The sequence below is a fragment of the Uloborus diversus genome, chromosome 1 (assembly GCF_026930045.1).
Source record: "Uloborus diversus isolate 005 chromosome 1, Udiv.v.3.1, whole genome shotgun sequence".
Classification (NCBI taxonomy): domain Eukaryota; kingdom Metazoa; phylum Arthropoda; class Arachnida; order Araneae; family Uloboridae; genus Uloborus; species Uloborus diversus.
This window is the reverse complement of record NC_072731.1, coordinates 176,153,629-176,225,717: the sequence shown is the minus strand read 5'-3', so window position 1 is coordinate 176,225,717 and position 72,089 is coordinate 176,153,629. Positions and strand designations below refer to the sequence as shown.

General features: G+C 31.7%; 1 protein-coding gene across 1 annotated transcript; it reads left to right on the top strand.

Moving 5' to 3' along the window:
- Positions 1–14,315: 14,315 nt before the first annotated feature.
- LOC129223236 (putative RNA-binding protein EEED8.10) lies at positions 14,316–64,638 on the top strand. The gene is made up of 21 exons (XM_054857804.1): positions 14,316–14,753; positions 15,250–15,344; positions 21,582–21,665; positions 25,197–25,275; positions 25,379–25,535; positions 27,177–27,269; positions 27,847–27,960; positions 29,522–29,619; positions 29,701–29,741; positions 33,770–33,845; positions 33,927–33,983; positions 36,049–36,159; positions 43,033–43,081; positions 43,768–43,811; positions 46,272–46,351; positions 46,444–46,546; positions 47,123–47,210; positions 49,828–49,974; positions 51,483–51,590; positions 56,731–56,778; positions 63,261–64,638. Exons 1-21 carry the CDS (start codon positions 14,316–14,318, stop codon positions 63,365–63,367), a joined length of 2,217 nt encoding a protein of 738 aa, XP_054713779.1. The 3' UTR covers positions 63,368–64,638.
- Positions 64,639–72,089: the final 7,451 nt, after the last annotated feature.

Here is a 72,089-nt window from a genome sequence, read left to right as displayed (position 1 = left end):
GGAGGGGGGAGCTCTAACAAATACCATTTGAACTGAAATGTTGTTGAATTGTTGACCCGCCTTGCCTTCTCTGATTTTAAAACGTGGACCTTGAGTAAGCAAGTTTTGGGTACCCCTGAATTTTGCAACACCTTTTTTTTTTTTTCAAACGTATGAATAATTACAGAGACAACTTTCTGGCTTGGGATGGAGTCATTACTAGATGTATACAACATGAACCGAGAAACGGAAATTTATTGTCAATTAGATAGAGGGTCCGGGGAGTTTCTCCCCCGGAAAACTTTCGAAATTGTAATTTTAAAACCAAAGTTTTACACCATCTCTGGTGATGTTAGGAGAATAAAAGGTTTGGTGGCCCCTTCCCGGTAATTTTTCAATATCGAGACTTCAAAAGTGCAATTGTAAATAGTTACCGTTGTGTTTAGGAGGGTTTCCTTTGTTTTCAAAATTGTAGTTCTAAAAACGCAGTTTTAGACTATCTGTGGTAATGTTAAGGAAAGAAGAGACCCTATAGGGCTCGCCCCTGGAAAATTTTCAAAATTAAAGTCTTAAAAACGCTATCTATGGTTAGAGGACAAGCAGTTTTCTGAAATTGAAGTTCTAAAATCGCAATTGTAGCCGACCTTTGTGATGTTAAGAAAAAGAGTTTTCGGAAGCTCTCCCGGAATGTTCTCGATATTGAAGCCCTAAAAACTAAATGTAAGACGACTTTTTAATAATGTTGACGAGAGTGGGGAAGAGGGAGAGGGGTGCTTCACTTAAATTTTCGAACTTGTAGCTTTAGAAACTCAGTTTTGATATACTATCTTAATAATGTTAGTGGAAAGTGAATTTCGGTGCCATTCCCTCGCCAATGTTCTGAAATCGATACTCCAAAAACACAATTCTCGGCTTGTCTTTGATCATGTAAAGGAAAGAGGGGGCAATCAGGGGCTCTTTCCTATAAATTTTTCAATTTTGCATTACTAGAAACGCAGTTTTAAATGACTCTTGATGATAAAGAGGGTGACATTCTGGCGTTTTACAGTGGGGGCGTTCTCCTGGAAGTTTTCCAAAATTGAAGTCGCATAGCCAAAAAAAAGATGGATCACACACATCATGACAGATATTTTTCGGAAATCCTCAAAAATGGATTCAGCTATTCTGCACACATCGAAAATCAGAACTCGAGAATTTTAACGAATCAAATAGTACCTTTCTATACATACTCGTATCAGATATGGAAGATAGTAAACATGATTTCCGAACACCTTAAGAACAGACTGTAATGAAGAAAATATATTAATTGTCGATTGGAAGGACTTCAAAACCAGTTCTTAACGATTGTCAAGGTGCAAATGAATCAATGAAATACTAGAGCATACTGGTCAGAATTATTACAAACAATAAAACATTTTTGACCTCCCTCCCTTTCATCACTGTCCCACATATTCATCATGCAAAATTGTGCTACTTCCAGAAAATTTATAAAAAATTGAAAAGAAATCAAATCGTCTGATCTAGTTTTGAAACGGACACCAACTCCATACCGTCTGTGATGTTCTCTTCATTGAAAAAGAGACACGGTCATTAAATTTTGGAAAGAGTACCAGGGCCGTCACTATTTCAAAAAACGGGGGTGGGGGGGGGTACGCTTTTGGCGGCCCCTTAATTCTTTCAAACTCATGTTCGAATGTGCAGAGAGAGAGAGAGAGAGAGAAAATTTGGCTTCTGATTTAGCAGGGATAGTCATATTACTAGACCTTAGTCCTAGCAATATAAATAATCGTAAGGATAATATTAAATCAGAATTAGGGGGTATCGGAGGCCCATTTTCTTGCATTATTTCGCAATTTGAAGACATAAAAACGCAGTTTTAAACTATATTTTTAAGTTTGGGAGGAAGGGGGGTCATTCCATGCGAAATGAGCAAAATTCGCAAAAAAGTGGTGGCCGCATGGTAACAGATTTTTATGAAATTTGGTATACAGGTTCCTTTTATGCCTATATAAAAATATCTAAAATATTTTTGCTTAAAATTTTTTATTTAAATAGTTACATGCGATTGAAAATTTGTCAAATTGAACAGCCTTCTCATCAATGCTAAATGTTGCACTTTTGAAGGCTTGTATCTTGTTAACTATTTAATGAAAAAATAAAAGTTATATGTTTTTGCAATCTATGGAGTAGGGTAATCAATCTGATATCAGTAAAATTTTCAAAGTTATTATAATTAACTTTTAACCGAGTCTCAAAAACTGAAAATATTTAAATTTTCTCATAATTAAGCATTTTATTTTTTAATCTCAATCTTTAAGGAATGCATTAGCTTTGATGAAATTAATACCCAATAATGTGCTAAGCATCATAAAAGAAATACCTTACTTTTGAAGTTGTATTTTAACTCATTTGTCTTCAAAATCAGTTTTAAACTTAGTGACATTTTTGTAAAATGATGATTTTCCCCTTCACGTACACACAAAAATTCAAATGAGGGAAAATTCAGACAACTTTAAAATTTTTCAAGAATATAGAGCTGTGTTTCTACTATTTGCTTGAAGAAACTCGAAATTGGTTTTTGATTTCCAAACGTAAAATAAAATTCAGAAAAATAGCATTTTCTTTCTGTTTTATGGGTCAATCCATACAGGTTCGACGGATGGTTGCGCTCGACCTATTTTAATTTTTTTGAAATTCATATCCCTAAAAGCTGCATATGAAAGATGTTTAAAACCTCTTTTATTTTTTATCTCAACTTTGATTTTTTGGAGGTCATCAAAAGTGATTTTCGTATTCAAAAATGGGACTTTTAGACCTTTGCATTTTTGGCCAAAATCTATTTGAATTACATTTATGACAGTTAATTTAACGCTTTGATGTTAAAGTGCATAAGTTGATAGTCTTACATGCTGAGTTACGTAGCTGTACGTTAATAATTAAAATAATAGCAACAGGATAGTTCAAGACCAAATGTAAAAATTTTACTCATTTCAAAGGGGGATAACTCGCGTAGGGGACGGAAACACAAAATGAAATACGGCAAAAATTAATCACTGGAACCATGCTAAAAAGAATATGTAACTGTTGCTGTGTGTTTGTGCGCCCTTTATAGATTACAGCCCCTCAAAAATCGGAAAAATGACAAAAATGACATTTTTAGACCCCTGTAAACCAAAAGGAGATGGAATTAAAAATAAAATTTCTTGGCCAATTGAATATTCCATTCGAGTACTATACATGTTATACATATTGTTTTTTGCATTTGGTTTGTAAAAAAAGATACAGGTCTTTGAAATTGAGCAATTTTGAATATTCCATTCAAGTACTATACATGTTATATATATTGTTTTTTGTATTTGATTTGTAAAAAAGATACAGGTCTTTGAAATAGAGCAATTTTGCTAGTCAATTCACACACTAAAACAGAAATTAAAAATGTGAAAACTTCATTGCACCTTCTTAAATTACATATATTGTGCCCTACATACTACATTATACTGAAAAAACATATTGTAATTTTCAAAATAATTATTTTAATTTTATAACTTAGAAATATTTGAACATGAATGAGTAGTTTACACTGTATATGAAACCTGTATGGATTGACTTTTATGTGAAATTACGAGAATTCAAAACACTAGATAAAAGACTCAATGATGCAAAAGCAAGTATATCTAACATTTATTTCGATTTTTGAAAAATGTACATTTTAGCAAATACTTCATAAACATGCTTTTGAGAAAATGAAACACGAAAGAAATGGTTAGTTTTGCTAAACTTACAATAAAAAGAACTAACTAATGAAATTTTGCCTAAGTTCAAGTTACTCTAGTAACAAAAATACGCTGATACCAATGATTAAAATTTAATAGCATCTAAAAGACACTTCAATATATTACATAAAAAAACTTGAGTGAATTTAGAGATTTCCCTCATCTTCAAAAAAACATCTGAAATAAAGGAAAAACTGAAATTTTCGATTTTTTAAAGTACGATTTCGTCATCAAGAAATTCATAAACAATAACTAAATTAGAGCAGATAGTTAGTTACAGATAGTTTTTCAATCTGAATCATTTTTACTCTTATATTTTCATTAAAAGAGCTAGAAGAGTGATTTGAAATCTGAAGTAAATTGGCAAAATTTCAATATTTGTTAATATCTCAGATTCAAAAAGGAACCGAATAAATTTTACTTTGCTTTTTCCCAATAGAGTGTTGTTTATAGAATGCGGAAATATTTATTTTTTAAGTGTACGTTTATAACGTATGGAGTTATTGAGTCACAAACTGGCAGCAATGAACTCTGAAAATTTAGGCTTAGCATAAGCATCAACTTCTAATGTCAATAACAAAGCAGCAAACAGTTTTTAAACTTCCATACTTTGCATTCCCTCATAGATATGCATGGTTTACCTAAATAAAAATTTTCATTGAAATCTGTGACATGTCAGCCACAGCTGATTTGCTCATTTCGCATGGAATGACCCAGCAGAGGAGAAAAGTTCCAGGATAGCCTCTCCCGATAATTTTTCCAAATTTAAGTTCCGAACACAATCGTACGTTCAGAAGACGGGGTCCAGGGGCTCTCCCTCGGAAATTTTCAAGACTGTTGTTTGAAAAACACAGTTTTAGACGATCTGTGGTGATGTTAACGGAGGAAGAGACTCGAGATCATCGTTCTATAATTTTTCAAAATGCAAACTTCAAGCACGCAACCCCAATTGTGAATTATTTCCGATTGTGACACGTAAAGGGGGGTCCGGGGGTTCTCTCCCGGGAAAAATTTGAAAATTGTAGATCGAAAAATACTGTTTCAGACGATCTATGATGATATTAAGGGAATGAGAGATGCGAACCCTCCCATCGACATTTTTTGAAATTTTGAAGTCTTAAAAACGCGATTGTAGATTTTTTTTGTTAAATTTAGTGAATCGCTAGTTTCTTGAAATCAAAGCTCCGAAAATGTAATTTAAGCCAACCTTTGATGAAAGGGGGGGGGGGTTGAAGGGGCTCGCGACTAGAAATGTTTCGTAATTGAAGCACTAAAAGCGAGATTTAAGACATTTTTCGATGATGTTGGAGAGAGAGAGGCATTCTCTCGAAAAAAATTCCGTAGAAACCGCAGTTTTAGAAGATTTTTGTTAATTTTAATGGGTGGAGAGATTCGGAGTCCTCCCCTGGCAAACTTTCAAAATTGAAATTCAATTAAAGTAATCGTAGACGATTTATTAATACTGTTAGAGGGGTAGAAGGTTTTGGAGATCTCTTCCCTGAAAAATTTTCTAAATTGAAGCCTTAACAATGAAATTTTTGAGGATCTTCGGTAATATTTGGAGGACGACAGTTTCGGGACAACTCAGGGAGTTTTTTTTTTTAAATTAAAGTCCAAAAGACGAAATTTATTCGACCTTGAATGAGGATGAATGATTAATTGAGAGCACGTTTCTCGGAGGTTACGTTGGGAGCATTCTTACGGTTTTTCGAAATTGTAGTCCTTCCTAAATACTCAGGTGTAGGCCATCTTTAATGATGTTAGGCTAAAAGATGTGGTTTGAGAATATTTTTCCGGGATTTTTTCAAAACCTAAAATTTAAAAACCATGCTAGCTTTGGGGACGTAAAAAGAAGGGTTTGGAGTTCCCCACTCTTCCTTTCAGTTTGGCTACGTTCCTCCTATCTTCATTGTCAATTTTAATTACAGATAAACATAGTGTAGTAATATTTTCTTCCAAGTTTCCTTGCAAAACACGATTATTTGCTTGGATTTTCCATAATAAAACTCACCCTAGTATTTTTGCTTTCTTTCAATACAAGCGTTTGCGGTATTGGAAAAAGGACTTAAAACATTTTGAAAAGATGTAATTTTCTGTGATACCTTAGGTCTCTGTTCCATTTCATTTTATTTTAAATATGCCACCTGCATCTCTTGATTAAGCTGTGATTTACTAACGATTTTTACGTTCAAAAATTTAGAACTTTTGGTGTAAGTATTCAATTACAATACATTGAATCTCTCTTTGCATTTAACTGTTTTTTTGTTTTTTTTCTATTTCAAATTTCTTTCGGCGACCCATACATTTTTCTCCACTTAGCAATGATTTTCAGGACAATATTTTTCATCAAAAAAAAAAATAAATAAATAAATAAATAAATAAAAATACATATGGGAATGCTTCGGCGAACCCTATCCTATAGGCTGTTCTAATGAAGCTGTCCTATTCATTTTTTTTTCTTTTTAACTGAAGAACCATGAAGCATAGTTTTGTATAACCAGGGCCACCGAGAGACAAGGTGTGCACCATGTTAGTTTTGTCGCCTTTCCTCCCTCCCATTATGCTAATACTTTAATTTGAGCCAAGCCCATAGCTTCCGACTAGGCAGACATACCCATTCTGTGGCCTAGGGGAGAGTGTACTGTACTGAATATTTTTTTTTTGGTCAATAAAAATGTTTGAAGCGTACATTTCCACGACTCTTAATAAAAGAGAATCATGGATGTTCCCAAATTGTATTTTAAAATTACATTTTCTATTCAAATTTTACAGAAAAAATACTTTTTGACACTATTATTTCAATTGTTAATTTATAATTACTATTTAATTTTTTTTTAAGCAACGAAGAGTTTCCCTTTCTCTTCGTTCGTTTTCATCGCTAAAATAAAATTGGCGGCCCAACTTCAGAAAAACTGGAGGGGGTTGGGTAGCACCCCCCCCCCTCTTGGCGATGGCCCTGAAGAGTAAGTGAAAAAAGTATTATTAATGCCTCTATTTCTTGTTGAATAAGTTCAAATATTTTTTCTTTCCAAAATTCAAAAATTTCATGTTCTATAGAAAAAAAAAAGTTCTGGGGAAAAAAAATCCCCCCCAAAAATTTTGATGGCGCAACTTGCGCCATAATCCCCCCCTGTGGGCACCCCTGATCAACTCCGACTTCGGCTCCTGTATTAATCCCGAAAATTAGTCGGACTCCGACTCTGACTTCGTAGCTTAGGCATAAACTTAGACAAGGAGAAAAAAAATGTCTAACTCTGACTCTTGAAATTTTAAAGTCTTCGACTCCGACTCCTTTATCTCAAAATAAGTCCTACTTCGACTCTTAAAAATCGGCAGAGCTGCTGACTTTGAGGGAAAATGACCGATTCCGTTTCCGAGACTTTGAATTAAAAATCTTCGACCCCCAACTCTGACTCTTTTACCTCAAAATGAGATTGATTCCAACTCCGGCTCCGTGGCAATGCTTTTTACTGTGAAATAGCTATTGTTATTTTATTTTATTTGTTTATTTTTTTTTTAAGTTTTAAAGAATGAATTTAGTGTTAGACAGAGAAATTCGGAGTCCTTTATGTTTCTACTAGCAGGACCCGCACGGCGATGTCCATGCTAATAATTTTAAGGAAATCCGTTGAATAATAAAAAAAAAAAACCCTCCCCGAGCTCTCCTTCTTTCTCATGTGAAATGATCATTTTTCTTAAACTAAAATTTGCTCACACCTTTTCAAAAAACCTATTTAAGTCTTTATAATTCAAAACTATTCGCCAAAACACATAAAAAGATTAATAGTAGCTTTAAAACTCAAACTAATCCTTCAACTGTATAGTTCATCGCATAGCGCGCCCAGCAACCACGCTACCGTAACCCGCCCTTTAGCGAGTGAAGCGGATTTTTTTTCCTGCAATTTAAAATGTTTCGCCAAATAAACAATACTATGAGAAAAACGTTATAAAGAACAACCACAATTGAATACCACGAAAAATCAAACTATTTACTTAGATAAGTAACTATCTTCAACTATTGGAACAAAACAAACGTTAAAGAAATAAGGAAAACAAAATCCAATAGAAAAACCCTACAAAATCAAATTATGTAACTGAATATATAGAAAAAAAACCGCATTCAGAAATCTACGCCGACCACAACAGTCTCACAATAGCGTAGCTTCTGAGCCGCGCGGCATGGTTCCTCTCAGCCGTTAACGCTGTCGACCAGCATCCTCTCGATGAGCCCCGCCATCTGTTAGGAATTCAAAGAACTAAACTTACCGCGCCATTTATTAGGAGTTCATAGAACTAAAAAAATGAATTAAACATTTAATTTGAAATTCCAAATATTTCGGTCAATCTGATTTTTTTTTTTTTAAATAGCCTATAGCCTTTCTCAAAAAATGGACTTTTCAGCACAACGAGAATTTTTCAATTCGAACCAGTAGTTCCTGGGATTAACGCGTTCAAGCAAACAAACTCTTCAGCTTTATACTATCGGTATAAATATGAAAAAAAAAGAAGCGCAGACTTTTTTTTTGATGATGGAAATTCTTTTTGTAAGTTGTATTTTATTGTTTTTTATTTGTTTTTTTGAAAGTACATTTATTTTTTAGACTTTTTTTGGCAACAGCGGAAAATCAATTTTTTTTTAATATTAATTAATTTATTTTAATAAGCTTTTTATTTTTCATTCTTTTTTTTTCCTCTCTTTCAAAGCGATTTAAAAAAAAAAAAAAGTTTTATGAGAAAAAAAATTAGCTGCTTTGTTTAAAAGGTGCTACTACTTTATTTGTATTTGTTCGTTTATTTATTTTTTAAGCATTTATTTCTTTAGATGAGCGAAGCATATTTCACTTCCAAAAATCAAATGAAAATGTTTAAAAGTTATGCTTGAAATAATTTGCGGTTTTAGCTAATTTTGAGAATATACTAGAGAGATACTAGAAAGTCAATATATTGGCATACGGGAAAGTAGGTTCTTTTAGTCTCTTTTAGACGGAACTTCTTCTTTTAACGACAAGTGTCTTTAATGAGAAATGAAAACATTAGTGAATGTACAAAAAGATTTAAAGATTTGAAGCCATAATTCAAAAAAAAAAAAAAAAAAAAAAAATTACTACAAACAAAAATCTTTTATGACTGGATTGTACCTATTATTAGAAAAAACTATAATAAATTCATAAATTGGTTTAAATTTTATCCTGATAAATTTTACCTTTTCCCCTTTTTTAAAAATTATTTTTTTTTAATGCTGAAAAGTTTCTGGCTCTAAATATATAAGCCGTCCATAATTAATTTTAAAATTAATTTAAAAAAAAGATAACATGTTGTAAATTCATATTAATATTCTGGTAAGTGTAAAATTCATCATGTATATTAAATGCTTCTTAATCAACACGACGAATATTTGCAAGCCCTGAATAACTAAAAATGAGGTCTTTGGCCCACAATAATTTGGAGGCCTTCTGAAGACTCTGTAGTGGAATGCAGTGGTTGATTTACATGTTTGGCGCCCGCCGGAATGCATTTTTGGGGCCGCTTTCTCTATTACAGAACTATATAAACCATTTATCATGTGCGTACATTTATGAATCGCCTTCGGGAGCACTCATAATTGTGACATGGTAAGTTTGCTGCTGCAGAATGAATAAAGATTTTTTTTTTTTTTTTCCGAATTAACAAGTCGTTATTTTTTGTATTATTGTTTTTAAAATAAATTTATATTTCGTATAATTGCCATGCTATGCATATTTCTTTTCGTAATTTGGGACCCCTTGGGAAGAAAGGGGTCCCAGTCTTAGACCAGGTTTGTGCGGTAATCAAACCCTGGATGTTTGGTACTCGACCAAAGTGCTACTCTGTAGGACACTTCTTTGAACTTTATTTAATTTTCTTAACTGCACGGCCAAGTAGATAGTAAAAATGCAGCCGAATGCCCGAGATAGGTCAAGTAGACTCAGTATTTACCAAATGCTTAGTATTGCACTACTTTTGTCGCTTAAATACAATAATATGAATTTTATGCTAGTCAAATTTATTTGATATGATTAAAATAAAAGTGCATTATGTTTTTAGTAATTTTGAAAATTATATTTCCCCACTAGTTGGGTCTTTTTACAGGAAAAATTTTATTTTATCATAAATATGATCTTGCAGATTGCTATAGAATAACAACAAATGTAAAAACAAAACATAGTTAAGTGAAACAAGTGGCCGTTGACTGCAAGTGCATCAGGTGGAGTGAAGAAATATAGTGAATTAAGTGTTCATTTTATTATGTAGATGACTCCTAAATTTTTATTAAAGTAGGAAGAAATCCGTGTTCATTGGTAAGTGCCTGTTCCATGTATCTTCTATAATTTCTATATACATATTCAATGAATTTCGAAAATAGTAGTTTGTTGGGCATTTTCTGTTCCTTCTTTCTTTTTGACTGATTACATTTTTATAAAATAGGGTAAATGTATGTTTTTCAAACTTGAATGATGTATGGAGGTCTCAAAATTTTGGATGACGGCATATATCGGTTATGTCATCGGCGAGATGACATGAAGCGACATAGGGCCGCAATTTCGCACAAAAATGTAGAGAGATATCGGAATTGTCGGCAAAACAATGACGACACGAAATCGTTTACGACATAAGTCACAATGTCGTTTACGATCGTTAGACATCCTTATTTATCTTCACTCAATGACGTAGGTAACGATAGAGTTATTGGTAATTTTAATGATATCGTCGTATGCCATGTGCTGTGTGCTATGTTTGATGAAATGAAGATTTTTTTTTTTGGTTCTTAATGTAAAAGGAAGAGCATTTTGCATGACTTTTATTCTTTAATTTTATTTTCTTAAAATATATGGCACCCAGGTGAGACGTCAATGAGTACCATTACACTTTTTTGTTTAATTAGCAACAAAAATTTGATGTCGTGGACACTTTGCGGCACCCCTCGCCTTTCCTTCACAGCGAAAACTTAATTTGTAGGAAACAAATTCAATGCTTGCGTTTTTTTAAAATTTATATCATTTGAATATTTGTCTGTTTACTTTTCTCATTTTTAAATTCAAGCGAATTCAATGCAATGGAAAGTTTTGAAACTGGGGTCTCATAAATTTAAATATGCTCTGCTAAAGATTAATAAGAACAACAGTACACTTTCAACAAAAGAAAGATAACATAAAACCATCATTATTGTCTTTTCAACTGAATTTTCGATTTTAATCGCATCTTATTTACGTAATTTCATATAAGCTTTCAATGTCTTATCCATTTTTTTAAATTTTACATTTTCTACTAATTAAATGCAGCCGGAACAGAAAAAAAATAGCACTTTGTAATAAATTTCAGTTGTGGGAACCGAAATGAAATAAATTCGCAACTTCAACGAGCTATAGGGGACACTGCAGCCACTGTCTAATGGCGGACGAAAAAGGTAGAACAAACGCACGCCGTAGCGTAGAAAATTCTCATAAGCCTAGTAAATTTTGTTCGTATGCACGATTTTTTCGTTTTATTCTTTTTAAATTAATTTTCAAAGTCTTGTGGATATTCTGGTCCACGTAAAAAGAAATGAGAATTCAAGAAGCATTACTAATTGTCAAAAATTAATGCAAATTACGTAGTTCGTAGTTCTAAGAAGCCATTTCCACGATGTTGAATTCGATATTTATCAAATGTTGATAGAACCAAATAATAATTGTGGCCTGACAAGAATAACAATTAATGCTAGATAATTTGATTATATGACATTACGGATTATTATCAAAAGAAGATGATACTTCTTTGCCTTGCTTGGCTAGCGCTAATTGTTTTGCATTTGTAGCTGAGTTATTTTTCTCAAATTCCGGAATCAGTCAATTGAAAACTTCTCTGTTTCGAATGTTTCTAATTTCTGAGTTATGATTTAATTATATCATGCTATGCAAATCATCAACAAAATTCTCACGGATATATGGTGGTAGTTTTCCTTTCAATTGATCTACCATTATTTCTTTAAACTTATCAGATTCTGTAATCTTTCTACAATTTTATTCCACTCATGATTTAAAAAAAAAAAAAAAAAAAGGTTCAACTAGCATGCGGAATCCCGCCAAGGATACTTAGCTCGCACAATACTAAAACTATAACCCTAAACAAATTTGACGAAACCTTTCAACTGAGAATAAAAGCAATAAAATAAATTCTTTCTCGGTTAAACATTTTTCATTTCGTTCTACAATAATATATTAAAGGAAATATTTTGTATACTGTCCATTCCAACTAAATGCTGCAGTAAAATATGGTTAGTTAAATTAATTTAAGATTTTGAGAAAAAAAAACCCCATATTCTTACAAATTCACACAAAACAATAAAAATTTTTTTACCGGGTATAACGTTATCCAATTTTGTTAATCCAGAGTTTTTCTGGTGTTTACGCTTTCACCATTTAACAATCAACTCGCTTTTTAGAAGGAAATAATGAAAACTAACATTATTTTTAGAAGCTCGAGAATACTATAAAGGGACGAAACAATTTCTGTAACTGAAAGCAATCTAAGACACATCGATTGAGTTAATAAATACTCAGAACAAACTGTCTGTGCTTACGTCAACAGACACACGTGGAACGCAATGTGGCAATGTTTTAGTTTTTTCGGCAGTTCTGCAAGGTAGCGTATTCGAGCGCTGGAGTTGCGAATTGCTCCTTAATGCTAAAAAAAAAAGTGTATGTACAAAATGAATAACTGCGAAAATATGAAATGAAAACTTACACGCGAAGAATATTCATCAGTAATTTCTTTCATTAAATTTAGATGATTTTAGCACCAAGGATTTTTAAATGAATGACTTCTGTTTTCGTCATTAAGGCGTGATTATCAGGAACCAATGATGTTGCTTTACAAGTCATACGTCATCATCATCCATTCGATCTATGTGGGAAAGCCTTGAGTTGAAATATAATTTGTTATCAGTTATAAAACAGCTCAACACTACGACCTACCAATATTGAATAAATTTTGCAGTTTTCCTTCCGAATTTTTGTGTTTATGTGTCCATAAATTTAAAATATGAGGTTATATAGTTTCAGGCATTATGTACGATAAAATATGTACACAAACAAAGGAAATTATTTAAACTGTTTGTTACTCTGAAAAAAAAAGGGATCGAAGATGAATAAATATAAGTTGACTTGCCAAGAATTAAATCGCTCTGTTTTTCTTGATAACTATACGAGTGTATGCTATTTCAAAGGCTGATATATGACATTTTTATGATTTATAAAGCATGATTTTTATGCGCAGTTTTGATACCTAATTTTAAATTTTTTGAAAATTTTAAGGGAAATTTGAAATTACACTCGACTTTTCACAGTTTCTCTTGTTTCATTTTACTCTGAAGTTTTTTCTGTACTTTTTTGAGTATTTTTTCCAAATTAACCTCTGGGACGCATACTTATCGACTCAAGAGCGTAAAAGGTATTGGATTAATAGTTAATTTTTCATAATATATTTGCGATAATATATTTTTTCACAATATATTAGCCAGTACATTCTCATTATATGTATGTTGACTTATTCGTCACAAATTTTTATGTTTGTAATACTTAATGCATTCTAGTGTAAACACCCATCGATAATAATGGAATTTATTAATTGATATCCAATAATATTTAGTTGGTTTCTTAAGAAACCTTTGAAGAAGCATTGAATTCTGAAATAGTGGATTTTTTCAGGTGAACCCATCCAAAATCTGCTCAGGTATTTTCGGGCTGGGCCCGCATTGGCGAACCTAGAGTTAAGGTAACAGATACACTAAAAATAATTCATCAAAACTGCTTCAGCTTTTTCAACCATGAGCTAAACACTGAAAATTCAAAAATTTTACTACCAGATACTTTTTTTGAAGCCCTTTACCTTTTTTTTTTTTTTTTACAATTTTCAAAATACCCTTCTTGCTCCTTTGAGGTTTGTTAACACATGATTGCAAAGGCAGACCTTTCTTGAAGGGTAAAAATGTAGTTCACATGATTAAAAGAAGAAACTATATCCACATAGAAGGAAGGAATCAAATGCTCCTTCTCTTCCACATTCAGATGTGAATCTACTCAGCCTCCAAGATTTTTTTTACTTGAAATTTACCTCCTTCAATTAAAAATTATTAAGAAAAAAAAAATCATTGGCTGGAATATTCTTGATCTTTGGTAAATTTCCAAAGTTCTTTTTTCAAAAATTGGCATCTTTGGAATGCTGTGATTATTTGTACAGAAGTTGTCACAAAAGAAGTTAAATTATTCATATACATCAATTTTGTTAAGTTGAATAAATACCTTTGTGCGTTAGTGCTTTGTCAGATGTCTTTTCATCCATAAGCTCATTTCTTTTGCATTGAAAAAAGCGTTCTGTGTTACGCCAAAACACGTATCTGCAGTAATCTGCAATTTGTGCTACTTGACGTTGTTATTTCTTATTTTAATCGGTTTTGTTTTTGATAATGTTGCAAATGTGTGATGTATGAATATGCTATACAATATATACTACAACCTTGATTTTTTCAGGTTGATTATCATGAATAAGATACTGTAAGACATCATAATGTTGGGGTTTCGCTTCAGCTACCTCTACAAGCTGCATACCGAATCCTTTATGGGATTCAATGCAGTATGCCTCCCTGGAAATCCACCTGGAGCATTTTATCGATCCAGTCTACCGGCCACGCCGGTATCTACGCCTATTCGAGAGAATGGAAGGTTTTCAGAGCAAGCCCTGCGTGAGAGATTGTGTCGCACTCCGTCACCAAGGAAGTGCAGACTGTTCGAGTCCAGGGTTTCTGAACCTGACATTGGGTTCAATGTGTTGAATTCTGGGCTTCAGCTGTCCTCCCCTGATGATGAAATAGATGAAGAAGCCCCTTTAGCTTTTTCACCTGCCAGACCCAGCCTCCAAAGTCGTTTGGAGAGGCTGGAACAGGAGAGAGATACACCTGCCAATAATCTGAAAAAAAGAATCTTTGTGGGAAATATTCCTGAAAGAGTAGGTATTTTTTTCATTTCAGAAGTCATCATATCAGGGAAAATTTTTGGAAAAATGATGATAATTATTGAGGCATTTTATTTATTTTGGTTTGAAGTTAACTGATAATGATGTTTCAGCATTTTATAGAAATGAGCTAATAGAAAAGGCTGTGATGAAATATATTTTTTTCAAAACATTTTAAACATAAACTTGCATTTTTTTCAAGCAATGTCTTTTAAAAGTGGAAAAGTAAGTTTTATATCGATGTGAAAATGAATGAAAAAATATTTTTAATTAGTTTTTGTTGAAAATTTGCATATTAAGCAGATAAAAGTTGTTTTTTTTTTGGTTTTTCTTTCAATTTTCTTTGTATTTTTGAAAATGTTTCATTTCTAAATTTAAAAATTGTTAAAAATTTTTCCAAACATGTACAATGTAGGTATTAATAATTTCTTTGAATGGCAAATTCGTTGCATTTCACTCAGTTATGCCTACTGTAAATGTATCATTTCAGGTTTCCAAAAAAGAACTTAAGGACTTTTTCTCCAAATTTGGTAAAGTTTCAGATTGCTTGATTGTGCAAGATCACATTAAAAGGAAATCAAGAGGGTAATTAATTTTTCCTTATTAGTGTATTCAATTTTAATAAATAATGTGCTTTCTTACTCTCACTTTTTGTGTACCTGTAAACTATCATAATTACAAGTATTTTCACTTGACGCTAGTTTTTAAAGACTCATATTTGGAGACTTTGCTGGCGGTGTAGAATTTTTTGTTTTAACGTCTTATGATTTTTTTTATTTTGAGTGATTTAATATTTTTTTCCTGCAGTAGATGATCGATAAAGGCCCTATTTCATTTTGAATTCCTGGTCAAGTTCACCATATTCTAATTGAGGTTTCCATCGAATATTAACTTCTTTCATGGGAATTTTTAGGCATAGTTTTCTTGCATAGTTGTCATCTGCGGAAAACAAACCTTATTAAGCAGAACTATCTTTTGCATTTAAGTACTCCTACGCATACTATAGGATAGTTGGCAATATTGCAATCATCTTTTGTATGTTAATTTGGAATGATGGCCAAAGCTGTTGAATTTAAGCAATGGGGTCGTTTTCAAAATTTTAAAAGTATTTTTTTCTGAAAGAGCATGCTTAAAAACATAGGATCTGACCATTTTTTAAATAATTTGTTTAAATTTAATAATTCAAAAAAATACTTAAATCGGTGCGCTTTAATTGTTTACCGTTCTTGACGATGACATCACAAATGATGAAATGCCATTCTGTGTTGCCATTCAAAATATTTAATTTGCATCTTTACTCACGTGTATTGGCAGCGATTGGTTGATAGCAAGTGCAGAGCGCAATTTTTATTCGCTTCTTGATTATCATAACGTGGAAACGTGGTACAAAGATGCGCCAAAGAGCATCATTTGTGACGTCATCGAGACCACGCCTTGTTTGGAAAATCAAACATTTAAAAACATTTATTAAAAAATAACTGTTGGGAAAACAAAAGAATTTTCTGGGTCCATGTTATTTTTTTTTTGCATATGGGTTATTCTCACAAAAAGGTGACTTTTACAGTCCCTTAGTAATAAATAATAAAAACTTCAGTATATTCCTTAATATTTTTTTCATGTGTTTTAGTTAAGTTTTGAACTAATTAATTTTATGCATGACAATTAAATAAATTTAATATTTCAGTTTTATTTTTTAATAAACGTTGCTTTTAAATCCACTCCGTGGACGTCCCTAAGTCTGTGCGACAAAGCAATTTGTAATTGGTATCAAACTGTTTAAATTGGTTTTAAATATCTTTGATTGTATTAACTAGCTAAGAGTTCTAAGATGTTTTTAAAATAAAGTTAAAAAAAAAAACTATTTATAAAGAAAATGACTCATAAACTTTGTCCCTAAGATTGAAGTCTCCCTCCGTGGACACTTAAAATAACTTAATAAATACATAATAGAGGGCAGTAAAAGTCAAGTCCATATAAGGTAAATGGTAGGATACTTAGCCATTTTGTTTTCTAGTGATCAACTTTAGTTCTCTTGTACACGTGTTGGATTGTTATGTCTATATCTGGTTTGGCAAAGTTCTTAGTGTATTCTCCGTGGTCATCATACAAAAGGTAAAATAAAACTGTTTGGTATTTGAAACATCATTTTTTGATAGCAAAAGTAGTATATTTGATAAAAAGAAGCATTCCATTTTTTTAACTTTAAAATCAAAACTCTGAAAAATTCTAAAGCTTACTTTTGTCTCCTCCGTGGACTTCTCCTCCGTGGACGTGGCATGTCCACGGAGGAGATGAGGTGGTCCACAGAAGAGACGAAGCCTTAGAAAAAATCATAATAAATTTCAGTTTGCTAAACAAAATATAAGGCAATTTTGTTTTGTATTTTTATAGAAAAGAAATTAAATTCAACTCTTAAAGAAGTTCATTTTGTCAGTTTTTCTGTTAAATGATTTCAGTAAAGTTTTCTATATATATATATATATATATATATATATATATATATATATATATATATATATATATATATATATATATATATATATATATATATATATATATATATATATATATATATATATATTCTTTTAATAGTAGAAAAAAATGGCAAAACCAAAAAGTAAAAAGAAGTCAGACGTTCAAATCCAAAAGAGGAGGGAACAAAAGAAACACTTAGCATGAGACGTGCTAGACAGGAATTAAAAAAAAAAACTCTTATGTTTGAAGAAAGTAAGAAAAAAGAGAGAGAACGTTACTACCAAAGAAAGGCTAGTGGAAAAATTAAATGTGTTCAAGAAATGAATGAACGTGAAAAAAGAAAAATAAGAAAACTTTTGAAAGAAAAAGCAAGGAAATATCGTAAACAAAGAAAGTTGGAAGGAACTGAAGAATTAATTATAGATACCCGTCCAAGCATCTATTCTCAATTGGATAATAGTAACAGTGCCAAGGAAAACAAGAATGCTGGACTTTTCATATAAAAAAAAACAATTAGAAAAAATTGTTATAAACTAAAGAAGAAGATAGAGGAATTAGAAGAGAAAAACAAAAAATTAAATACTAGACTTGAAAAATATAAAAAAAGATTCAGCAGATCTCAGAAAAGTGAAGAAAAGAAAAATGAACCACTACGTGAAAAAGTTCGAAGAGAATTGAATAGTAAAGATAGAAAAAGCAAATCCAATGTGTTTAGAAAATTATTGTTTGCTGAAGCTATTGGCAGACAAATACAAACTAACTTTAAAAGCCAAAAATCTCACAAAGTGAAAAAGACAATGCTACAAGTTTTGTCTGGTAAAATTATGCAAAAGTATCAACTACTCAATAAGGTAAAAAAAAATAACCTCAATCAAAATGCTTAGCAATTATGGTAATAAAACTTACAAAACTGTGTCAAAAAGAGATTTCACAGAAGAATCACAGCTAAATGTTCAGAAATTTCTAGAATCTGACAAAGCAAGTCGCTTGTGCCCAGGGAAAAAAGAAAGAATTACAAGAAGAAAAGAAAAAAAAAAAGCGTTATTTAAATGATACTATGTATAATTTGCACAAAAATGTTTATAAAAGAGTGCCCACAACATCAAACTCTTAGTTATCAAACTTTTTGTCGTCTCAGACCTTTTTGGATATCATTTCCGAAAGTTTCCGATCGGGAGACATGTTTATGCAAAATTTACGAAAACATAAAGCTTTTAATAGTAAAACTACATAGTCTTGTTATTATAAATGAAAAAAATATATTTCAAGTTCTTAAAGCAACATGTTGTGATCCTCAGAGAGAACTTTGCCTAAATCGTAAATGTGATGCCTGCAAATTAAAAGAAATTAAAATAAGACTTTCAAGATGAACCTGTGCTACTTCCAAAGTGGGTTAGCAAAAAAGTTACTATGAAGATTAAAGGTGAAGCAAAAATTTGCCATAGAACCATTAAAGTGGATATTGAGAGTACAAAAAAAAAAAAAAAAAAAAAAAAAAAAAAAAATTAGTGAAATTATTTTTTTCTGATATCATCAAATTTTTTAATCATACATCTAACATTGTACACCAATGTCAAATGATTTCAGATATAAAAACAAATTTGAAAAGGAATGAAATCCTAATGCATATTGATTTTTCCGAAAATTACATATGTAAGTTTCACAAAGAAATTCAATCAGCCCACTTTGGTGGTTCAAAGCCACAGGTAACTATACATACTTGTGTTGTATATTGTCATAAAGATATTAAAGAAAGTCCTATTTCATATGGAACAATCAGTGCATGTAATAGCATGCATCAGCTGTCACTGCTCGTTTGCTTTCACTCAAAGATAATTTAAAGTCTCATACCTGATTTAAAAAAAATTCATTTTCTCAGTGATGCCCCCAGTGCTCAGTACAAAAACAAAATAATGTTTCAGTTAATAGGTGGATATTTATCCTCTCAGTTTATTGTGGAGGAAATTCACTGGCACTATAGTGAAAGCTCTCACGGAAAAGGTGCTCCAGATGGAGTTGGAGCAGCAATAAAAAGAACAGCTGATAATTTAGTTGCCCAGAAAACAGATATCCCAGACTGCAAAACTTGAGTTTCGCAGGGTTCGTACAGGTCATGGAAATCCTGGAAAGTCATGGGAAAAAAAATAAGCACATTTCAGACCTGGAAAAGTCATGGAAAATTGAAATTTTCAGTCTAAGTCATGGAAATTTATTTTCAGTCATGGAAAAATGTTCTGGGAAAAAGTAACAGTAGCTAAAAAGAGCATTAGAAATCTTGAGTGATTTAGTATTGCATCATGAAAGCTATTTAAACTGAAAAATTGAACGATCTCAAAAAACATTGCATCCAAGTTCGTTTCTATCACTCCTAAATCTTTATTTTAAAATTTATCAGAATTAATCTCCATTTGTTGAAGGTTTTGAGCAATCTTTAGTCATCATGCGATAGAATACAGAAATAGGGAATTCTAATTCTCAAAAACAGTAGTGCCCAATATACGGCCCGCAAAACTAATCCATGCGACTCACTGGTACGTTCAGTGTCATTGTTCAAACATGTTCTGAAATTTCTGAACCTATTAATTTATATGCTTTTGAAAATGTACAGATAAGTAAACAAGTACACTTAAATCAAAATATTTATTTATTATGAAATGTTTTTATTTTTTAAAATAAATATCTGGTTTAGAAACATGATTTTACTAAAGAATGCATGACTTTATTTTAAAGAACCAAAAAATCGTCAAGTTGACATTAAAAGGCAACTTTTGAAGCAAATTTATTGAAACTTAGTAATGATTCATTCAACATTTTCCCCAATCATTATCATTCTACCTGTTTATAAAAAAAATAGTCGACATTTAAGCATCATTCACTGTAGTTTTACTTAACTTAAACTTATATGATGAAAATAGGTAAAAATTATTCAGTTTTTTAGGTGTACACTGATATTTTTTCAATCAGGTAGTGGCATTCACATGGAAGTTTTGGTAATGCTCATTTCCAAAAAAAAAAAAGCAAGTTTGATATTAAATAGTACTATTCTCTTCATTTAACAAGGTCATGAAAATATTCATGAAGCCATGAAAAAATCCTGGAAAAGTCATGGAATTTTTTTTATCCAAATAGAGTATGAACCCTGGTTTCGGTACTTCAAAAAAAAAAAAAAAAAAAACTGTTAGAATGTAATAATAAAAAATGTTAAAGAAAGTTTTATAAGTGATGTAGATAAACAAATTCCAAAGCATATTTCACCGTTTCCAGGAACAATGAAAATTCATGAACTTGTATTTAAAAAAGACCAAATAAATATGGAAACAAGATACCTCACCTGTCTCAGTTGTGGTGATCAATGTAAACATTACCATTTGGGATTAATTCATCGAGAAAGGATAAGAAGCAAACCAAAAATCAATGATTATGTTGTTGTACAGCAGGGATACACAACCTATAACCTACGGGCCAGAAGCGACCCACAAAGCTTGTTAAACCGGCCTTTGGCAAGTTCTTCAAAAAAAAAGAAAATAAAATTTTTTTTTTGGAATTAAGGTTTTTTTTTTTTTACTCATCAATGAAACTAAGAACATACTTTCGATATTTTCTTTTCCAACTAAATTAGGTTGCATTTTATTGATTTTGTTACAAATGCTAGAATGTTGATTTTTTTTCAGTAAAATAGGATATTCATAAAGAGCGAGGTCCTGAGTCTTTATTTCAAAAGCCTCCACATTTTAATTTGTTAATGTTAAGTAAGAGTCACATAATAGTTCATATAGCTTTAAAACGCATGTTTACTTTCATAACAACCTTTATTGACACTTTCTTACATGAAAAATATCCTCCGTGGACGAGGTGGGATTTAAAATATTTGAAATCTTTTTTAAAATAAAATAGAAAACTTAACCACTACTATAGGGACATAATTTAAAAACAAACAAAATCATTTATGCAATTTTTATTATTTTTTTACTTAGTTTTGTTAAAAGAATTTTTTTGGTCTATTTGTACCTTTTCTGTGAGAATGACCCATATAGTAACTAAAAGTACTACTTTTGACTGAAGGAAACAACCCCAATGTTCGTGAAATACACCGCCAGCTCAGTCATTTCCAGCCGAGGACTGCAGTTTCGTGCTTATTAGCACTCATCAGCCCGGCATAGGAAATGACTGAGCTGGCGGTGTATTTCACGTATTTCTGCTTTAGCCCTGGCTAATGGGCGGTTATTTACTGAACCCCAATGTTATTCAGAAAGTTTCACACACTGCATATTGCATTGCAATTTAAAGCATCTTCCAGTATTTAGTTTTCTGCAGATTTTTCAATTTCATTTTTCTGATGCTTTGTAGGTATGGTTTTGTCATATTTTCTAACCAACATGATGCTGAAAGAGCCAGAAATGCTCCCCTTGCAGAACTGGATTGCCACGGAAGGTACATGAACATTTATATAGCTTGAAACTTATCCTTTTCTAATAAAATTACATTAGTATATGTTTGTAAACCAATACAGTCTACTTTTTATGTGAGGTTAAAACTGAGGGGACATTTTGTGAACAAGGTTGATTTACAGCAGATCAAATTAAGTATTTCAATACAATAAAAATACCTTACTTGTGTAAGCTAAGAACTTTTAGACAATCAAATTAGTTTATATGAATTTAACAAAACATGATTTATTATTTTGAAAAATAGAAGTCATTTCAACTAAATCTATTTTAAATTTGCTTATTTTATTGCTTATTTTAATAATTATTTCATTTTTAAATAAGACTTTGCACTAATAATTTAATAATAAGGGGTGTAGAAAAAGTGTCTTAAGAGTTTGTAAAAATATTAAAATTTGTAGGCTAGAATCCATTGGTTACCTATTGAGAATTGGAGTTTTGAGGTTTACATTCTAATCACACCTGAATGGGTTTTAACTAGTTTTTTAATGTGTTTGTACATACATTTGTAAGTATGGATCTATGCCTAACTGAAATAGCTATTTTGACCACTTTCAAGTCCAGTTTCACAAGTTTTGTCATGAGGTCTATATGCTTGTATTTCCGACGGCGGATCCAGAAATATTTAAAGGAGGGGGTGGTTGATTTTTTAACTTATCTTTTACTATGTGTCTTATTACATATGTTTGGAGGGGGGGCACGACATTTTTGTCTAAAACAACCAAACTATAGAAATTTGGTCAAGGAAGTCTCCAGACTTGTTCATTTCTTTTTCTGTTGAAAGAGATATTCTAAATTTGCGTGTTAGAACTTCAATTTTGCAATACTTCCGGGGGAATGTTTTGAAACTACCTCCCCATAACTTCATAAAAGGTCATCTAAAATTGCGCTTTTTGAAACTTCAGTTTCGAAAAATTACCGGATTAAAGTCACTGAATTCATTCTTTCTCCTAATGCTACTAAAAATGTCGACACTCATGTCTTTAAGACTTTACTTTTGTGAGAATTCGAAAAAATTGCCGGCGCAGGGTTTCTTAAGGGAGGGCCGATTGTCCCCACCGCCCCTTCCTTGTATCTGTCCTTGTGTATCTCACATGACTCAAAAACCATTGATCACAGAACTTTAAAATTTCATATGTAATGTAGGATATGAAGCCTATGGTTGGGGCAAACTTGACCTGGCAGCATTGTGGAAGTTAGGAAGAGCCTTATCACATTATTTCCAATGCATCACTACTCGGCTTCTTCTCTGGCTTCTATAATTGGAATTTATCCACTCAAACATGGCAAAAATTTGCATGCAAGAAAAAGCAGGGAAACTTTTGTTTGTTTTCTGGGTGAGACATTTGAAAGCTTTTGCCATCCAAACATAAACAAGAAGTTAGAGACTACCTCCAACTTCATGAGATTTGAAAATTGAGTTCTTTATGCTACAAATAAGAATCAAAATACGAAGAATGCTTTGGTACTTTTCCGCTACAGATACATCATTTTGCACATTTTTAATCATGACAATTATTTTTATTCGTTACCGTCATTACTTGTTTGGCGACACCATATATTATTTTGCAATTTTAATGACCTTTTAAACAGATAATTACAGTAAGCCATTAATATGTAAATCTATTAAAATGTAAAAAAATCTGCTGTTTAAGAAAGAAGTAAGTAAAAACTGAGAAGTGCGATTGAAATAACCTGCCAGCTAAATAAAGCAACATTCAAAACTCCAAAAAATGTTAAATAATCCGTCAAGTTAAAAAAACAAATAATTTTAGAATTTATTGCCTAATTGTAAAATAGTTGCCAAAAAATTTACTCAAAATATTGTTTTTTATTATCCAAGAAGTTTTCTTTCATAGCAGAGAGGATACAAGGGTTGGCGTTTAATTTAAATGGCTCAATTCTCGCCAAGGGAACATAGCCTCTTACTGGTTTGAAAGTAACATGACGTAAAAATAAGCTTGTCATTATTGTTCATTAAAAAAATAAAATACGATAAATAAAATACGTTTTAGGCTTTACAATGTTTATGACTTTGGTTTCTCAAATCTAAAATGTATTTATTTTTTTGTATGGAAATTAAGTTTTTAAAAGTTGTGTTACTGATTTACTGAGGAACTTTTCCTATGCGGTGGAACCTTACTAGTTTGGGTGTATCGTATACTGCTAGGTCAAGCTTGCTTCAACTATAGTTGTGCACCTCCCGTTTTGGTTGTCATTGAATGCTCCAAAAGGGGCTCTTCGCTCGATTTTCCTGGCAAATCAATGCAACTGAAGTAACCTTACAAATTGTGGACCACTTGGGGATGTATTGTGAATTGCTTTGTGGTTTAAACTAAGATGTGGATTCTAGGATCAATTTACTGGTATTTAGTAAGATTCCCACAGATGCAGGGGTTACGTTCCACGGAAATGCCGCGTAAATCGAAACCGCGTAAAATGAGACCTAATACTAGTGTTAAAATAGGGGTTTGGGTCCATAGATAACAAAATACTTCATTCTAATGATGGCTACATGTATAAGAAGTTTAATGTGTACTTATATCGATTTTTATGCACAACATGCACAAAGAAAACATTTAATTTCATGTTCCGTTTATCAAGAGGAGCTGGCTATGATAGTCTTTTGGCAGTCATTAAGAATATTTCTCTGTAATTCTTTGCAGGGCATTAACAAATCCATGATCTCTTGCGTCGTTTCCATGATAGAATCTTCCTTCACTAACAAATCAGAAAGATTATTTCTATTGTCTAGGAATGGCTCAAAATTTTCCATGTGAACATTTTTGGTTGTGCATCACTGACGTCGGTATCCTCGCTGGTTTTAGCCTCCTTTGTCACTCCTAAAAGCTCTTATTCCAGTGAGTTCTGAATTGTGTGAGTTTAATAGCTTTACCTCTGGAAAGCAATCGCATAAAATGTCTCTAGTGGCCAAAGCTCGATTATTAGCACACCAAAATGCAGTTGATTACGCGTAATCTGCAATCTTTAGGAGTTTGGATTTTGAAAGAAGGGAAAAGTTTTTCTTTTTGCATTGCCGCATCCGCGTAAAACCGAAACTCATCCGCGTAAAATAAACCTGTGTAAAGCGAGGGTCTACTGTATTTAGAATTACCTTGTTTAAACATTCCACATGGTTTCATTATTGCAATTTAACATTTCAGATGCTAAAAAAAAACATAACTTATTTAATTTTAAAATTGCCATTTCCTGTATTTTACTTTATGAATGCCTCAAATTGTCTAATAATTTATTTGAGAAATGGAAAATTCACTAGAAAATGGTACGTTTAAGAAGTATGAGATTTAATGCTTGTATATGAGTGCACACATACATTTCCTCGTAGGTGTTAAATATAGATTACTTAATAGTTATACAAAAAAGTCATGCAGTGTCCACATAAAATTTTTCTTTTTGTTGTGGTTTCAATAGCTATAAAATTGTTAATTTTCTAAATAAACTTTTTCAATGATTTTCACTTTTAACTACATTAGTAATATTTCTGTTTTGAATTTAGATCCCTTAGGGTGTTTCCTGCAGAGGAAAGGAAAAGTGAAAAATACAAAAAGGAGGCTAGAGAAATTCTGTTTCAGCAGGTATTTTTTTGTTTCCAGTTCTTGAAGTTGCAGATGCTAAATTTCATGTGTTAACCTGAAAAGCTTTTGCAAATGACAATTTGTTTTCTTTGTTTTATCCTAGGCATCAGAAAGTAAAGTTGAAGAGTATAGTGATAGTCTTCAAGTGCCAACCATATCTAAAAGCAGCAGTTTACAAAACATTAATGAAATGAATTCAGACATGTTGTTACTAATTTTTTCATTCTTAGGCATCAAAGATAGAGTAAAACTAGAACTTGGTAATCTGTCATTTGAAATTTTGCTGTTATTTTAGCTATGCAGTTTTTTTTTCCCCTTTCTGATTTCATGAAAATTTCGGGTTTTGAGGAACTCATTACATTTTTCTTGTGCTAAGCATTAGTCTTCCAGCTGTTTCATTCTCTTTTATTTCACTGGTTATGTTTTTATTTTGTGATTCTGTTTCTATTGAATTTTGAATTTGAAAAATTTAATATTGTTCAAATATAATACTTAAAGTTTTTCTCCTTTTAAGATTGGGTTTTGCTTCTTTTTAGAATCTGGTTTTCTAATTATTTTGAACTCATAACTATCAGCCTTTAGGGGTTACAGCACAAAACTCCCATGTTGTGTGCATGGGCTCAAATTCAGTCAAGAGCATGGGTGTTTTTGATATCACTTTTTTGTATTGCAATTTAGTAGTTTGGATCCATTTTTATGCTGTATGTCTCCCAGCGATGTGTGGGTACTTCAAGTTCAATGCCTGTTTATGTAAGTTCACAAGATTGTCAGTCATGTGGGTTTTACTAGGGGTGCATACCAAGGGGGTGGGGTCATGGTGCAGACTGCACCATTAATTTTTTTGGGGGGAAGGGGGGTGTTTTGAAGGGTATTTTTCTCATTTGGGGGAGGGGCTCTTGCTTTATTTCATCACAGGGGGGGGGTCACCACGATATATAGGGAGGATGTGCCCTTGCCCTTATGAGGGATGGACACCTCTGGTTTTACAGCACAAATACTTTATTAGTTGGTGATGATTCTACTACATGCTGATTTAGCTTTACTTACATGCTTTGATTCTTGATTTATTATTGTTTGATGTGGTTTTATTTGCGTATTGACATGCATAAAAATAATTATAATATGCTTTATTATTTAGCACATTTATGCATATGTACAAATGTTATATAATGTAAATATATACTGTTTAGCATAGAACTGTTTTGGGAATGTTATGCAGTTCAAATCTGTAAAACAGGTAGAGGTTTGTACAATTTGTTTGCTATTTTCATCTAAGTCATGTAAGTCTTTTCATTTTCCTGTCCTTCATGCTGATAGTTATTATAATTTACAATAACTCATTGTATGTTTTCTTTCTCTTGTGATTTCTTTTTATGGTATTCTTAACCTACATCTTCATTGTGCTATAAGCTGGGAAAAAAAATCCTGCAGCCTCAAAAAAAATCTCTTAAGTTTGCAAGGAGAGATTGTTGGATCATTTTTTGACTATATTTTAGCTTAGTGCAGTACACTAACAATGACATTACTTTTCATTTGTTGAATTACTTTTGAATGTGCAATTTAATTGTCTTATTTGTTTTATGATTTTTGTTAAAAAAGCAATGATATTAATTATCAAGCCATTGCTTTTTTATTTACAGTTGTATTTGAATTAAGTACCTAATTATACTAAGTGAGGAAAATGGGATTTTTTCAACTATTTTATTTTTTAAACATTCTATCCAGACTGAGCATTTAGTGTGATTTTCTTGTGTATGTTTTGTGCTTCAAACTCTTTTGTGTTAATTTTATCTTTCAACATGCTCACCAAAATATTGTTCTGTTTGTTCTTCTTAAAAGGAATTTTTTAAATTGTAATTTTATTTGTTTGATTGGCTGCAATTGTGTTTTTAATTTTGTAGTTTGCAAAAAATGGAGAAAACTGTCTTTAGAGTTATGGAGATCACAAAGCAGCATAAATTTTGAAAATGTGTTTTGTTTATGGGAAGGAAAACGTAAGTGAGGGTCCTTTCCCTTGTTTTTAAATCATGATTGTATACTTCTTCCTAATTAATTTTTCTTTTATACATGATTAATATACATGATAACATGATAATTTTATACATGATAACATATTAATGCATCGTATGCATTAATATGTTTCTTGTGTAGTTAAAACTTGTCCCCATCATTTTACCTCATTACCATCCAACAGTTTATATTGGTTATTATGAACACTAGATGCAACTGGCAGCTCAAATCAATATCTGCTTCAGTAGCAGCCTTCAAACTGAAAAAATAAGAATTTTGTGTGCAGAAATTTCTATCCTTCCTGATTAGGTGTATTTAATATCAAAGTAAATAATAATAGTAATAAAAGGCTGTCATAGCCATCATTACTCTTAAGGAATTACTTTAAAATTATTGTGTACGAAATTTTGTTCATTTTATGCTTGTATTAAGAATCTTTGCTCAAAATATGTAAAATTTTAATGTAGTTAGCTATATTTTCTGTCAGGTGAAGTACTTTAAAATGTCATAAAAACTGGCATTTAAAAAGTTGCAAAAAATAATTGTATTTTAATGTTTCAGCACTTACAAATAGCATTTTGTTGTCAATATTAAAAAAGTGTTCTGGATGCCTCAGAAAATTGGACTTGTCTACTGCATCTCATACATTAGATTACAAAGCAGTTGAAATTATAGGTAAAAATCTTGATTTTACTAAATTGCAATAAATTTGTGTATTCTGAATGACTTTCTTGTTACAATTATTATTTTATTAAATGTGTTTAATCCAGAAAGTACTGTAAAATTTGTAATGTTTTTTTTTTTTTTTTTCTTTTTGTGCTACTTGTATAAGTATTTAAAATAGAAAAATATATGAGCTGTTGAGAGCAAAAGTGGTGCAAGTCAGTTTTTTTTATAAAATATGTATTTACACTACCAAGAAATTAATCTCATTCTACTTCATATGAAATTTTGTTTTGTAAAAAAAATTGGTTGATAGTAATCCTAAAAAACATTTTATGCAATTTTTAGTCAGATAAAGGCAGGAAAGGTCCTCTCCTCCAATTTTTTTTTTTTTTTTTTTTTGAGATTGAAGTCCTTACTCAGTTTAGTGTTAAAAAATGAATCTCAAGTCATTTGTTTTTGTGCAAAAACTCTTACAACATTGCAAGAACCCCATGTAATAAAGTATTTGGTTGTTGCTCTACATAGCAAAAGGTAACTTCTCTTCCGCCATGTCTTCTGTATGCATTTTTTTTTCTTTTGTTAATCTTCTGTTTCATCAATGCATACAAAATCTACAAAGTAAGAAAAAAAAAGAATAAAAGTTTAAATCTCTGTTAGTACAGCTTTTGTCATTACATTTCATTAGAAATTGCTTCATAATTAGAAGATACAATGATTTTCCTGCTCTTAAGAAAATGTCTATGTGTTCATCTGTTAGTTGTGATCTGTGGTGTTAGAAAACAATAATTCACATAAGTATCTGGAACCGCACCTTAAATTTTATCTCATGTGCTGCACTTTTCAAGAATGGCAACTTATTTCAGTTCATTATATTCCAAAAGTTCTCATCTGATACTATTAGCTTTATTACAATGATGTTTTGAAGATCCAGTGTTTTCCAGACCAGTTCTTAAGCAAGCACTGAAATGTGTGTAGATAGTTCAGTTACTCTGGGGGGAGGGGGGCACCTAATGGGGGTCACGGCACAGACAGTGCCATTGAAATTTTAAAGGGGATGGATGTTTTAAGAGGTATTGTTTTCTTTTTTAAGGGAGGGGGGAAGAGAAGCTCTAGCTCTTAGCGTGCTCTTCATGTTTTTTTTTGAGGTGTACCCCTGGTTTACATTTACTTTTAAAGTAAAAGGATTGACAAAAAAAAGTGTCTATTGACTCCATGGTATTAAACAGTTGAAAACACTTTTCAAAAAAGATGGTCGCATTTTGCTTTATGATTTTATCAGTGTTGGACATTTGAAGTCATTTCTGCTTTTTGTAAGTAGTTGTAAAAATGAGATTTTTTGCATTGTATTTTTTAAATTGAAGCATTTTTGTCACTATCACCGAGCAGCGGACACACTTAAGACGACCAATGGGTGCAATGGTGCCCAAGGGCATAGGGTTGAACCCCTGTATTTAGTAAAAGAAATGAGTTCTTCCTGCTTGCACTTGATAAGTAGTGTTTGAAACTTGGTTTGTTAACACTTTTTCCTTCTAATAATAAGCAAAATTTTAAACTTTTTTCTTTTTTGCAGCTCAAGGTTGTCCCAATCTGGAGCACATTAATTTATCGAGTGTTAAGGTTACCAATGTCTCACTTCAACAATTAGCAATTAAATGTCCCAAGTTAAAAGTATGGATCTTTTTTTTATCTGGTAAAATTTTGTACATATTGTTAAGTTTTAGAGCATTAAATTCTTTTTCTTTTTTGCAGCAAGTAATTCTTCAGAGGTGTTTTGAAGTGGGCGAGAAAGGGTTTGTAATTTTTTAAATATGCAATATTAAAACAAAAATTTATTAATGAGGCCAAATGTAAATTGAATCTTATACATATTGAAAAGGACTATTCTTCACATATATGTACTAGGGTGTCCCCCCCCCCCCAAAAAAAAAAGGAAAGTCGATTTTTCAAATAGCACAAACAATTGTAAACAAAATTTCATATCATTTGTACAACGGCAACCCATGCTGAATTGCACCTGAAAGTGTGAACCAGCATTGTGCACAATGTTGAATCGATTTTTTTTTTCAGAGCTTCAAAATTGCATGTTGATAAAATCTTGCTCCTATAGCCCCACATGTAGCATAAAAATAAATAAATAAATAAAAATTAAAAAATATTTAGGTGTCCAGCAGGAGGCTTATAATTTGTAATTTACTTCAAAAAATTATTTTTTTTCTATATGTATATTTTTTTAATGTTAGGTAAATTTTAAGAACTTTTCAAACTGAAAAATGTAAACAGTACAATCGGTAATTAGAGTTAAATAGAAATTTTTGCTCTCTTGCAATATTTAAGACTACCACATACTACTCAAAATATAGATTTTTTCAAATTTAAGTTAAATTTTTCATTTTCAATGTATTATTTTTTTATTATTCATTTGCAAATGTTGATTTGAAAATGTGTTTGCTAATAATTTTTGAATTTGATATTTTATTTAAATGTATAGGTAATTTTCTAAAAGATAAATCAAAATAATCAGTTTTTTGAACATACTGATTTATAGTAACAACATTTGAATTCTGCTTGATATTGTTTTATTTCAAAGATGAAAGATCCATGGTTTTCTGTTTTCTACTTCTTTGTTTCTGTCTTTCAAACTCAATTTAGTGCAATATCTCACTAAAATGTAAAATGTTCAATTTTTGTTCCAGTAAATAAAACTTTCAGACATAAATGACACAGATCAAGAACTGAGGAGGGGGGGATGGGTTTTCAAAACTGATTTAATTTTTCAGATTTTTTTAAGGAACTTAAATAGATAAGCTTCATAAACTGCTGTGCATGTTTTTTCTTTTTTTTTTCTCTCAATACTTTAAACCAACACTTTGCAATTAAGAGTTGCAATGCTTCTTGCAAAGAACAGACCCCGAAGAGTTCCTATTTTTCCTACTTTTTCCTACTTTTTAGAGCTCTCTCCTTATTTTCCTACTTTTTCCTTTTTTTTCCTACTTTTTCTTTCTTTAGTATAGCACTTCTAATTTTGCATTAATTCTTATTTTTACAATGCCACACCGATAATTTTCTTCATGTTTCAATTTTGAAAAGCAAAAGACGCAAGCAGATCCTGAGCTTTTCATTGACTGACTACATTAATTTCTGAAACGAACGTTGCGGCGGCGGCGTTTGTGTGTATAAAAGTTAAATTTTCGTAAGTGACTTTTTTTGCTGTTGCGGCGTTTATGATCGACTTTTCTTTTTATTGCTCCGACTTCAGTCTTACTGTATTAAGGAAACTATAAAAAAAAATAGATACTGGCACATTCTGATGCAATTATATATTATTTACCCGTCAATTAGAAACTTTAATTAAAACTAAATGGCGATTGTTCAAAAAATGCGGGAAAAACCGAATTTTCTATTCGCCAATTTTTTGTATGATTACAAGTGAAATGGGGCCCTATTTAAACAGAAAGGCAATGTAAAACCTTAAAAGGAACATAAGGAAGCAAAAAAATGAAAAACTTGTACACTGTACATATTTTATTGATGTTAGTCTCTACTAATACTAAAGCTCAAAGTTTCTCTGTCTGGATGTCTGTGACGCGCATAGCGCCTAGACCCTTCGGCCAATTTTTATGAAATTTGGCACAAAGTTAGTTTGTAGCATGAAGCACCTCGAAGCGATTTTTCGAAAATTCGATTTTGTTCTCTTTCTATTTCAATTTTAAGAACATTTTCCAGAACAAAATTATCATAAGATGGACAAGTAAATCACGAAATTATCATGACGTGGAATGGGAGAGCGAATGAACATAGCCAATTGGCGAGAAATTCGTCATCCATTATTTGTAAATATACAAGGCGAACCGAATGACTTTTTAATTTTCAACTACAGGCAAAGCCGTGCGGGTACCACTACTACAACATAAAAGCGACATATAACAGAAATTCGCAAAAACGGATCACTTCAAAATCGCGGAAACTATTTTTTTTTTGTACATAAATATGATTATTGTTCATTCTAAATTGTAAACATGATTATAAAATGTATAAATTTTCATTTTCTTTCCTTGCAAAGAGTGTATTTGCAAAAAAAAAAAGAAAAAAAACCTGGATGGGCAAAACGTTCCCAATTTTTGGAGAAAAATCGGAAATCAATTTAAATGCGGTATTTCGTTTTTATTTCTTCACATTTTTTAAAGTTGGGGGATAGAGCCACAAACAAATATGAATTTTTTTTCTTTTTAATGGACATTTTCTACTCTGATATATCATCAATATCGAGGAGTTGCTCATCATTTTTATATGCTGTGTTTATGACAATGTGACATTTCTGAGCATTTAAATTTTTTTTGAGACTGTTACCCTTTTTGGGGTGCGGCAATTATACCGATGTGGCGTATCTACTGTAAGTTATTGTACTTAGTGCGCCTGATCAAAGGGAGGGAGGAGAAAGAGATATATGTAGGCATTTGATGCCATGTGCTACCCCCTCACTCTCAATTTCGTGAACAATTTCCGAATGAATATTTTTGCTGTATGGTGAGGATTGAGAGAAACTGCATGCCTTCCCTTTTATGCACAAAGAAACATTAGTAACTACTCTTTGTCTTTGAGAAAAATGTTATGTTTACCATGCATGGATGTTTCCTTTTTTTTTCGTGACGAAAATTTTGGAACAAGAAGGAGGTAAAAATCATCAAACCATTAAAACAATATTCATTTTTATTGCATGATGAAAATTAGAACCAGCCCGTCACTTGGAGCCCCCCCCCCCCCCCCGGAGGTGACTGGTGAAGGATGTATACTAAATGCAAATTTTATCTGAAAACAACAAAAACCGCACAAACTTGTGTAGCTAAGCATTAATTTTCCAAAGCCAGGGAGGGGAGAAATTGACCCCCATAAATGACGTGCCTGAAACAAAAATGTGTGTTGAATGCTAAAAATACATAGCATTGTACAAACCCTTTAGTTGACTTATTTCGTTATTTATTTAGTTTAATTATTTTATTATAAATTTTATGTCCCACGTTTAGGAACACATTTATTTTAGTTCTGCATTTTCAGTCTGTTTCCTTTTTTTTCAAATTCAAACATCTGCCTCTGTTTATGCAAAAATGCATGTCAGCTGCTGATTATTTTTAACTAAAACTAAGTTAGTATTTGTTTTGCTTTTGCATCATAGTTAATGATAACAGGAGCTGAAAGTGTTAGTATTTTTAAATGATAAATGGATGCTCTCGAAGGAATGTTTTCGTTTTTGACAAAACAAATCTTTAACAAATATGGTTTTATTGCACCAAAATAGGAGTTTCTTTCTTTCTTTTTTTTTTTTTTGTGCGATCGCTATATTGCATTTTATTCTTTCACATTTAAAATTTTTTATTACTGTATTATTGAAAGGTGTTTCTTTGTTTGGATTTTATTTTCATATTTTTGTAATTAATATCTTTGTTTCCACCAGTTTATTTTTCGTACTAATGATTGTCAGTCATCTTGACGTGTGTGTAGCCCTATCTCTTCCTATTTTTTCCTACTTTTTTAAGTGATAGTTTTCCTACTTTTCCTACTTTTTTAATTTTTGATTCCTTATTTCCTACTTTTTCCCCTCAAAAAACCACTTCGGGGTCTGAAAGAATGATTTGCTTATTTTTTTTAAAGAAAATTATTGAATCATTGTGTATCTGCAACATTTAATTCATTTAACATTTGATTATAGATATGAACTGTTTTCCTTTTTTATTAGTTTCTCTTTAAATTACTTTTCTTTTTTTTTTTACTATATATTACTTGGCATATATTTTCTAATTATCTTCAAATTTTTAAATCATAGAATTTGGTGGCTATTGCACCTCTGTAAGAAACTTGAATGCATTGATTTAACTGGAAATCCTCGCATCTCGGGTCAAGTAGGTATCTGAAATTTCTTTTATGTAACTTTGTTATGTAGTTAATATTTGTGTTATAAATTAATAAATTTCTGTTTTTAGTGTTTTCATATGGCTGGTCAAAATCTTCAAACTTGTGTTCTCAATAAATGTTCAAGGGTAATTATATTAAACTTCTCTTTTTGAATATTATTCAAATCACATGACAGAAATTTGTGTTTTTACTTTTATTACCAAACATTATCTCTGTATAAAATTTTAGAAAAATTGGAAGGGGTTAGCTTGAAAATCTTACTTTTTTGATTGATTTGATATGGAATGACCCTATACCTTAAAAATATCAATAAAGCCCCTCGAATTAAGAGGAACCTCAGACTTTTGAGACTCAGATTTTTAAGACTCTACTGTATTTCACTTAGGCCACATGATAAAACTAGAGGAAAATTAGTGTGTGTTGTAAACATATTGTTCTTTGACAATATTGATGAGTTCTTCTGGCAAACAATTCTGTTCAAGATCAATAGAATCTGCAATTACTCGGGAACAAAGAAAAAGTGCTTTTAGTATGCCTGTGTAAAAAAAAAAAAAAGAAAGAAAAAAACAAAAAAAAAAAAAAAAACAACAAAGCATTTGGCATATTGACTGTTTTAACTGTTTTTTACTAGCTTTGACTGTACAGTGGTCAAGAGTTCTTATGGTCACATGCAGTCCGTGGTCTGCAACATAAAAAGACTGACCTAAACAATAGAACAATGTAATGACTGAAAAGTTCTAAACATGAGCTTAAGTAAATTATTTTACAAAGAAAAAACTCTTTGGTTATCCGTAATGTGACATTCTGTAATTATACAGTAAACAATACAGTCAAACCTTGTTAAACCGCCACTCTCTTACTTCGCCAAGAAACACAGTAAAAAAAAAACTCTTGTATATAAATGCAATTTAAATTCTCTCCCTCCTTAAACAAACACTCTGCTGTCCACCAATTACCACTAATTTTTGATGGAAACTGCATGCGCTGTATGATAATATTACTGTTTCGGCCATCTTGAAAGACCATATAAAACTATTCAAACTTGGAAATAAGCTATTTAAGAGTGGATGTCCATAATGAGGGAAATCATGAAAAGTTTCAGACACCTGTCACTAATGTAGGGGTGTCCACCTAAGGGGGTGGGGAGTTGGCCATGACCCCCAGGCTGGGCCATTGAAATTTTTAGGAGGAAAGGGGTGTTTTGAGAGGTATTTTTCTCATTTTGGGGCGGGGGAGGGCTCTTGCTTTTGAGGGGGGTCTCCATGATACTGAGGGGAGGTGCACCCTTGCCTTAGGGTGGGGGAAGGGGGGGGAGGGAACTCCCTGACTAATGCCCCATACAAATGCACCTAGATTAACTACTAGGTACACCAGTTAAAAGTGTCCAATTTTCTTATCTCTTTTTCTGTTTAATTCGCCCCCTGCAGCACTGTCTCCCAGGATCATTGTTTCCAATTTTTAACTTGATCTGAATGACTCTCTCCCATCTCTTTCAATCTTTTCATTTTTACTTGTCACTACTCAGCAATGAAAGCATTCATTCTTTCCCCACTTTTCTGTTCCAGTCAATGGGGGGGGGGGGGCAGACTTAAACTGTAAAATTGACGCAGTATGCAGACTTCAGCGAACAAGCAAATGATAGTTGGTATCATAATGCTGTAACATTGTGTTCTTTTGCTTCATTTTGCAAACACCTTACATATGCACGAAAAAAGTTCTAATTTGCTTGTTTCAGAATAAAAATCAACCCATAAGCCAGCAATTTAATGCTAATAATTTTTCAAATTCTGGGAGGAAAAAAGTAACCGAAAAGCCGTTGGAGACACACTGCAGGAAAATCAATTGATATTATTTTTCAAAGCTCATTTGGAAAGGAAAACACATGCTTTTAAATATATTTTCATGAAAACATGCATTTGTGCAGGATTGGGGGAAAACTCGTTAAACTGCCACCCTTCTGCCAACTTTTGGTCCATAACTAAGGTTGGCGGTTTAACAAGGTTTGACTGTATGTTAAATAACCATGAAAATTTTAATCAGAACTTAGAAATTTGTTCTTAAGCAGTTAAGTGTTTATTGCAAAAGCTTTTTGTTTGCAAATTTATCGTTTGATATTGTTTTTTTTTTTGCAAATATATAGTTATATATTATTAAATATAGTTTTTGAAAAATAATGTGTGTTTTATATAGTTCAGTCCTATGGGATTTACTAAGTTAGCGACTAGATGTCGACAGTTATCTGCACTGTATATCAATGATTGCTTTCAATTGTCTGACAGAGCCCTTGAATTATTGTGTCAGGTAAGTTCATCTAACGTGAACATATTATTTAAAATGTGAAAAATATTTTTAAAATTCTGTTTCAAGAAATGTATGATTTTTTTGTTTTGTTTCTATCTGTATGTAGAAAAAAAGAGGGAATGAAAAAAAGAAACCTTTATCAGAATATTTTTACCTTGTTTTTCTGTTACAAATTCTGAAATTCTGTAGTTTTTGTTGAAGATATTAATTTTACTGAAAGCCATATACAATGCTTTGACTTTATGTATGTTAATGCTGAAAATCTAGATTCACAAAGCCCTAAAAACTGCCTTAAAAATCTCCAGAAAAGATGATGTTGAAAATAGCTACACATGATCACAAAATTTCATAAACTTTAGTTAGTTCAAAGCTTCTTTGTTTTTATGTGTAGTTTGTTTTTATACAATCACACTTCCCTTAAAATTCTTCTGCACCTCCAGGTTGAGAAACCCTATTATATACCATACCTAAGGACTTTAAGTTAGCTACATGACATCATCTAAACCAGGAGTTTCCAATCTACGGCCTGCCGGCCACATCCGGCCCACAAACATATTTCGTCCGTTCGGCGGAAAATTTACAAACTCAAAAAAAAAACTTTTTAAAAATTTGATACTATATTTCTATTTAAGCGTTATCCTCATAGAAATAATAGCCAATGATCAAGTAACCTGCGTGTTTCAACAATGAAACTCACGCAACGGCATGATAATTTGATAATTTGTATTGGAAATGTTTGACATGTAGGGAAATGCTTTATCCAGGGTTCGTACGCTCCTTCAAAACTCCTCCTTCAAAACTAAGAAATTTTTTTGAAGTTTGCTCCTTCATTTTGTTTTGGAGTCCTTCAAAACTTCTTCTTTTTTATTTCTAGACTGCATAATCTTCTTCTATGACAGTAACTTAAAATACTTTGGTCAACACAACTTACCTTTATCACAAGGGCGATGTAGTAATTTCGTATATTTATTTTTTCATAAAGATGTGATATACAAATTGATCAGAGAAGTTATAAAAGTTGAAGGTGAAAATATTATTAGATGACTAAGACATATCATAAATAAAGTAAACCATGCTTAAATGGTGCTTGGCTGTGCTTTTCTCTCCACCACACTCTCATCTGCAAATGTCAGTTTTTCTAATTATTATTTAAATATTTAGAAATACATAAGCAGATGTACTTAAGAAGTGATTGTGTTAAAAAAACAATTGTTTAGCAAATCGCAGTTATGATATTGTAACGTCTACAAGTGATGTCATACCTTGAGAGGGGTGGAAGTGTTCATGAAATTGTGACAAGGGGAAGAGAGAGGGTGATAAAAAGTAACATCATGCAGTTATAACAGTATGTTTATCAAAAATATGACATGTGACAAGAGGAGGAGTAAGATAAAGTGCGACACTTTGTGACAAAGAAGGAAGGGGTCAAACATTTGGAAAAAAAAAGTGCGACATCATTTATAGGCAGCCCATCAGTACTCCTTCAAAATCTCATTTTTCTTCTTCAAAACTCCTCTGAAACTCCTTCATTTTATTTCAGAAGTTGAGTACGAACCTTGTTTATTGTTACAAGGCTGAACTCGATCCGGTGACTTAATTGTTTTACTGGTAAGACTCATTTTAGGAGAATAAAGAAACGTAAAAATGGTCAACAAATGACCGCTATCTACTGAAGTTAATGCTTAATCCACTGGAGTTAGGGTTAAACTACCAAATTTAACTTAGAGATAAAAAATTCCAGGAAATCTCCTAAACCACCACTGAGTACTTAATATCAAAAAAAAAAAAGGGCATGAGGTAAGTGGTAATTTAGACTATCTGAACTGAAATATTGCTTACTGAGGCAACCATAGGTGAGATCCATAGGGCCTGCCCCCCCCCCCCCCAGAATACTGAGTTGATTTTTTTCAAAAATATACTTTAATATTGAATAGAAAAAAAAGAATGCGTCTTGGGGAAACAAGACGGTTTTAATAGGGAAAAAAAAATATTGAGGGAAAATCTTAGTTAATTTTGAAAAGAAATTTTTAATAGATAAAGCCTACAATTTCCGCTGAGCCCTTGTATTTTTTGCCCCCCTAAAATCACAAAAGACTATCTAAAAACTACTTTTTTAAAACAGCATTTAAAAAAATTTCCAGGACCCCTCTCCCTCCACACACACACACACACACATTAAAACTGTTCTCTAGTTATGCCAATGGTTGGCCTGCCTTGTCGTCAAAAATGTACAATGTGGCCCTTGCGAAAAAAAGGTTGGAGACCCCTGATATATATAAACCAGGGTTCACTCCCCAGATAAAACAAAGGATCATGTGCAGGGTTCAACAAATCCCATGGGACTGGAAAAAAAAAATTGAACTTGGTTGTAGGAACATCATTTATCTTTATATATTAATAGGCAAGCTGTTTTTTTTTCGGTACCGATTCCTCCTCTGATTGTGGACCGATTTCCTTCATTCTTTTTTTGCTCAGTGGCTATCGCCGAGTTTTAGTGTCATCAATAAAATTTTTTGAAATCGAACGCTAATTAACGAAGATATTAATAAAAACACGCATTTTTGTCCTAAATGGCTCTTTCTATGCGAATGGATGGTCCAATTTTTTTGAATTTGAAATGGCTGGAAAGGTCTTTAAAAAATACTCCTAGCGAAAAAATTGTCAGGGCGCCCAAGGTCCAATAACCTAAATCCACTAGAAAAAAGTTAAAAGCGTTTTTTAATTAGCAAAACTCAAAAATTTTAATTTTATCTCTTTTCCATTGTTGAAATTCATTGTTGGAAGCATGAAACATTTAGTTTTAATTCATATGTTAAACCGCTTTTCCTACACGAAAAATGCATTTTAGTGCTTCCAGCTTGGTATGGTTAGAAAGCTCGTGAAAAATACAACAACACGGTTCTACCCAGTTTACCGAGCAAAAACGCCAACCCGCTAGAAGCGCTGCAAAAATATCTAGAAGCAATTAAAAGTTGGTTACAATTCATTTTTATTTGCTTTTTCACCCGACATGGTTAGTGTGAAGAAATTGCAGGATAATATATATTGTGGTGTTGCCAATTCTCTCTTGAGCATAAAGAAATGAAATACTTGCATTTGTTTTTATTATTGGTGCTTTTTGGGTAACTACGGGCATTTAAAATATTTTCATTTTGATTATGTTTTCACAATTTTAATATTTAAATAAATTATTTTACAGAGTGAGGGACGACTTTTAGCTCCAGCCATTTTGCATTCGTAAAAACGAGTACAGAAATGTCTATTTGCACGGAACTGACTACGAATGAAGTCCCTCTTTAAGATGGGGTTCATTAAATTATAACCGTTCATGACAAGGCGGAGAAAATAAATGACAAGAGGAACATACAATTGGGAAAATGCGACATCAAGCTCTTTTTTTTTTTTGATAAGAACGTTTATGAAAAACAGTGTGATATGTGGCAAAGGGAAGAGGGGTTATGATGAAGTGTGAAACTTTGCGACAAAGGGGAGAGAGATAAAAAATTTTGAAAAGTGCATTTGTCAGTTTTCCCCTAAACCATAAACCAATCACAAACACGATTTTTTAAAAAATTACACTATTATTGCGACGTCCAGTGTTTTTGAATGAACAATTTTTAATGTAGCAAGTAGGATTCTTTCATTTGACTGTTTGGAATTTAATGATTCTAACGGCAGAGGTGAAGGCAACTTACTCAAAAATATTTAACTTATTAAAAGAAGCATTGTTCATGCAAAAGTTTTACGTATAAGCTGAGTTTTACAGTATAATTTCATTAGGGAAGATTTCGATAATTGTTAAATTTGTGGGGGCTCTTCATCTATTGGCGTCAAATTTTTGGCACCAATTGCAGCTCGAGAAATGGTTTTACTTTGCATACGAAAACAAAGAGTAGGAAAATGTATATTTGCATACGATTGCCACAAAATAGGTGCTGTCCACGAATGAAGTCCCGCTTTAAGGTGGGGTTCACGAAATAGTAACAGTTTGTGACAAGGGAGAGGAAAGACATGACGAGGAGCATACAGTGGGGAGAACGTGACAACAAGCCTTTTTTTCAAATAGGAACATTTGTGAAAAACAGCGTGACATGTGACAAAGGGAAGAGGGGGTATAGTGAAGTGCAAAACATTGTGACAAAGGGGGGGGGGGAGGGTCAAAAAATGTTCGAAAGTGTGACAGCAGTTATGCACCGCCCTCAACCATAAACAAATCACAAAGTCGACCTTTTTTAAAAATTGTACTATTATTACGACGCCCAGTGTTTTTGAATGGATAGTTATATGTTGACACAGTTCTTTCATTTGATAATTGGAAATTTATATTTCTAATGACGAAGAAGCAACTTACTCAATAATAGTAGATGTTTTATAAGTAACATTGTTCACACAGAAGTTTTACGTATAAATTGAGTTTTTTATGCTTCATTTCATACCGGAAGATTTCGAGAATTGGATAATTAGTGCTTTTTATACATTGGCGTCAATTTTTTTGTTTCCAATGCCAGCGCAAAAAATGTTTTTCCTTTGCATACGTAAACAAAGAGTAGGGAAATATTTATTTGTATAGGGTTAGCACAAAGCAACATGATATCCAAAATAAAATTATTCAAACCAGCAATTTGTCGACTACACCAATTTCTCAATGGGATTGTTTCCTTCAATCAAAAGTACTACTTTTTAGTCACTAAAATAGATAGAATACGAAAAAAATTAAAAAAAATTTTGAGCCAGAAAAAAACTTTTATTTTCTCAACAGTTGTTTTTGTAAAAGATTTTTGAATGTCCGATTTTGGAAATGACACGTGGTCTTTATGACATTATAAGTGATGTACATTGGCGCGCGACTCCATTTCCGCGCTAAATATTTACAGTTTGCTGTCAACTGCGTTTTCGGGTTACGATAAAATTGCACTGTGCACTAATGGCATCAATGAATGGCATTTTATCGCTTTTGATGCCAAAAAATTAATTTCAATCTGTGCACCAATTAAAATAGTTGTTGAAAAATATTAATTTTTTTCAAATTATTTAAAAAATGGTTAAAACTTTGATTTTTAAACATCCTGTTTCAGTAAAAAATACTTTGAAAATTTCGGAAGTGACCCCATTACCGAAATATCCCTTTTCATCCATTTATTTTGAAATTAACAGATAAAAAGCAAAATTGGAATAAATTATTACTGTAGTATTGTGTCCGTATGAAAATTGTATGTTTTCAGATATGCAGTAAACATGAGTAAGAGTAGAAATAAAAATGTTGGAAATAGTTAAATTCATACAAGTTTTCTCAAATATTCATTAATGAATATGGCCGAATTTCGACCGCTGGGCGAACACTAGTAGTGATAAATCTGTTATTGCAGCAGAATATTCAGTCCATTCATCCGTGCATAAATCGATGATTGTCTATAATGTCACTTGGCTATAGCAACATAAATAATCTTGTTATAACAGAGTTTCACTGTACCGTAGTTGCTAATTCCATCAGAGCAAGCACCTTTTAGAAGCCATGTTATATTGAATTTTCCTATAAGCTCTCAGAAATAACTTGTCTGCTGCTAAACATTTTTCCTCACTCCTTAGAATTTACTATTTTTGTAGGTACAGTTAACTCTCGATCATCAGTGGAATAAGGGGGCAGTGGCGTAGCTAGACCCGACTTTCGGGGGGGGGGTTACTTCTTTTATATATATATATATATATATATATATATATATATATATATATATATATATATATATATATATATATATATATAACATATATATGTATAATCGCTTGGAATTTTTCCCTTTTCTTCTTTCTCTTCTCTCTTCTTTTTCTCTTTTTTTTTGAGACTAACTTTTCGGGGAGGGGGGGGGTTTGTCCCCAAAACCCCCCCCCCTTAGCTACGCCCCTGTAAGGGGGCACAGTAACTGCGGATAAGTGAATTTTGCAGAAAACTTGATAAATTATTCTAGTGTAAGCAGTAGCTTGAAAACAAATCAATGACTCTTGCATACATTTAAACTATTGCTAAAAATGGTAACAGTGTATGTAAAAGCTAAAAAAGATTGCTCATTATTGCTAATAGATCGAGTTTGGTTACAGCAAAAGCGTATAGGGGAGGGAAATTGTTTTAAAAAACATCAGTCTGGTCACTCATTTGTGCATATAAGTGCAATAGATTTAAAACAGTAAGCAATGTATATCTAAAATCATGTTTTAACTAGTGGTGTAGATCCAAAAATTAGTAAGCAGTGTAGATCTAAAAAATAATTACTCAGGTTTCGTTGATTTTGAATGATACAATCTCAACTCAAGGGAAGGGGAAGAAGAAAAATAGATTTTTCACTTGTTAGGTTAAATGCGTGCATTTATCTACATTCAATAAATCATCGCCAGATTTTTTTTTGTGAAAATTAAAGACCGTGGATAATCGAGAGGTTATTGTACCCAATCATGTGGCTTGCTATCTACCAATAACAAACCAAATAAAAGTACTGCCAAGCCATAGCAAAAGGAAATGAATCAGCAATCTTGACTGATCAGTAATAATAATAATAACAATACTAAGTTCATTTAAAATTTACTTTAAGCAATTGAAACCAGAAATATTACTGTACATATTATCATTGTGGATTTTTGAAAAATAAGTAAATAAATAAAGTATGCATAATCACAATATCAATTCATAACTGTTTAAATATTCAGTTTGATAAAATTACTAATGCATGCACCATTTTCAGGTGATTGAGAAGTGTTGCTGATATATATATATATGCTTACTATTATTATTATTATTACTTACTTATTTATTAATGAATAAAATTATTTTTTCCACAAAATGCTGATTAAACAGCTTATTGATTGATTTTTTTCCCCCTGCAGAGTTTAAAGTCTTTGAAAATTATGTATGTTGGAGGGGTATTTCCTGATAGTAAGTATTGAAGTGTGCATGATATTCTTTCAATATATCATACTAGCTACGTAACCCGGCTTTGCACGGTCTACCTAAAAATGAAAGTTATGTCAAGTGACGTGTGTTCAACAATCACACTTAAAGAAAAGCAAAAACAAAAAAAAAAAAACAGTAAAATTTTGCGGCAGATTCCGGAAAAATAACCAAAAAGGAAACATTTTAAATCTCTCAATTACAGGAAAAGCCCCAAAACAAAACCCAAAATTTTATTTGTTCATATTCAAGAAAAAAAATGGCAATAGATTTTTCTTCTCAATGATTTTCTTCACGCTACAGATTTCAATAAAAGCATTGTTACTGAAAGTTGAGATGAAACACTGAATATTAATTTAAATGGAGGAAAGCCTTCGAAAAATAGGTATTTTATGTTGAAATCTAAGCATCATAATTAATAGTTTTTAATTGTTAGCTCCGCTAATTATTATTCAAGGATTTTGTTAAATAGCCGAACATAAAGACGGGTAAATTACAAATCCACCGATACCTGGTTCGATGGTCAGTTCACTCTCATTTGGAGAAGTAACTTGGACATAGATACATACATACATACTAACATATGCTCAGTTTTTAATTATATAAGATGAATCTGTATTATTATTCCTAAAGCTTAAATTTCATGTAAATTTTTAAAACTTCTCTTTTAGTGACATCTAGCGGACTGCATCATATTGGCAGGTTATCGAATCTTGTAAGTATTTTATGTGTTACCATAAACTTTGCAAGACATTTTAATCATTATTACTATACTAATATATTCATATAGTAAAAATTATAAAAATGTTACTGTTTTTAAATGGTTTGATAATTTATTAAGCTTCTACAATTATTGACATGTATTTAAAATTTAATTTCAATTCTGGGGTCGATTCAGGTTTTTATTTTTAGGTCCACATTATGTAAAAAAATTTTTTTTTGTAAACTTTTTTCTTTTTGTGAAAAATATTTTTATTTTTATTTTTTTATATGTATGATAGCAATATAAGGATTGAACAAGAAAGATTTTTTTTTTAAAGAGCAAAAGATTGAAAAAATCCCAAAATACCCTGGGGATACATCAGGGGGTACTCCCCAAGGGTAGGGAAAAAGCATGAGATGTTTCATGAGTGCTGCTGGTGAAATTGCCTAAAAAAGCAGCACTAGTCCCCTACATTTCACAAAACAAGCTAATGGGGGTACTGAAAGTACGTAATATCAGCATGGCAAGAAGTAAGAACAATGAACATTTACAAACCAAAAATATATGCTTTATATAAAGATAAATAGAACAATTTTTAAACTACAGGAAAACAAAATTCACAATTGAACTCGATATCAAAAGAAAGAACGTATAACAATCAAATTCAAGGAACAGAAAAATTGACCTACCGCTAATCCTCTAAAAGCTTGCAAAAGAAATGTTTCGTAGGATACTCCGGATATTAGTTCGCAGTTAGGGTTGCAGTTAAAATTTGAATCACTGTTTTCAGATTTGTTTTATTATTGCAGATTTTTTTATATCTTATAATTTGTGAAATAATTATATTTTTGAACACTTTTCTACTGACACAACTGTGAAAATAAATTAAAGAATACACTTTAAAATCAAAATCCAGACGTTTATCATACAATGCTATACTGGGAACTTTATTATTTAGTTGAATATTGAGATCAAGGAAATTAACTGACTCATCCTTATTTGTTTGTTTCAGCAGTAGTTCATTTGGGTAAATTTCTTTACGTAAATTGTGAAAATCATTGTTGTTAAAAATGATGTCATCAATATATCTAAATGATTCTATATATTTTTTTTTTATTTAAGAAATAGATTCATACTAATGCAAAAATAGATTGGCAGATGAACTAGAAAAAGATGTGCCCATTGGTATTCCATTGATCTGTCTGTAGAAATTTGAACCATTATATAAGTAATTCTCAAAAATACAAAATTTAACAAGGTTAACCCAAGAGTGTTTTTCTAGATTGATGTATTTTTCATATTTGTCAAAAATTCTATTTGAAACATTGATTATGAGATTGTGGGGAATGTTAGTGAAGATTTTCAAAGTCAAAAGTATTAATACTATGAATATGGTAGAAACCACTGTTTATGAAATCCTAAACTTTCTGGTTATTCAGAATTATCAAACATTTTTCTTCTGCAACTTTGGCTAAGATATTTTTAAGTTTTTCGAAAAAAATGTAACCTGCTTGATTATTCTAGGAGTATGTTCCATTAGTAACGAATCTGAACTTGATTGGACTTTTATGAAACTTAACAGTTATAAAAAGGAAAGGAAAATTGAAATTGAGATGCCATGTGTTTAGAATTTTGCTGAAGGCTAGTATTCTTTTCTTTAAACTGGACTCAGCTTCTGTGACTTTTTTGTATGTGTTAATATTTGTATATTCCTTCTGTAGCATAAGTTTATAAAAAAGAATGCACATGATGACGATTTTGCCCCTTAAAATAGTACATAAAATACACCGCCAGCTCAGTCATTCCATCCGAGAACTGCAGTTTCATGCTTTTTAGCACTCATCAGCCCTGAATAGGAAGTAACTCAGCTGGAGGCAGAAAATCTCTTAAAGGAGCTAAGAGAGCCAAACAAACTGGTAGCTAATTTAGAATTAACACACCAGACAAGGCACCTGCAATGGCTTTCTTGGCTCCTTTGAGAGGTTTTCTTCCTCCAGCTCAGTTACTACCTATTCCGGGCTGATGAGTGCTAAAAAGCACGAAACTGCAGTCCTTGGATGGAATGACTGAGCTAACCGTGTATTTTATGTATTTCTGCTTTAGCTCTGGTTTAGGATGATAACTTACTGCAAAAAACTCAAAATAGTTTTGATTCATTTCACTTAACATCTAGATCAGTCAGATTTTTTGTCTAATAATGTAGCATCAGTTTTATTGGAATGCAGTATTATTTTTCTTTGAAGTCTACACATTTCAGGATCTTTTAGCATTGGATATTTTATACAATATTTTACACTTAACACTAAAAAAATTTAAATTACCCAAATTTATTAGTGTAGTTTCCCTCCTTTCCTTTCATTTTATGGTAAAAATGCAATGCTGAATTATTTCAAATTGAGCATATAAGGTTCTACAACTTTTTTTCAAACAGATATATTTTTTTAGAACTAAACATTTTTTAAACTTATGCAGGAACAATTATGCTTGGCGCACAATCAACATGTAAATGATGATGTTTTGTATGCTATAAGTCGAGGCTGCAAAAAGCTCAGGTATGTTCTGAAAATAATATCTATACTGTAATATTATCCTTTTAGTTTTTGCTTTTTTGTGATTTTTTTTTCTTTCCTTTTTTTGCATTTAGGTACCTTGATCTGTCTGGTTGTACTGACATCAGCGATTATTCTTTGACATCGCTATCTGCATGTTACGCTTTAAGAACCCTGCACATAAGTTACTTAGATAGAGTGAGTATATATTGTTGTCCTTGAAAATAAGTTTCATTGTTTTCTTTGAATTAAAAGTCTAATCACTGAAACATATGTTTCTTAAAATTTAGTGTTATTGTAGAGAAAATGTAAGCAGAGCTTAAATAATGAGTGTCCAAACAATACACCCAAATTGGTCTTTGAAGTGTCCTGCAAAGCAAAGTATTCTAAAGTCATGAAAATGTAAAAACATAAATAAAATGAGTTTACCTTTTATTCTTGTTAAAACTCTCTTGAAAATATTAATGAAATAAAAATAAATGACAAAACAAAATCTCAGATTAAAAAGCTAGAAAATCTAAGTTTTAAATTATTAGTTTATACAATTTAGGAGAAAAAAGTGTATCTTTTCCTTGTATTTTGTTTATGTTGCTATTTTGCTTGATTTGTTAATTGTTTTTTTTTTAATTCAAACAAGCCCTAACGCTACTTAGCTTTTCAATTTGAATTTATTAAAATTTTTTCCTTTTGTATTTTTACATGCTTGTTGTGTAACATCCAGTCCCCCCCCCCCTTTTTTTAAACTATACATTCATAAACATATTTTGCATTTAGATAACTGATGAAGGACTTTCATCTATATCCAGACAAGGTCTGTTGGAAACTCTTCAACTACGAGGCTGTCCTAACATTGGAGATCAAGGTTTCTTACCTATTTTTTCTTTATATGTGATTTGCAAGGATAACTTGAAGTTGTTAAAATGATAATATGCACTAAAAAGTGTGTGGGTAAATGTATCATTTTGAGCTTGTTTGTGTTTGCTTATAATAAATAGTGACTACAGAATTTAGATGTTTTTAGATCAATTTCATTTTGGGAAAATGGAGTAGATTTAAAATTATTGTTCCATTAAGAATTATATTTTTATAGATAAAATTACTGAATAATATTATGTGTTGTCATTTCTCTCTCGAGTGATAAGAAATTGAAATCTTCCAATCGTATATGTTATTGAGGCTTTGTAAATCACCACAGGTATTTAAAATATTTCACTTTTAATTATTTTTTTGCAAATTCAATGTATAATTTATTATTATTTTATTGTTTTAATGGCCAATGCAACTTTTTCTCTAAAACAACTTAACACAAAGAATACTGTTTATAAAGAAGTTTTACGTATAAACTGATTTTTGCTTTATCATTGCATTCATTTGTTTTGAGAAAAACATACAAAAAGTCAGATTGGAATAAATAATTTTGTTTTGTTTGTAAGCCCATATAGAACTGTATATTCCCAGCTGTACAATAAACAAATGTATAGGAGTAGAAATGAAAATATTGCAAACATGAAGTTAATATATGTTATCTCAAATTTTCAGCTATGATTACGGACGAAATAAGGCCACCGAACGAACACTAGTTGCCTTAAATTCTTGAGAACCTACTGTAATATTTTCCAAAAAGTCACTAGATATAAAGAAAAAACATGTTTTTTTTACGGTTGGTTGAAGGTTTTTTTCCCTTGCAATTGCATCAAGAAAAGTGAGGTTGGAAGATGACCCCGAAACAACTGCCAACAAAATTCTAGATTCTAGACTTTTTCCCACAAAGTATGACATTTGTATTCAAACCACAGGTGAAAACTTTAGTTATGTTGCTGTGTGTAGTGCTTCACTAGTCCTTATATCTTTACTAATAATAAAGTTCAAAGTCTGTCTGTTTGGAGGATGTCTGTAGGATGTCTGGATCTCTGTGACATGCATAGCGCCTAGACCATTTGGCTGATTTTCATGAAATTTGGCACAAAGTTAGTTTGTAGCATAGGGGTGTGCACCTATTTTTCGAAGTAATTTTTCGAAAATTCAATTTTGTTCTTTTTCTATTTCAATTTTTTAAGAACATTTTCCGGAGCAAAATTATCATAAGATGGACGAGTAAATTACGAAATTATCATTGCGAAGAATGGGAGAGCGAATGAACATAGCCAATTGGCGAGAAATTCGTCATCCATTATTTGTAAATATACAGGTGACCTTTTGATTTTCAACTACGGGCAAAGCCGTACGGGTACCACTAGTAGTAAATTAAAGTAAGGTTTCAAAGAAATCCTGGAGAGAAGTCTGTGGCGGACGTGCGTCCAGGACGCCCCATAGCACCTACAACCTTGAAATTGTGTACAAAATTACTTTATTTTTTTGTAATTAATTTTTTAAGCTCAAATTTCGCATAAATTGCCTATTAAAGGGGTGAAAAATTTCCTTCTCATATTAATATTATATATCGTTGGAAAGGGTAGAATTTTCCGCGTTCTACGCAATTTGTTTCAATGCTCTAACATAAAAACGGCTGGAGTTATTTGCATTTTTAGCTCAAACTTTTTTAGACTTAGCTAAAATTTATGCACTATTTTCTTCATGAAATCTATCAGTGAAAGCGAAAGAATTGTCCCACAGTTTCCTTTTTGACACCACTGGAAATAGCGGCTTATTTAACTTCAGATCTAACTTGACCAATGGTCGAAAAACTGAGCTATCTCCAAAGGGAAAAAAGTTACAAACCGTTAAAAATGAAGTTCGAATAATTTCATCTCCATTAAAATTATTTTATTTGGCATTGCCATAGTTACGTCTTTTGGATTCGCAAGTTTCTTCTTTCTTATTCACAAACTTTAAGGGTATCGGTTTTAACAGAAAATCTTAGGCTCAACTCAATTCAAGCTCCGAGATAAAGAGCAAAATATATTACTTGAGACTACGAATATGAAAGGGACTTTTCAAACGTACAAAACTGCAGTTATGCAATGCTCAGAAGCCCTTTTGCCCTTACGGCTCTGCAAGTTGGTACAAGTTATTTTGAAACCCGGGTAAGGGGTGCCTTTTGATCCAAAGGGAACTAGCTCATAATGCATTTTTAATCTGTTTCTTTTTAATTGACCATTTAAATCTTCGTGAATCAAATAAGATTGTGAAGCAATCTTCGGAGGTTGGTGAGCAGTAGCGAGCAGGGGGCAGAGCCCCCTAGTATTTTAAATAAAACTTAAATATTTAGTTCAATACTTAAGGTTTCATGCTTAGACAGTTCTACTTAGAAATGTTTTAATTTGAAATATTTTTCAAAAGGAAATATTTAACTAATTGTTTAATTAATTAGTTCATATTTATTAAGTCAGTATATCTGTAGGACAAAGTATTTGAAAATTCTTTCAACTGTTATCAATAAACTCATGATTTTTAATATGCTTATTTTTTATTTGATTGCTGTAGTTAAGTATTCTTTGAATATTAAAAGAATGTTCTCTGTAAATTCTTTTTTTTTTCAGGTCTATTGACATTAGTGCTTCTTTGCCCTTACCTCCAACTTCTTGACGTTAGCGGTTGTCAGCATGTTACAAATGTTACAGTGACGGCGTGCCTCGATTCTGTTCAAGCTCGTTCTTCTGGCAGAAAATTAATGATTGTAACAGGAGGTAATGCTAAATGTTTAGGAAGTTCAAAAATGCTTTATATATCCTAAAAAATATTTGTAGAGAACCCATTTTAAAAAGAAAAATATAAAAAGAGTAAAAATTTGAACATAGTTAAAAGAAATGCCCTTTCCCACAATACGTCCTAGTAATTCTGCTACGATTATGTTCATTAGTTCTACTATAACTGACTTAAAAAATGGGATAAGGCTGGAGGGTAGTGTTCTTAATTTCAATGCATCTGTTTGGAAGGTTCTGCCTTCTCTTTAAATCGCAGGATTCCATAATAGCAAGTGAACTACTAATCATACCATACCATTTTTTTGCGAATTGTACTAAATTGTACTAGTCTGTTGTTACTCAATGACGTAAGTCTGGCCTAATTTGTAGAAAGATAGCATGAAAGTTAAAATAAAAGTTTTGAAAATAAAATGAAATAAAAGAAAATAATTTCCTTACTTGCGTATGAAAATGATCTATTTTTATAATGGCAATTATTATGGGTATGTTCAATGGTGCAGTTGCGAATTTCGTTAATTGTTGCTACTATTTTCGATCAAGAACATTAAATTTTTCTTTTTGACTTGTAGCATTATTACACTCAATATTACAAAATGAGCTCAGATTTTCACTCTCTCAACTGTCCGGAAACTTCGTGTACCTAAAATTTGAAGTTTCTCGCATTTTCAGAATAGTTTAGTTTTACTGTAGCTATGTAAACCTTGCAATTTCAACTCCTAAAAGCAGTTTAGTTTTAGTTGTTAGTATAAGAACCCGAACCATCATAGATCTTCAAAAGAGTTTCACCATATGCTTTAAGTTCTTGACTTTGTAATGAAAATTAGTTGAGAAAATTTTAGGATTTCTTCTATCTTTTTTTAAAGCTGAATTCTTTAAATAAAAATAAGAAAATAAATTAATTAATGAGTTCAAATATTCTGAACAGATTCTTCATTCTTTTGACAATTGTACCAAAAACTTGAAATCCATGTAAGACTGGATTTATATAGTATTCAAGCAAACAAACATGCATTATTCTCAAATGCATAGAATCGTTGCAATATCTCATTACAAAGTACAAAAATTAAAATTAATCGAACTTAGTGATTGAAAATGAGAAAAATTGAGACTGCTTTGTCACAATTAAATCTTGTATTGTTATGTATCTGTTTGAATGATTGAGATAAAGCATATCTTTTCATCTTCTTCTACAAGAATTGAGCTCTTGTTTATTGTTTATAGTTTAACATGTGGTGTATTTGCCCAATGTTACTCTATATTGCATGTACTGGAGCTTAAACACTCTTTTAGTTCATAGTTAAATTTTTTGGTCTTTTGACCATATTTATTGAATCCTCCACAGCTGATGAGCTCTGGATTCATACTTTGTCTTTTCCTATTAAATAGCTGTTTGCAATTTTCCTTTTTATCATCATTATTTTTTATATAATTTGTTTAATATTTGGTATTTGGCTTGGATATTTTATATATATATATATATTTGTTTAAAGGTACTAGTGTTGAGTTGGAAGCATTAGAATTGGATTCATCTCTTCTTGAAATTTCCCGACAGAATTATTGCATTAATAGTTTAAGGCCAGACAAGTTGGATTACATTGGTAAACATTTTGAATGATGTAGTGCTTTATCTTAATAGTTTTAACTGGCAAAATACATTTTTAAAGTTAGTCCAGAGCTTTTGTACTATCTTTATATATTGGAGACACAATTAACTGAATTAACTTGTAGTACAATGAACATACTCTAAATGGTAACTAACAGTAAATGCAATTAATTAGTCCAAATACTCCTCAGTTTTTTTCATTACACTTTTAGAGTAAACAAGAAAAATATTTTCATTAGATGTTAATTTTTGATTATTTACATCAAACCATGTTTTCAAAGAGAATGAAGTTGTTCAGCATTAGAGACTTGTGTATCTAGGGCCATTCTTCTTATATTGCTCAAGAAATCTAGACATTGTCCCTTATTCTTTTCTTTTGGTCCCTAAAGACTTTTCTCATGCATTTAGTGCTAAAAGCCTTAAATATTGGACTTTTAAAAATTTTCGAATTTCAAATTTGGATGAATTTTTGTGTTTTAATGGATCTCAAAACATTTAAAACCATTTTTGAAAACCTCTGTCTGTATGTTGGAGAGCACTTGTTTGTGAGCGCTCTTTCTCAAAATGATGAAATCAGACAAAATTTGGTAGACATTAAACCTGCAGCAAACTGATGCTGATTAATTTTTGGTGCCAATCACGCCAAGAGATATGGCAGAATCAAAGTTTTTCTTGTTAATTTTGACTACTATTCAGCTTTATATTATTTAGCAGCTTTGTTTTATAACTAGTAACTTTAAAATTAATATACTGGTAAACCTGAATCAGAACAAGTATTGATTAATTTTTAGCACCAATTTCTCAAATCTGACTGCATCCTTCTTTTTTTTTGAAAAGCCGGGCTGTGATTTATAAAGAAGTGGTGTTAGGATTCAATGAAAAATTTGTATCCAAGTGTACCTCAATGAAAACAGGTGCTGAATAATTTTTGCACCAGTGACTACAGAAAGAATGGCATAGTCAAGCATTTTTCTTGCTTTGCATGATTTTCCTGTCTTAAGAAGCAATATTGGGTTTGAAACTAAAATTGCTGTTCCAATGGCCCACAATGTGAGCAGATGTTGATTCAAATACAGTGCCAGTCACTCCACAGAGGGTGATGTAGTTAAAAGTTTTTCCGTAATGAGCACCTACTATTGAGCTACATATGGTTCTATGACTTTACTTGACTTGAGTTGCTGCACAATACACCAGTTGCAATAATCAGGGTTTTCAACTGCTCCGCAAAAATTGCCAAACTCCGCAACTCTGCATTAAAGTTATTTTACTCCGCATTTCCCGGTCAAGTGTTCTCAAGTTTGACATAGGGTAACAGCACCAGTAACAGACATGGACATGCTTAAGACATCACTCTCAGATTAACTCAATTTTCTGAGCCTTTTAATGTTTTTAGACTTTTAAAACTATTTTTCTTTCATGCTATTCATATTATCTAAGGTTTGGCTGCTTCTAGATCCTTTTAATTAGTTAATTCTATTTTTATTTGCTCAATTTCGAAAAAAAGGTCCAACACTCAGTAACAGACATCGAAAATCTGATGATACCCACTAACAGATAGGTTGAGAAAAGGATGAGTAATAGACAAAATTCTCCTTTTTTCTTCAAAATGTGCAAAAGTTCTTTATTTTTAGATTTAAAACCTTATTAAGTTCAAATGAATTCCTGAAACACCGGCAGACTTGGTGGTGGCTGTTCATAACCTTCTAACACTGCCTTGTAAATACCAATTGACTCATAAAATTCACTTCGAAAACACTAGATGGTTGCACCGTATTCATGGGCCACAGCAACATCAGTTTTACCCACCTAGAATTCTTATTATTTAAATCCAAACTTACGACTGTCTGTTACTGGAGAGTTTACCCTAGTGTTTAAAGCTGTTTTCTTTTTCTATACAAGAGCTTAAAGTTATTGTCAAAACTCAAAAATATTTTTAGATAAGTGGTTTTAATTTTTTTACTGAATTTTATGCAAAATACCGAGTTACTTCGCAAAATTTCAAAATGCGCCTCAAAATCACCACAGATGCTCCTCAAATTGTTTCTCCTAGGTTGGCAACCCTGAATAATGCATACTTTAGAAATTTTGCCGCAATAAATTTCACAAACCTGATTGACATCATGCATAAATTTGAAACTCTGTTAGGTAGAAGCCCTTGATGGTTGAGTTTATGTAAGTGCTAAGCATTTGTGTGAAACATATGGAAGAAAATTTCATGATGGCCACAGCATCCTATTTTTTTTAGAGTTAATCTCTTAAAAAGTTTAAGAGGAAAATGTAAACCCATCTTATTTAAAAAGCATGCATAGAAGAAAAGAAGCTCTGCTACATTAAAATGTTTTGGATTATTATATATAAATCCATTTTCGGTTAATTTTTTTAATAAAACACATATTTTAGTTATTTTAATAAAATAACATAAATATGGATTTTGTTGTACCTATGCATAAGACAACTATGTAGGTAATTTAATGCCAAGTATTTAAAAAAAAAAAACATGACTTACTTAATATCTTATTTCATAGATTTCCAGCTGGTGGTTTAGGAACCAATAGGGGTTCACAAACCACTGGTTGGGAATCAATGTTATAAGTTATGAAAAAAATGTTGTAATAATTGAACTTTAAATCACCAACGTAAAGAGTTAATACATTTATGTACATTTATTTGCTACAATAATATTTATATAGTAAAAAAATATTTTCAATAAAACAAACATTGAGAAGCAATACACCTTTTTGTAGACGGTACCGATGTAAGGCTCCAAAGTAGGAGACAGGTCGTTGCTCCATGTACATTTGGCATAGTTTGATAATACACTTAAATAGTTTTAATTCACTCTAATGAATGTGTAAATGCATGCTGAGACTGAAATAGTCAAATAATGAGCTAGACCAAGAATCCCCAAACTTTTCCGATTATCGGCACTCTTTGAAGAATTAGAATTTTCTCACGGCACCGTAGTCTATCTCTATTTTGTATATATACAATAGTGTGTGTCGAAAAAAACTTTTTTGAAAGCCTCTACCGGCCCATATATTACATAAAAAATTAATCTGAATCAAAAAATATTAAGGTGTCCCGAACAAGGTCTAAAGAGTTTAGTTTTCTTCAAAAAATCAATTTTTCTCTTTTTTTTTTTGATAAACAGAAAAGGTGTTAAAATTTTTTCATGATGAAAAATGTACGCAGTAAAGTCAGAGAAAAAAGTAAGAGGGGTGGGGAAATCAAAATGTATATCCCCATCCCCCATAAATGTATCATAAACAATGTATAGGTCTCACCTGTTTATTCTAAACTCGTAATTTTCACACACACACACACACACACACACAAAAAAAAAAAAAAAAAAGCATTTAGCAAGGTATGCATTCAAGATATTTTATACTAGTTACCTGATTATTAATCAACTAAATAGGGATAAATAATTTCTCAGTTTTCTTCTCCAAGATTTCAAAATAGCTGCTAGAATGGAAATTGGTTTTTAGGCTCACCCAACTGAGTAATAAAACTAAATCTCACTCAAATAAAATTATTCATCTATATTTTGTATTGTAGGCAGCTAAAATGTGTATTTGAAATATAATGATTTCTGGAGTTTTAAGTTTTTATAATACTTTATTTTTTTGTAAAATTTTGTTACTTCTAATTTTTCAAAAAATTGAAATTAAAATATTTCTTTGTTGAATCGCTCTTGATAAAGGTAAGAGTTAAATTTTAATTTCCCTTACATGAATGTGAATTATTAAGTCATTCATGCATGACTACCTTCTAGTTCTTACTATTGAATGATTTTTTAAAAAAATGTTTAATGCTCTCATAATTTGTTATACCTTTCATTTTTGTGTGTCAAGAAGAAAAACAGATTTTTGAGGTTGAAGTTAAATTATTCATTTTGTCACATATTATTTATTTATTGTCAGCTGACAGAAAGTACAGTTTTATGTAACTTTTTTATACCTCACCCCACGTCTTAGCAATATGCATTAGGTTGAGTTTTATGCAACTGGATATAAAACTAATGACTGCACTCAATTTTTTGAATACATCAATTTTGTAAATTTCATTAGGAAACCCTTGTCCCCTATAGCATTTCTTAGTACAAGAGTATTTTTTATAATATATACATGTTATATTATACATGTTATATAATATATACATGTTATAATATTTTTTACATGTTATATGAATATGTTTACTCATGCTTTGAAACTGCTCAATATTTTTAGTAGAAGTTTTTTAGTACTGCAAATTGCATTTCTTATAAATTATTTTTTAAAAAACACAATTCACTGTAGAAAAGAAAATTATAAAAACCTATCTTGTATATGAAGAATTAAAGTAAACCATATGAAGAGTAAAGCTAATAAACAGCAGTTTTTTTAGCTTTTGGTTTAGCCCATTTAGTTTGTTTCCTTCCGAATAAAATGTGTGTAAAATGCTTTCATCTTTTTTTTACATTCAATGATTATGATTTTTAAGCTAGTTTGAAAACATGAAGAACCATCTAATTTTGTTATTTTTTCAATTTCACTGGCTTTTTTTTTTTTGCTTTTCTTTTCTTTTTTGATTAATTATTATTAGTGGCTATTTCATTTATCTTTTGAAACAACTTCCCGACTAGATGCCTTATTGATGAAATTTAAGAAGAAATCAGTTTTTAATTTTCAAGGTTTAGGTAATAAACAGTTAGAAAATTTAGCAAAGTAATTTCTCCAAACTTGACATTCTATAGTTGCAGAAGTTTGCTAGTTTCTATATAATTAGCATTGCTTTTATTGAACTGCATTACATAGCTAACTTCCACAACTCAGTGGGGTCATTTTCAGAGAAATTTTACTCTATTTGCAATAACATTTGACCTGAGTTTTGTCAAAATTGCATGCTCCTAGATTAGTGATGCATAATGCATGTGCTGAAGCTATTTCTTTCTCTCTTTAAAAGTTGTAAAATGATAATTTGATGTGGGATATGTTCATATTTTAGAAATCAATAACTCAAAACTCTTGGTAAAGAAATTTCACTCACCAGGTCAGTTTATAACTCGAAATAACTTCTGACTCTTTCTTTTCCCTTTTGTTGTTTTCAAATTCATACTATTGTAATTGCGTATTTATTTACATGATATTTTTCAGGTGATGAGAGTGATGAAGAAGATGAACCAACTATTGAAAATGATCAAGGTCAGTATTTCTTTTTATTAGCACATACAATTAGGAGAGGTTTTTTAACTTAAAAAAATTTAACTTAAAAATTATTTTGCTCATTCCCAAGGAACGACGGAAGGAGGAAAAAAAAAAACATCCCTGATGAAATTAAAATTGTTCACTTATAAAATGTCTTTAACTTTGAGGATGTATTCGCCGATTGTATTGGCATTATTTTGTGAATATTATCAGTTATATTTTTCTATTCTTAAAATTATCTCTAAGCTGCTAATGAACAAAAAAACTTTTACAAACTTGATTGTGTTTAATGTGCACCAAGTATTATAATATTTATGTGACATGTAAAAGATGCCTTGGGGTATTTGTTTGGCTTTGAATGCCCTTGGAAAAATTAAATCTCTAGTGCAGTTTTGCAGCAAAGAGAGCACAGGTGCCTCCATCTGGTGGAAACTGGGCATCAAAATTCACTATGTCATTGACCTCCTCGTCTTAATGGTGGCACAAGAAAGACTAGAGGCTATATCAAGAGGATCACACTAGGTCTGCAAAAGGCTGAAGAGCGTAACGCAGCCCCATTAGAAGAAAAATATTGTAATATTTGTACAATTTCAGTAAATCAAAAATTGAAGCTAGTATGAAAAATTTTGGGGAAGAAAAAATTGCTTAAATGAAGCATGAGCAATAAACATCATCAATGTTTTGTTTGATCTATGAAAGAATACTTGCATATTTGAAATGTCGTTTAAAGAAAATAAGTCTTTGAATTAGTGTTTCATCCAGATGAAAAAAAGCAGGGTGCTTCCTGATAAAAAGGGCCTTCAATTCAATTGAAAGATTTTTGTCTACTGGGTATTGTTTCTCTATTCATGAAATATACACTGGCTACTAATGGGAAAGTAGGAAATAATCAGAAAATTTTACTTAGCTCCTAAGTCAAGAAGTTTGACCAAACTTCTGAAAATTAAATGTTTTCAACTTGGACGATGACTTGAACAGCCTACCAATGACCAAATAAGGTTTTAAATATTAATTTTCAAGAAAAGATCCCGTTTCTTCATTCACAAATGCCAGCAATTATACCAAAATCATTTAACCCTGACTTTTACTTAACATAAACTTTATTGCTCTTAATACTCTATAAAACCAAACGGCTGCTCTTGGGTATATTGTAATGGATTGTATTTTCAAAAAGGTTTAAATTTGGTTTTGAATTCTTCATTGTAGCAAAGTTCCTACAATTTCTGTTTTGTATGTAAATTGCATTTCTTTTAAAGTGGGTTAAATTATTTTTCTCCCTGTTCTCCAGTGGTTAGCACTATGTTGATATATTTTTACTTTCTTCTATATCTAATATATGGAAGAAAGTATTGGATTCGTGCAAATTTTCGAATTTCGAATTTTGACGGATTCGAACGTTTTGAGGTGTGCTGAGTCCATTTCGACCATTTTTGGAAAATGTCTGTCTGTCTGTGTGTGTGTGTGTGTGTATGTGTGTGTGTATGTATGTATGTGTGTGTGTATGTATGTGTGTCACGTCTGTGTGTGACCAGTTTTTTGTGGCCACTCTACAACAAAAACTACCGCATGAAATCGAACGAAATTTAGTACACATATGTGCCCCTATGTGAACTTGTGCCCATTAGTTTTTGGCGCGAATTCCTCCAAGGGGGGTGGAGCAATGGGACGTTTTTCGAGTTACGCGTGCTTGCTATTCCTCAGGAAGTTACTGGCGGAATCAAACAAAATTTGGTCCATATGTTGGTATTAACAGGAACAGGTGCTGATTGAATTTTGGTGTCAATAACTCAAACGGGGGTTGAGCTGTAGAACGTTTTTTGTCGTCAATTGTGACTGCTGTATCTCAAGAAATAATGAACGGAATGAAAGAAAAATTTATCGGCAAGTAGCCCTTAGTGGGTATAAGAACTGATTTTAGTTTTGTGTCAACAGCTAAAAGGGGGGTAGCGCAATCACCCGTTCTTTTTTTCCATTTTGAGTGCCCTATCTCAAGAAGTAATGCTACGTTCTGGTTGAAATTTGGAATATATGTGAATCCATATGTAAACAGGCTTTGGTTCTATTTTAACGCCGATCGCTCTAAGAGGTGTTGATTTTTTTTTTTTTTTTGCGAATAAAAATATTTTTATTAATGCAACAATAAGAAAGATAAATCGTAATAAATTGTCGTCTGCGTATTTCTCGTGATTTTAATTGTATGGAAATGATAGGAAATATTATCTCAATGATTTAAAATTTTTAACTGTTGCCATCTTATGTTTGTTAACAAATAAAATATTTGTAATTAATTCAAGCAAGGCTTTTAAAATAACTTTCAATTTTCGCTCTTTGCTTTGCTTTTGCAATAATTCAGACATTGGGATAGTCGTCAAGTTTTTGCATGTGTAATTTTGTTTTTGTTGGGAATATTGCTTCCTCGTCAAGCATGGGGAGGGATCAGAAAAAGGAAAAATATAGAAGAAAGTTTCGTGATGGCCACAACATACTAGTTAAAATTTGAAATAAAGGCCCCCTCTTTTTTTTGGACTTTGCACAAGTCCCGTTTTTTTCTTTGGGCAAAATCTGTTGGGAGCTCTGTATATGTACAGTGTACATTAGGGTGGATCGAAAAAAATGAAATTTTGAATCTTAATTTGGAATACTCACCAAAAGCTGTGCATGTGTAAGAACAATAAACATGTAAAACATTATCAAGTTTGAACAACTCCTTGAGGGTCCTACCAAGGCTTGAATTTCTCCAAAAATAGGAAAAAAGATCAATTTTCCAAAATTTTTATGAAAATAATAAGGTTCAAAATTTTTGTTCTAATACCATTAAAATGTTTCCTTTTAACACACTTTTCATGTATCTTCAAAATAATTGTAATAATTTGTTGGTAAAATTTCTTGAAATTTCCAAAAACTGACTTTTTTAAAGCTTTTTTGCACATTGCAATATTTTTTTCTTTTAAAGACCTCTTTTTTTTTTTGCAATGACTGCAGAATGCAGTTTTAAATGGAAATGAAATTACACTGTATTATATTAACAGCCCAGCACCTACGACAAAGAACGTAATTGCTTCAAACTGGACCAGTAGTAAATTGTCGCATCTGTCTAGCAATTTATTTATTGGTCCTGCGAAAATTCACATGCACCAGCAGTTTCACAATCAAGTAATGTGAACAGGTGACGCAAAGGCTGCTCGTATGCAGTTCGCAGATTAACCATGGGACAGGATGTCCAATTTTATTCTCTATGGCTGCAATCGCACCGTTCTTTTTTCTGGTATTCGTGAGCGTGCCATCACAGTCAAAAGCTAAAAGATCCTTAAGGCTTAAACAAATTTTCAGTTCAAAAATCACATTGCTGTCGCGACATGTTTTCCCGTTGCAGAAGTTGCTGACCCAAATTAAGAGAATTGGATTTTTCAACCATGGATTCCTCGCTTATGGTTCTTCTATGGTATCTGTTTCCAACCATTTCTTTTTTGTCATAGTTTTGTCTTTCGGCTATCGAAAAATGTACTTTTCAAACCCTTTCACTTCTAGTTTGCAGGTTTTGAAGAGAAGCATGTACTTCATCTGTGACACCTGTGACACTTCTGTCGCTGTTTTCGAATTTTATTCCTATCAAAGACTTTAGAGCGATAATTATTTGACACAGTACCAAAATCCTGTAATGTTTCTGAATCAATCACTGCAACACATCGCACATTTGTGAGAAATGCCGTACTGGTAGCACACTCTTGATAGCGTTGGCAGAGAAAGCCTCATTTATTCCACTTTTGAGGTGACGTCAACGCCAAAAAATGTTGATGGCTCTGTTGGTGGGAGTATAGCCGTTGCAAATTTTTCTTCTTTTGGAATGGAAACAAAACTTTGCTGTTCCTCATCAGTGTTATTACAGCATCTCGTACGTAAGTGAAAATCTGAAAAACTTATTGATCCTGTCATTCAAAGAAATGCCTATTTTTGCCACCTGAAAAATATTCTCTTAACAGTGATCACTGATGAACGAAGTACATCAGAGAACTGGCTTTGCGAAGATTTTGAAGGCCAGACAAGTAGTTTCTGTTCATAAAGAAATAAGAGAACTCTATAATTTAAGGATTAACTTAAATGCATTAGACTACTCTGATGTTATCAACCGGCAAGAATGTGCAATAACTGCCACCCCTTCTCCTATTTTAGCTAGCATATCTAATGAAAGTCTTCAACAATAGATTGAAAACATCAACGCCAATTTTGCTCCCCTGTCACACGTTTAGTTCCCCTGTCACACTCATTTGGTGGAACGCTGTGCTAATATGGTGACAGAAGCTTCTTTGTTTGTGATTAGTCAATCGGCAAGAGATGACTTCATAAGAGCAAAAATCAAATCTCAAAGTATCATGTCATCGTTTGAATCAAAAAATGATTTCAAAGAGGTTTCATGAATGGATGTGACGAACTGACTATTTTCTGTGGCTTTAACTAACTGATACTTTTCAAGTCCCTCATTTTGTGAAATATTGATGCTTAAATGTCAGAGCGACTGTGTGTGAGTAAATATACATTCTTTGTAACCAATGCACCTCTGTCTATTTTTTTTTAGTTAATACAACCAGGGTTGGCAAAAACCCGGGTTTTTTTAAAAAAGCCCATGGACCCAGGGTTTTTTGGTTTTTTTTAAATAAAACCCAAAAAAACCCAACTAAAGCTGGGTTTTTTTAAAAGAAATGTGGGTTTTTTTGTCTTTTTTTAGGGGAAAGGTGGGGTACTCGTAGCATATTGTAGCATAAGTATATGGACAAAGCACAAAAATTGTCTTGATAAAAAAAGCTGGAAAATTCAGCGTTTTCTGAAGAAAGGTATAAAAGACAACAAAATTCAAGAATGGTGAAGTTTCAGATTCTTTAGTTTCCATGATTACCAACAGTTAAGGCAAAGTTACTTCTTGAGTGATAAAATCTATTGTTTATTTGTTCGTTTTTAATTTCGACATTTTTTTTTTACTTTATTGTATTTCATTTTGTTATGCAAAACTACTGTAGAACCTCAAGTAGTTTATCAAGTAGTCAATCCCTTTTTACTGAATTCCAGCTTAATCAAGACATTTCTTTGAATTTTATGTTGCCTGTTTTTCTATTTCTGTGTTCAGAGTAAGAAATATTAAACTTTTTCATAAGATAATGAAAATACTGTACATCCTATTCCGTTTTCTGTCCGACCATTTGTAAAACCTGTTAATTTCTAAAAAATATACCTTGTTTATTCGAGTTTTGTGACGTGTTGGTTTTCAGAAAATAATTCACATGAGAGCCTTTTAGCTAAAGTAGTATCCTTTGTACAATCTGCAAATATTGTGAAAATCTGACGTGACAGGACTTAGTCAAGATAATTTGAGTTCCTTATTGACCAGTTGAAGGAAAAAAGTTAAATATATTTATTTGAAATCTCTGAAGCATTTTTTAATGCCCTTAAGAGTTAAGAAATACTATTAAAGTTCAAAACTCATTTTTTATGTCCATTGCCTATTGTGAAGAAGAAATAAAAAAGAAGTTTAAATTGTAAAAGTATTTAAATTAATTATTTTTTTAAAAAAAGTTCTCAGAAAATTTTAAAAAACCCAAAAGTGGGCTAAATAATGGGTTTTTTTAAATGGGTTTTTTCAAAAAAACCCATTGGGTCCAACCTAATTGGGTCCAATCCGGCCAACCCTGAATACAACTAAATAATTTGATAGTTTACTTCTATTGTAAAATGAATGATAAATTTATACTTAATACATGTGGCTCGGCAGATGAAAAAAGTAGAATGGAACTCGAAGTGCAATCACCTGTTTTTAGTGGATGCTGGGCTGTTAATGTAATAAAGTTTAACTCAACTTCCGTTTAAAACTGCATTCTGTATAGGTGTTGTAAAAAAGAAAACTGGACTTTAAAAGGAGAAGTATTGCGATGTGCCAAAAAGCTTAAAAAAAGTCAGTTTTTGGCTAATTTCGCAAAACTTAACGGCTTATGTGCGAACTTAATGGTGCAAAGACTGTAAATAATTGTGAATATACATGAAAAGAGTGTTCAAAGGAAGCATTTTAACCGTATTATAATAAAAATTTTAAACACTAGTATTTCCATAAAAATTTTGGAAAATTGACCTTTTTTTCTATTTTTGGAGAAATTCAAGCCTTGGTAGGACCCTCAAAGAGTTGTTCAAACTTGATAATATTTTACATGTGTGTTGTACTTACACATGCACAGCTTTTGGCAGGTATTCCAAATTAAGATTCAAAATTTCGTTTTTTTTCGATCCACCCTAGTGTACATATGTCTTTACTTCCAAGGAGCAATTTCTTTCTCTTTTTTAAAAAATGGTTTCTAAATAATCTTGTGAAAACATTGTATGAGTAGGTGCCTTAAAAATTATTAGTTTAGAGTGCACGAAGAATGAAATGAAGGAAGTTGAATATTAAATTGAGCATTTATATAATTTTATATTTTTTCTCTTTCTTTTATTCGTAGGTGAAAACTCTCAAGATAAAGAAAGTACAGGTGCTGAAGAAATTCAAAGTGTAACTACTACTGATCTTAATGGAGAATGGGCTGAAATATACGAATCTCCATTATAAATCTAGCATTTTTGTCATAATTTTATGCTATGTTTGAATGTGTTATTTCCCACCATCAGTAGTAGTTGTCCATTTCGGTGTTTTACGTTCACCTTGAATCACGTTTGGAACATTTAAACACTTAAGTTTCTCCACAGCTTAGTTTTGAAGCATTTAGCACATAAGTTTGTTCCTTCATTTTCCTGCTGTAGATGTATTTAATTCATTATTATTTTTCATATATTGACTAAGATTTGTATTAAGTATTTTTTTTAGTAAATGTAAAACTTTTTATATGAGTCTACATGCAGTATTTTTTGTTATTGAAAAAGCTTTCTGTAAAGTAGAATTTTTCACCTTCACTGAATTGGTTTATTGGTCGTTAGAGGAAAAATAATTTTGGATATGATTGCTGATTCATGCATAAAACCATACATTATTTTATACAATTTATTCCCTTTTTTTAAACCTAGTCATTTGTACTGAAGAGCATTGGTTTTAAAATATATACTACTTGTGATAAACTGGTGATTGTATATAATTACTGGTGATTACTCATAATAAACTTAGTGAGTGTGATACAACAAAAAATTAAGTAACAAAATTAAACAGAAAACAAAAAATAGTTAAATAATCACTATAAAACAAGAGTTCTTTAAAAAAAAAAAAAAAGGAATTTGTTGCTTTAAAATTGTGTTCCATGGCTGATGAGTTTGGTCTCATGGTTTTTCTTTTCCAGTTAATAGCTTCATTTTTGATATAAATAAGAATAGACTAAAAAATCTTTAAAATCCTTGAGCTAAAAATGTGCAAAGCAGATATTAATTAAGTAAAGAACAAAATTAGTAGTGGTAAACAAAGACTAAGCAACGAACCAAACAAAATTAATGCAAAATTGTTAGAAAACATGGGTAGTTAAAGCAAAGACAAAGAAATGAAATAGCTGCTTTCAGATTGATCTCCTCAGCAGTTGAAATCTCAAAGTATCAGGTAGAATTCATTTTTTGGTGCTTGGGCCTAATTATCATTTTAATGATGCTTTGTACTGTCCGATATTGTAACACGAAACTTTACTCGAATTTGCGCATGCGTCAGTTCTTTTCTGATTTTATCAAAACAGGGGTGATAGCAAGAAGGAAGTAACAAGCAAGCAGAAACTCAATGCATCGGGAAGTGCGCTTCCTTAAAAAATCACCCCTTTTTCAATTGGAACCGTTCGCAGCTGCTAGTCGCCGAGTTCGAGATCAGACAGTAGATCTGGGACCTGATACTTTGAGATTTACACTGCTGACGAGATCAATCTCAAAGCAGCTACCTCATTTGTTTTAATTACCCATGTTTTCTAACAATTTTGCATTAATTTTCTGTTTGGTTTGTTAGTTAATCTATTTATATACACACATGTACTTTCTCTGTTTTTTTTTAAATCTTTAGTGAAGAAAAAGTTAAGAGTACAAGATTTAACTTCAATTTTATGTTACTCTGTAAATTATAAGAGTCTATCCGTTCTCTTTTAAACCAACAAAGTTAACGCCTGAATAAGTTAATATCAACAAACACATATATTTTTTGAAAAAAGACCAAAGAAAAAAATGCGATATGGAGATGGAAATGTGCAATAACTTTGTTGTACTTATATGTGATACTTGCATGTAAAATTCCTATTTCTCTCATTTTCTTTTTAATGATGATTTTTTTAAGAAGTATCGAACATCCATGTTAGACAGAGATTGAACTGGACACCATTCTCTTCACCTGTTTTTTATAATGGGATCACAGCTTATAATGAAAACAATACTAATTATGTGTAGTTTAATGTATCATTGAAAGGTCAAAGAATCAAAGAAGCGCTTCAGTAGTAATGATTCAACTTTTAACTCTTCAAAAGTGAAAGTAGTAAAACTTTTTTTGATTTTTTAGTCACACATCTAATAGCAGATAATCCTATGCTTAGAAGCAAGTAACTATTGAATTTGCTCCTAGTTATAATGTAAAACAGTTCCAGATACATTGAATTTCATAGAAATAATTAGTGTCATTGTTTTAATTTTAGCACATAAATACTGTTTCCTGTACATAATTTTTTAAGTATACTTTTACAAAGTCTTCATTTCGAATCAATTTGCTGATAAATGAAAAAAAAAAATGTTGTCTGGGTTATTTTTATAACAAGAAAATTTCACTTTATGGTGTGTCATGGGTGTAAGATCTTAGAATGGGTTGCCATAAATGAAAAAATCGAATATAAAATTTTTTTTTTCTTGCTTTGAAATGCAGTTGAAATTTATGCAACCAAATTTTAATTGCTGTATTTTTATGACGGATTAAAAAAAAATAACAATAATAGAGGGAAATTGTTCAGTTTAAACTATTTTCTGCCTTAGCCTTATTTCAGAACTTGCACCCATGATGCATTTCATACAAAATGTAAATACTGTTTTGATTGAAGATGCATGAGAAAGAGCCTTTAAAGCATATTGGAAATATTTTTGTGAAAAAACATTTAAAGTTTTCCTTTATATAATTTGTTTGACTTATACTCCTGTCTTAATGTTTTGTCATAGTCTATAACTGAATTTGAAACTGGAATTAGTAATCAAGTAATTACTATTTTCTGTATAGAGTTGTTGAATATTCTAAGTGAACGTTCAACAAAGAACAAGATTTGTCATACTTTATGCATCTATAATTAATATGCATGCATTAGTTTTCTCAATATATTAGAAAAGGTAATGATTAAGAAATTCTGAAAGGATGTCTTTGGTGGGCCTGCATCCAGGAAATCCTATAGCACCTACAGCCTTGATATTTGGTATAAAATTACTTCGAGCTCTGGGAGTTTGCACCTCGGAACGTTTTTTTTTTTAATTTTGAATTTTTTTTTTTTTTATAATAAATTTTTTAAGCTAAAATTTAACATAGATTGCCAAACAAAGGGATGAAAGATAAATAAATACCTTTGTGCTGAACAGTAAAGTAACGTAAAGTAATAACTTCTAAAAAGCAAAAAATTCGCAGATTACTGCAGACATATGTTTTGGCGTTTCATGGAACGTCTTTTTCAATGCAAAACGTAGTGAGCTTATGGATGAAAAGCTTTTGTCGGATGTCTTTTCATTTTCATCCATAAACTCACTACGTTTTGCATTGAGAAAGGCGTTCCCTGAAACGCTGAAACATTTGTCTGCAGTAATCTGCGAATTTGTGCTTTTTAGACGTTGTTACTTTACTTTACTTTAAAGGGATGAAAGGTTTCCCACACTCCTTCACATTCTACGTCATTCGAAATAATTTCTTTCTGCATCAGATTAAGCTTGTTTCTATTTTCTCAATTAATTAGAACAGTAGATATATGGGTTTCTAATTCAGCAAAAGTTCTGGGTTAACTCAATTCAAGCGTGATATTCAGGGTCATTTCAACAATTTTACTTTTATTTGTTATAAGCCGCATAATCGGGAGTTTAAGATCAAAATCCGATTCATAGAGCAGATGCTAAGGTTTCGTGCTTTTGAAAATAAAGGCGTTAAAAGAATAAAAACTTGGTTTATTTTATAATTGCAATTTAAAGCTCTACGACAAACATGTTACAGTCAAACTTGCTTATAACAAGCCCTGCTTTGACGAGAACCCGGATTTAGCGAAGAAATCAGAAATACTTGCTTGGTACAATGTAAAGTCTATAGGAGCATAACTCGCTTTTAACGAGCAAACCCTGCTTAAGGCGAGCAATCTTTTTGTGATTTGTAACATTTTTATTAACTTATAGCTCAGCTTATCCTTTCTTAGTAAAATTTCTTAAACATTCTAAGGTCAACAAAATTTAGTGATAAACCATAAATCCTGAAAACAAGCAATGACAGAACTTTTTTTAATTTGTGGAGTAAAGAAACATGAAAATTTTTTATGTGTGAAAATATGTATGCCTCAAAATCAATGACATAAGAAAGAGACATTCAGGCTGTTCAAAGCAAAATAACCGACATTGCTTTGGTACTAAACAGTAATTGAAAAGAAGAAGAAGAAAAAAAAGCAACTATAATGAATTTTTATGATTTTTTTTTAACAAACTCTATTTTTACGAGCACTCGGTTATGGTGAATAAAATATGACAACGTATATAAAGTACAAATACAAAATGAAAAAAGGTTAAAAAACCAGCAAACAGCTGTTTCGGCACTCTAAAATACAAATGCCATCATCAGTGCAAATAAAAACGAAGAGAGGTTCAACCCGACTAAAACACAGTCGAGGCAAACATTGGAATGAGAGACGAGTTGTAAAAGATATGAGAGCAGTACCGGAAACGATGACGTCAGGGTTACGTCAGAACTACAGAGGACAGTTGCACTCAGGAGAAAACGTCACGGACAAAAAATAAATCAAATAACAGACTTCCAAACATTAGGAAAAGGGGGAGTGCTAGACAAATCATTGACGATTAAATTAGCATTTTTCCATATGTAATATGACTCCCAAAAATCTAAATCATGAATGGAAGAACACTCGTGAATAACTTTGGCGGAAGAAAAAATAAAATTATGGCCACAAGACCAACAATGTTGAGCAATAGAGGAGCGTTTGAGATCCTGTTTTTTGACGTAGTTTTCGTGTTCTTTTATCCGGAATTTGAGGGATCGTCGAGTCTGCCCAATGTAGGCTAATTTGCACTGGCAGGAAACACTATAAATGCCCCATTTGTCAAGGTTCTGAACAGGGTGTTTAAGCTGTGAAAATTTTAATTTATTAACAGGAGAAAAAGTGACGGAAAAATGAAACTTTTTTAAGATTTTGGCAATTTGTAGACTGATTTTAGGAAAAAAGGGTAAGACAACGGAACTCGAATAGTTCACAGGAGCAAGTGTTTGATTTTTGTTAGCTGAGCTACATAGCTTCTTATAAATGGTATCAATAATATCTGATGTGAATCCCCGATCAACCGCAATACCTCGTAGGTAATTCAGTTCTGATGAAAGTAAATTGGAATTTGAACAAATGGCTAAAGCACGGTAAATAAAAGATCTAAAAGCAGCCAATTTTTGTTTAGGAGGGTGAACGGATAACCTGTGGGGGGGAAGAGAAACAGCAAAGGGTTTACGGAAAACAGTAGTTGTAAACATATTGTTATGACGAGTGATGGACACATCAAGAAAAGAAAGATGATTTCCAGATTCCAATTCAACAGTAAATTGAATATGTGGGTCAATAGTATTTAGGATGGATAAAAGGTTATCAAGGTCACTGACAGATGAGTCCAAAAGCACAAAAATGTCGTCAACGTACCTGACGTAAAAATCAAATTGTATAATTTTAAATAATTTAAGTTCGAAATAGTGCATGTACAAATCACTTAGAATTGGACTCAAAGGGTTGCCCATAGCAAGACCTTCAGTCATACGGAAAAAATTACCGTCGAAAATAAACGTGTTTAGTTTTAAGCAAGAACGTGTTAAATTGCATAATTCATTGATCTCAAAATCGGAAAAGTGATGTTCAGTTAATCTCATTTTAAGGCAGTCTAACGCACCTTCAACAGGCACGTTAGTGAAGAGTGATTTCACATCAAAAGAGGCCATTCTATGGTTATTTAGCCGAAAAATTCGAAGTTTGCGAACAAAGTCAAGAGAGTTCCGAACAGTAAAACAATTGCTGGAAAGAAGAGGTGAAAAAACGGAAACTAAAAATTTGGCCAATTTGTAAGAAGCACTACCAATGTTGGAAACAATGGGACGGAGAGGAATGAGTGGTTTATGCACTTTAGGCAAAGCGTAGAATCTGGAACATTGTGCAACAGAAGGAATCAAGCGTTTTTTGTGAAAATCTGGAATCAACGGAGATGACTTAATGGCGTTACTGATAGTTTTTAATTCTTTACCACAAGGATCTTGTTTGATTTTTTCATATGGCCCGTCTAAAATTAAGTTATTGCATTTGTTGATATAATCTTTTTTGTTTAGAACAACAATTTGGCCCCCCTTATCAGCGTTTGTAATGACTAAATCAGAGTTAGCACATAAATCTCTTACGGTACGAGTTACATTATATAGCTTGTTGTTATGGAACTGTGAATTGAAGTTGATGTTGTTAGAAATGAGATGACGGATTGAATCCTTCTGTGTGGAACTTAAAGCACTAAATTTCAAGGCCTTTTCGACCGGAGCAATTAAAAGAGGAAACGACGGTTTAGATGGGGCCGCAAAATTACTATTGAATTTTAAAGCATTAACTTGAACAGAATTTAAGGAAACATCTGAAAGATTGACGACAGCATTAACATTAACTTTTGGTAAGTTATAAGTTGTAAGATTAGAAGAAACTTTACATAAACTGGTTAACTTTTTATTAAGTACTGATTTGTGTTTGTTTGAATAAAAAGCAGCTCTCTGCCAAGACCTCCTGTCAAAAAATTCAAAATGACGACTGGAATTAGCAACACGTAAATGTAAATCAAAAAGCTCCTGCTCAATCATTGCAACTTTGTGTCGCGTATCTTGGATGACAGCTCTTAACAGAGCCAATTTAAAGTTGAACAAAGTTTTATCAATTCTCGTTGACCGAGATAAATCATTACCGTGCTTTATTTACCGTGCTTTAGCCATTTGTTCAAATTCCAATTTACTTTCATCAGAACTGAATTACCTACGAGGTATTGCGGTTGATCGGGGATTCACATCAGATATTATTGATACCATTTATAAGAAGCTATGTAGCTCAGCTAACAAAAATCAAACACTTGCTCCTGTGAACTATTCGAGTTCCGTTGTCTTACCCTTTTTTCCTAAAATCAGTCTACAAATTGCCAAAATCTTAAAAAAGTTTCATTTTTCCGTCACTTTTTCTCCTGTTAATAAATTAAAATTTTCACAGCTTAAACACCCTGTTCAGAACCTTGACAAATGGGGCATTTATAGTGTTTCCTGCCAGTGCAAATTAGCCTACATTGGGCAGACTCGACGATCCCTCAAATTCCGGATAAAAGAACACGAAAACTACGTCAAAAAACAGGATCTCAAACGCTCCTCTATTGCTCAACATTGTTGGTCTTGTGGCCATAATTTTATTTTTTCTTCCGCCAAAGTTATTCACGAGTGTTCTTCCATTCATGATTTAGATTTTTGGGAGTCATATTACATATGGAAAAATGCTAATTTAATCGTCAATGATTTGTCTAGCACTCCCCCTTTTCCTAATGTTTGGAAGTCTGTTATTTGATTTATTTTTTGTCCGTGACGTTTTCTCCTGAGTGCAACTGTCCTCTGTAGTTCTGACGTAACCCTGACGTCATCGTTTCCGGTACTGCTCTCATATCTTTTACAACTCGTCTCTCATTCCAATGTTTGCCTCGACTGTGTTTTAGTCGGGTTGAACCTCTCTTCGTTTTTATTTGCACTGATGATGGCATTTGTATTTTAGAGTGCCGAAACAGCTGTTTGCTGGTTTTTTAACCTTTTTTCATTTTGTATTTGTACTTTATATACGTTGTCATATTTTATTCACTATGCAGTACAAAGTTTTCGACTACTTTTTATGTACTCGGTTATGACGAGCCTCTTTGAGCTTGTTATAAGTGAGTTCGACTGTATGTAGAACTATCCACGTAACTCAAGTAAAAATGAAATTAAACTAGTGATCCAAACTTTTTTGCCTTTGGACTCTCATAAAGAATGCAGAATCACGCTTAAAAATAATTTATGACTTTAATAAAAATGAAATAAAGTCTCATTTACTTGTCTCCTAAGAAAGCGTAGTAAGCATCAAAAATGAGAAATCACATATTGGATGCATAGAAATCACATTTTTCAAAATAAAGTTTGTAAAAATTTTAGAATGCTTTTTTAACTATTCTACACGATGAATATTATTAATAATTATCAACATCATAGCAGAAAATATAGAGCAAGAAAAAAATTTGGATGTGGGGAACGCGCATGCACCGGGGGGGAGGGGGCTGCTGACCCGGCCCAAGCCTGAAGGGGGCCCAAGATTTTTAAAATGAGGGGTGAAATGTATGTAGGGATGCAGGGTGAACAATACATGGGTAGAAGTGGTTAACTTGTAACATATAGACGTTTTCCACGAAAAATATAGGACACTTTTATGAATAATTTTTTTTGAAAACATAAACAATACATTTTTTATATCATCTAGTTATTCTTGCACTTATTATTATCAATGATTTCACTTAATCATACTGCATACAGTTTTAAAAAGAAACTAAAATAAAAATTATAACTAGAATGAGTTTCCAGAGTTCTTGAAAGAGTAACTTATAAAAAAAAAAAAAGTTTACTTATGTAAAAATATTTTGAAACAAAATTTAAACAATGTGACATCTATTTACATTGAATACAACCATTTACAATGATTGATGTTTTTGAAAAGCTTTTGTCAAACCGTTTTTCTTCCATTTCACCTTTTACAAGTTCAATATTTTTATTACCAGCATCAATAAGAATTTGCAAAGCTTCTATTTAATATGTATATACATAATGTTCAAAGCCATCTTTCGTTTCTTGACTGCTACATGAATCCGACTGCCCAAAATCAATTTTTTCTTTAAGTTACACTATTTTTTTTTCCCGAAGGTACACAAACCTTTTCTTTTGCCTTTGACTGTTGTGCGTCTTTATAAGATTTTCCTGTTACTTTTTGAATTTGGTATTTAGTGATTAAATTGTGATAAAATGGAATTATTTCCTTGGTAATGCAATCATCTATTGCTTTCCCAGTCACAGCATCTTAATC

Coding starts and splice junctions, on each gene's coding strand:
- LOC129223236 (XM_054857804.1), top strand. CDS start 14,316: ATGTTGGGGTTTCGCTTCAGCTACCTCTACAAGCTGCATACCGAATCC. Junction 25,276..25,378: donor GAGAAATTCTGTTTCAGCAG/GTATTTTTTTGT, acceptor GTTTTATCCTAG/GCATCAGAAAGTAAAGTTGA. Junction 33,846..33,926: donor ATCCTCGCATCTCGGGTCAA/GTAGGTATCTGA, acceptor TTCTGTTTTTAG/TGTTTTCATATGGCTGGTCA.